The 59,305-nt window shown below is 46.0% G+C and overlaps 2 protein-coding genes across 2 annotated transcripts; one reads left to right on the top strand and one right to left on the bottom strand.

Annotated features, from left to right (window-relative positions):
* The first annotated feature begins 28,362 nt into the window (after window positions 1-28,362).
* Window positions 28,363-31,642, top strand: LOC123038866 (noroxomaritidine synthase 1-like). The gene is made up of 2 exons (XM_044462281.1): window positions 28,363-28,426; window positions 30,102-31,642. The coding sequence occupies exons 1-2, from the start codon at window positions 28,363-28,365 to the stop codon at window positions 31,640-31,642; spliced, it is 1,605 nt and encodes a 534-aa protein (XP_044318216.1).
* A 4,940-nt stretch (window positions 31,643-36,582) lies between these two features.
* Window positions 36,583-38,198, bottom strand: LOC123040200 (cytochrome P450 89A2-like). Its single transcript, XM_044463112.1, has one exon. The coding sequence runs from the start codon at window positions 38,174-38,176 to the stop codon at window positions 36,752-36,754; it is 1,425 nt and encodes a 474-aa protein (XP_044319047.1). The 5' UTR covers window positions 38,177-38,198; the 3' UTR covers window positions 36,583-36,751.
* Between the last annotated feature and the right edge of the window lie 21,107 nt (window positions 38,199-59,305).

The raw sequence follows: 59,305 nt of genomic DNA, 5'->3' as shown, positions 1-59,305 counted from the left end.
CCAACAGGGTGCAACTAACAACACCAAACACATGTTGACGCATGCACACAAACCAATGTGCATGACCCATGCAACCAAGCACTGCCGCAGACATACGGCTATCTCATCAAATTGCAAAATTGGCAATAACGGAAAAAATGAACAGTCAATCAACCAAACCAGCGGGCAGACATCCGAGAAAATACAAGAAAGAAACAACGAAATACCAGACTCTATATCAGACAAACAGCCAGTAGCAGCAACCGAATCACGTCCACACGACTCCGCCGCACAAAAAGGGCCACCTGCCAATGTAAAACAAACCAAAAAAATAAGCGCGGGAACAAAGAGCGGCCACCAATATGAGCCAAACTAAATGCACAAACCAAGTGTAGAATCAACGGGCCGCTTGCCCAACTCCTCCCTACGTCGCCTAGCAGAAGCATCACCACCTAACTCAAACAACAAAACAAAATAATTAGTCCACACAAACAGGCAAAACACGAGAGGTGGTCTTCGGTACAACCCCCCCCCCCTCCCCCCATAACGTATAAAGGGTAGGGGCGGTCATTTTCATGCGCCGTATAAAAATACCCGCCCGCCGTAGGCGCGCATGCGTCGCCGTACGGCGCTGTCCCGTATGGCCGCCCGTACGCGCCCACGTCCGCCCATACGCGCCCACGTCCGCATGCACGCCCGCCCGCGCCCGCAGCGTACGCCGGAGTGATTAAAAAACGATAGGCGAACCCTATCCTCAAGACGCCTCACCCGCCTCCTCTCGCGCCGCCGCCGCCGCCGCCATCTCCGGCAGTACCTGGCCGACGAAAAAAAAACGTACGCGTTGTGCGCTACGTCGACAACCGCCTCGGTCGGGCAGACGCCTCCGCCGCCGTCAACTCGTATCCGGTGACAACCGCCTCATGTCTGACGAAGGCAACGAGGTACGCGAGGCGCTGGCATAGTAATTTAAGAACGGATTTTAATTGAGAAGATGTTACGTGATGTTTGAATGGATATTTAATTATATATGGACGTGTATAGATTGAGGCTGAAATAGGATATGACGGTGACGATGGCGATAGCGAGGACAGATCATTGTCATTGGATGAAGACGAACATGACGGCGAAAATTATATGAGTTTGGATGAGTCTTACAGTGACAATGTAAGTGGTCTGCATGTTCTCAACCATATAAAATACAAGCATGCGTGATGACAATAACATGTTTGACTGTGCACAGATAGGAGGGGATGATGACAATGAGGATATGGATGTAGATGATTTCATATGCTGAAAGCGGAAGCCATGTAGGTTTAGATTTATGTAGGTTATTTTAAAGTGAAATTAAATACGCATCAAGTCTTACATATCATATTTACAATTTGCGCAGATGGAAGTGGAGGGGTACTATCAGTGGAATTTTTTCGATGATGCCAATGACGAAAACGATATCGATGCATCTTATAATGACAGCTTGAGCAAAGTAAGTAGTGGAAAGTGAATACATATGATAGTCCTTATACAACTACTTACTGACATATACGGTTGTTTGTACTTTCTTTCAGGAAGAGGATGGTGACGCGTGCGAAAACGATGATGATGCCGATGGTGATGAGTGCAATTTTGACACTGGGTACGATGAATACCAGCAAGAATCACTGGACAGGCATTGGACGGTGATGTCCAGGACATTCATGACAGACGAGGAGACATATGATTTCTATAACGACTATGCGAAAAAGCGTGGCTTCAGCATTAGGAGGGACAACTTGAAATATAGTAAGGGTATCGACGCACGTAGGCGGTTGAAGAGGTTTCTCTGTTCAAGGTTTGGGAAACGACAGGCCAAGTTTTGTACCATGGAAGGGAAGAAGCGCAGGCTGAGAGCGGAGACTCAGTGTTATTGCGAGGCCCATCTAACTGTGAAGGTTGACAGAGAGCGCTCCATTTGGTATGTCAGCAGTTTCAGCGATGATCATAGTCACACTCTTGCTAGACCAGATGAAGTTATATATCTTCGATCTCATAATCAGATAAAGGAATACCAGAGTCTCGAGATCTTAGAAATGACAGGTGTTGGGCTCAAAAAACATTGGATTTATGACAACTTCATTAGTAGGTATGGATCATATGCACGGGCTGGTTTCGGGAGGAGGAAGCTTTATAACATGTGTTATAGGGAGAAAATGAAGTTGCTAGCAAAGGGTGATGCGGACACACCGATTGGTATCATGATGACGAGAAAGACAAGGGATCCAGACTTTTTCTTTGAGCACACTGTTGACGCAGAAGGAAAGGTGAAGAACATGTTCTGGTGTGATTCTCAGTCACGTCGGGATTACCTTGACTTTGATGATGTAATCGTCTTCGACAGCACTTACAAGATGAATAGGTACGGAATGCCATTCATACCTTTTGTTGGTCTAAACAATCATCGTTGCACCACTGTGTTCGGTTGTGCTGTTGTGTCAGAAGAGACGGAGGATACATACGTTTGGGTGTTGCATACCTTCTTAAGAGCTCATTGTCAGAAGAAGCCGAGGTCTGTAATTACTGACAGAGACGTAGCCATGATAAGGGCCGCTAGAAAGGTCCTTACTAATGTGTGGCATCGACTTTGTTCGTGGCATATTAAGAAAAACATGCAGCAACACCTCCACCACAAGTCCCTTAAGGAGTTCAGGTCTCTTATTTATTATGCCACTACACATGATGAGTTTGAGGCGAGATGGGCAGCTTTTAGAGCTAAATGGGAGTCGGAGAAAACTGAAACATGGTTGCGTAGGATGTACCGGAAGAAAAGGCTTTGGGATGCGTCATATCTCATTGGTGGGTTCTTCCTTGGTATGCGGAGTAACTAGAGGAGCGAGAGTCTGAACTCTTGCCTTCATATGCATCTTGACTCTGGCATGACAATTGTTGATATGGTTGTGCATTATGAGAACTGCATTATTCGGCTCCGTGAGAATGAGTCACACGACGACTGCATGTCCACACAGACACTCCCACACGACGACGAGTTCAAATGCATTGAAAAAGCCGCTGCCCATGACTTCACTGCGGTGAACTTTTACCTCTTGCAGAAATAAATGAAGAAGGCAGCGGATCTTGAGATCATAGATAGATTGAGTGGAGCCGTCAGTAGGAGATTCATAGTGGCATGGAAAAATAACAGGCAACTGAGATTCAAAGTGGACTATACACCTAGTAATTCAGAAGAATCAGTGAAGTGCAGTTGTGATAGTATGAAACGTAAAGGTCTTCCATGCAAGCATGTTCTTTATGTTTTAGCTAGGTTGAACGTGCAGGACTTACCTGGGTGCTTAGTGCTGCGAAGATTCAGCAAGAATGCTAGAGGTGGACTGCCCGTGAAACGCACTAGCGATCTCTTCGCATGGGGATGGGCAGGTACTGAGGAGAGAACTAAGTACAGTGAGTTGACTATTTTGTCTGCGGAAGAAAATCATGCGGCATGTCATAAACCATTTCTATTTGATAAACTGAAGGCAGCTCTGGAGGATGTGATAGCAAACAAGGATGTTCAGGAGGAAGATTGTGTGAGACAACATAGAGTTGCACATGATGATGCTTTTGTGCCGAATCAAAATCATGTTTTTGTTGGTGATCCAGAAAAAATCAATACAAAAGAAGCACCGAAAGGGCAGAATAACAAAGGCCGTGGTAAGGAACCTGGCGTGACTACAAACGGTAGACCCAAAGGTTTTGATGAGAAACCTCCTGTACGTCTATGCGGTTTATGTAGAGGAAAAGGTCATTTCAAAAACAATTGTCCTCAGAATCCAAAGTATGTGCACACCATTTCATTAACGTTCTTTTCTTGTTTAGTTAATACTTTACAAAATTTTGACGTATGTTACAATCTTTCTATGCAGGAACATGGCATGATGATCACAGCAAAGAAATGTTTGAATGAAAAGAACAACTTCTGATTACAGCTGATGATTTATTTGGTTGTCTTAAAGAATAATACTTACATATGTGTTTCGTTACATTGATACGGGAGACTTGTAATCGGTGTTTACTTATATCATATTTGTTGTCACTATACTCGTTGTTCTTAATATGATATGCGACATACAAATTTTACGTTATAATATATATTTCTTGGCGCTATAGGAATTGTTTTTAACATGATATGTAATGTATACATTTTTTCGTACAAATATATGATTTTGTGTATAAATCATGCATGTTGAGTGATCAGAGGCGCTGCACAGCCGTCGGTTGCTTTAATTTTAAAAAATAACGTTAACAGGCGTGGCTGGCCCGTGAGTGGCGCCAGCGGGCGCAAAGAGGCGGTACGTACGAGGAGGATTCGGGGCGCACGTACGAGGACGATCCAGCCGCGAAGGGCGATCCCGAGGCTGACGCCGCCCTCGGGCGCAGAGGGGCGACAAGGGCCGATGCAGAATCAACTTCGGGGCCAGCAACGGCCAACCCTGGGGCGACGCGCGGCGCGGGCCTGCTGGCCAGATGACGCGGGCCACGTGCGCCATGTAGCGACGAACGTGCGGCTCGGGCGACGCTCGCCTCGCCCGGCGCGCGTGGCGCTCGCCTGTCAGATATTGTCTTCATATATTATCTGAGTATTTTAAAAGTCCAAATCGTACATTCGCGAGAACACTCATTGAACATAAAATATAAATTAAATAATAAAATAAGAAATGATTAATTTTTAATAAATTTGCCAGGGTACATAAACTTGACATGCTAAAAATATTTGAAACTCACATAAAAAATAAAGCATCCACACACAATTCTCAGTCATGAACAAATAATATTTCGAGAATCACGTAGAATAGTCGTATGATATTTTTATTTTTGTTTCCTCTTCGCAAGTCGAATTACTTTGTTCTTCACTTCTGTAAGCTTATTTTCAGGGGACATAATAATTCCAGCTATCATTCTTTCTCTCGAACTATCAATATATTCCTGAAAAGTAATAACAATAATTTTATTTTCATCACTTATATATGATATAATGTACTAACTTTTCATACTAAAAATGTACCCATATGAGAAATAGCAGTAATGAATTTTTCTCCGTCCCAGTATTGAAAACAGCGAAGGACGAACAGTCCACATGAGTTCCTGTATTAACAAAACATAAGTGCAATTTTGAAAGCACGTTAAGTAAGATAGCACTTAATCACTTAATGTATTTGAAAAGAACATGCTACATGTAACTCATCCATCTTCTTGTTGAGGCATGTCGTAGGGGACTATAGGCCATGCGGACACATCCGGGAACGACATAATAGCACTGTCATTTGCATCTTGAATATCTCTTTCAAGTTGCTCTCTCTGACAAAAAAATATGAACACGTTGACTACATACGGTAAACAAATTATATGGTTAATTGTACACACATGAATACGAAACTTACAAAATTTTCAACCAATTCCCTGGTAGCTTCAGAGATATTTTCTTCCCCCTCAAAGAATTAAGAATTTAGAACTCTTTCTTTCTAGTGTGCATAACACATGTAATCCAATGATTTTTATTCTTATTTAAAGAAAAATAAGCCTATTTTATAACTTAAATATTGTTAGTAAGCTCGACTTTCACATAAGATAGTAATGAAAATACAATTCTGCAATACAAACGGTACCTTCGGTTTTGCAAAATATTCTGTCATGCATCTGTTGAGAGGTTCATTTGCATGTGCTAAACCTTCTGGATCGTCTACCGACTTTCCTCGTCTTACTAACTTTGACCGAGTGTTCAATAACCAGTAAGATCTATGTGTGGGTACAAGATACCTATCTTTGATGATACTTGAATCCGATATGTACGTCGCATAAGCGTCAATTACCTGAAATAAATGACTAAATTTAACATTAATGCAACATACTTAACGCATGACATAAGCATGAGAATAAAAATATATACATCACCGGATATCCATGCATGGTTAAGTATCTGGCAAACTCTTGCCACAGAAAGTCCATCATCTTTACCACATTATGTTTTGGTGAGTGCTCGTACGCTTTCACGTACTGCACAGCGGCACGCACCATATGATCCACAGAATGGTCAAATTGAGGGGTTGTTTCATTAAACGGTTCTACAACACAAGTCAATAAAGTTAAAGTACAAATTTGTACTACATAATTTTTAAAAATATATTCATAGCATGTTTAACTTACTCGTTTTCGCGGAACGTTTCGCACGTTTTCTCGAAGTCTTTTTAACATAAGGAGATTTCGTGTACTTTGACGCACACCGCTTTCGCTTTCCTGGAATCACGTCATTTTTCTCTTCTACCTAGCTATTACCATCCGATACGGCCTGTGACACTTCTTGCTCATTTTGTTGTACTTGCCATCTTGTAGCTTCTATTTCATCGGTTTTTAGAGATGATGCTTCTTTTTTTTCTGACTGCTCCGGGACATCTATAGGATCCTCCTTCTCACCTTTAAAGCTACTCAAGTGACCAGTACTGAATTTGAAAAAATCCCCTTCTTCAGAATCCAAATCATAATGCCCACTGCCATTTCGGCCATTAGGTGTGTGTTTGTCATCATACTGAAATTCTTTTTTAGGATACTTGTTTTCATACCTGGACTCACTATTCTGTCCATACAGATTTTCTTCCTCCTCTGCCATTGTGCCCGGTTTGTACCGTACACCTGTTTTATTCATTTTCTCTAACAATCTCTGCAAAAGTAACCTCAGTCACATGTTATATCTTTTTATCAATTTATCGAGTTTAATAAAGTGCATACCAGAGTTGTTACATTTTTACCTATGCGCATAACTCCGGCATACGAAACAATTCCTTACGAATTTCCTTCATATCATTCATAACCCGGTCCATAAAAGGCTTTAGATTAGCAGGGACCTCGGACACATTGTCCACTTTTTTCTTTCCTGTAACGGATGACTTTCGGCAACTATGTTTCTTACTGCTTTCAACATGTTCATCTGCAAGTTTTTTCATTCTATACTCCTTCGTAATGCAGTCATCAATCTTCAAAGTGAGTATGAAATGACAACATCAGTGCATAACATTCTCAATGCATAATCAATGTACTACTAAATAAGCATTATAATATTACCAATCCATGGCCATGACTATTTTCCAGGTCGTACTTGTCTCGTTTCTCCGCTTTAGATTCAGTCCAATTTTTCATTAGGGGAACTTGCAACGACAACGGGTCATTTTTCGGGCCGGTGGTTGGCTGCACCTTCTCCCAATATAAGTACTACAAAACACATGACAAAATAAGTTACGAATGCACAAATTAAAAGAATATGAAATAGCATTAATTAATAGCATATCTGGAGTACGGCTAGGTTGCCACATGGCCATTGCCTCACACGGCCGTCCTGCTTGAGTTTACCAATCTCCGTCAAACAAGTTCGCAAAGTGAACACCTTAAAATTCAACGTGCTTATCCGCTTCACGTCATGCACCAACGCGTAGTACTCATTTGGTATGGAGACAACCGACATGGGCGCAATAATGGTCCCCAGCAAAACAAGAACAGCCGTCCGAAGAAATTCATCGTCGGCGGATTTATTCCTCGCAATTTTTTGAATCAAGTCATCTATCATTATGTGACCATTTTTTTGTGAACATACTGAATAGGAATTTTCTTTATTAACTATTTTCCTTCCGTCGCAAGAATGCCAAAAACATCCTCACCTTCATTCTTAAACCCAAATATTGAAAACACATTGTCCGTTCTAAGTGAAATAAGGCCCTTACTGCCACTATCTTATTGTATCATGAATTTTTTGCTGTTTGGGTTATAATTTAACATCATAAAATGCAGCAAAAAATCTCTCATGGCTACTGATGGAATGATCAACATCTCTTCCAAGCCTGTTTCATAGAACCTAAATCGCTGAGCGGTGGTAAATTGTTCAACGAGACTTATCCACTTCTCTATGGAACATGGAATCACACCATCGATGTCCATACTGCATGTTAATATTTTCCTATTAATACATATGATTAGGCAATAGCATCGACAGAAATAGTTCGAGACGGGACACGTGACCTTAATCCGGGCGACAGCCGCCGAACAACGGTTGTGGCGGAGCCGAAAGCAGGTAGCCGAGCGTCAACGATCTGCGCCTGCGGGCATGGGGCAGTCTGTGCCAACGAGCGCCGTTAACTGTGGATGGTGATGGAGGGCGCTGCACGTGCGGCGAGGTCGTTGCGCCTTAGGGCGATCGTGGTAGGGCGACTGGGGGCACGGGGCGGCGTACGGGGGCGAGTAGTTTGGATAGGGTTCCGTCGTGCGTGGCGGTATACGGCGATGGATAAGGAAAAAAATAAATTAGTTCGCCGACTGGGCCAGCCCCAATACCGCCCAACCTATAGCGCCCAACCTATAGCGACGGCGGCCACCGCCGAACATGCTAATGTTTAGTCCCACATTGCTTCCAATCATGCTAATTCACCTGTTTAAATACCGTACTATGCTTGCAATGTCAAGTCCTCTAGTGTGGCGGTATCACTTAAGAAGGTTAACATAAATTATGCTCTGGCACTCCATAATCATGGAGTGTCACAGCAATAATTCACATTAATCTTTGTAAGTAACTCCGTCCGCAATATGGGACTTTTTATATTTTTGTTTTTTATTTTTTTATTTTTTCTATGAAACGCCGTCATGTTTTTTGACACGCAACATGATGCAACGGAAGCACGCCTACAAAATTGGGGTGTGTTTCGACAGTTGATGCATTTTCTACGTTTTTCTCTGTCGAAATACCCAAAAAAAGGTCTCCCGACGTGACACAACTTGCGTTTGTACTCCGATTCCGTCCAAAATAGGCGTGCGAGTCGGTGAGGGTCACTCACACGCGCATGCAAAAGTTGAGTGCGTTTCGTCCATGTTGGCACATAGTCACAGTACAAACCTGAGGTGTCGGTGAGGGGTTATATGCCTGAAGTAGGTGTTCCCTCTCGCAAAGCCATGAAACGCCGCCATGTTTTTTTGATACGCAACATGATGCCACGGAAGCACGCCTGCAAAATTGGGGTGCGTTTCGACAGTCGATGCATTTTCTATGTTTTTCTCCGTCGAAATACCCAAAAAGGGTCTCCCGACGTGACGCAACTTGCATTCGTACTCCGATTCCGTCCAAAATAGGCGTGCGAGCTGGTGGGGGTCACTCACACGCGCACGCAAAAGGTGGGTGTGTTTCGTCCATGTTGGCACATAGTCACAGTACAAACCTGGGGTGTCGGTCAGGGGTTACATGGCTGAAGTAGGTGTTCCCTCTCGCAAAGCCATGAAACGCCGCCATGTTTTTTTAACACGCAACATGATGTCACGGAAGCACGCCTGCAAAATTGGGGTGCATTTCGACAGTCGATGCATTTTCTACGTTTTTCTCCGTCGAAATACCCAAAAAGGTCTCCCGACGTGACGCAACTTGAGTTCGTACTTCGATTCCATCCAAAGTAGGCGTGCGAGCCGATGGGGGTCACTCACACATGCACGCAAAAATTGGGTGCATTTCGTCCATGTTGGCACATAGTCACAGTACAAACCTGAGGTGTCGGTCAGGGGTTACATGCCTGAAGTAGGTGTTCCCTCTCGCAAAGCGATGAAACGCCGCCATGTTTTTTTTACACGCAACATGATGCCACGGAAGCACGCCTGCAAAATTGGGGTGTGTTTCGACAGTCGATGCATTTTCTATATTTTTCTCTGTCGAAATACCCAAAAAAGGTCTCCTGACGTGACGCAACTTGCGTTCGTACTCCGATTCCGTCCAAAATAGGCGTGCAAGCCGGTGGGGGTCACTCATATGCGCACGCAAAAGTTGGGTGCGTTTCGTCCATGTTGACCGTCAAAAAGGTGTCGGTATGGTGTTACAATACGTTTTACCTTAAGTAGTGCTTTGAATATAGCAACTATCTCATTATAATTTTTAATAAACTCAAAAATGTTAGGCAGTAACGAAAAAGTCATAATCAATTATTTTCAAATAATTGATTATTATTACTTATAATTTATAATAAACAACTTATTATTCTTACTTATAAAGTAAATAATAAAATTGGATGATGTTTTCTATATTAACTAGTTCTATATTAAGTAGTTTTCTAATGTAATTACTGAAGGAAATATGCCCTAGAGGCAATAATAAAGTTATTATTTATTTCCTCATATCATGATAAATGTTTATTATTCATGCTAGAATTGTATTAACCGGAAACATGATACATGTGTGAATACATAGACAAACATATAGTCACTAGTATGCCTCTACTTGACTAGCTCATTAATCAAAGATGGTTATGTTTCCTAACCGACATGTGTTGTCATTTGATTAAGGGGATCACACCATTAGAAGAATGATGTGATTGACATGACCCATTCCGTTAGCCTAGCACTTGATCGTTTAGTATATTGCTATTGCTTTCTTCATGACTTATACATGTTCCTGTAACTATGAGATTATGCAACTCCCATTTACCAGGGGAACACTTTGGGTACTACCAAACGTCACAACGTAACTGGGTGATTATAAATGAGTACTACAGGTGTCTCCGAAGGTACATGTTGGGTTGGCGTATTTCGAGATTAGGTTTTGTCACTCCGATTGTCGGAGAGGTATCTCTGGGCCCTCTCGGTAATGCACATCACTATAAGCCTTGCAAGCAATGTAACTAATGATTTAGTTACGGAATGATGCATTACGTAACGAGTAAAGAGACTTGCCGGTAATGAGATTGAACTAGGTATTGGATACTAACGATCGAATCTCGAGCAAGTAACATACCGATGACAAAGGGAACAACGTATGTTGTTATGCGGTTTGACCGATAAAGATCTTCGTAGAATATGTAGGAACCAATATGGGCATCCAGGTTCCGCTATTGGTTATTGACCGAGAATAGTTATAGGTCATGTCTACATAGTTCTCAAACCCGTAGGGTCCGCACGCTTAACGTTACGATGACAGTTTTATTATGAGTTTATAAGTTTTGATGTACCGAAGTTTGTTCGGAGTCCCGGATGTGATCACGGACATGACAAGGAGTCTCGAAATGGTCGAGACATAAAGATTGATATATTGGACGACTATATTTGGACACCGGAAGTGTTCTGGACGTTTTCGGAGAAGACCGGAGTGCCGGAGGGTTACCGGAACCCCCCGGGGAGAGATAATGGGCCACATGGGTCTTGGTGGAAAGAGAGAGGGGCGGCCAGTGTGGGCAGCGCTCCCCTCTCCCTCTGGTCCGAATTGGACTAGGAGGGGGGGCGGCGCCCCCCTCTTTCCTTCCCCTTCTCCCCCTTCCTTTCCCCTCCTAGTAGGAGTAGGAAAGGGGGAGTCCTCCTCCTTGGCGCGCCCACAAGGGCCGGTCGGCCTCCCCCTTGCTCCTTTATATACGGGGGCAGGGGGTTACCCCAGAACACACAAGTTGATCTACGGATCGTTCCTTAGCCGTGTGCGGTGCCCCCCTCCACCATATTCCACCTCGGTCATATCGTCGCAGAGTTTAGGCGAAGCCCTGCGCTGGTAGAGCATCATCATCATCACCACGCCGTCGTGCTGACGGAACTCATTCCCGACACTTTGCTGGATCGGAGTCCGGGGATCGTCATCGAGCTAAACGTGTGCTGAACTCGGAGGTGCCGTACGTTTGGTACATGGATCGGTCGGATCGTGAAGACGTACGACTACATCAACCGCGTTGTCATAATGCTTCCGCTTACGGTCTACGAGGGTACGTGGACAACACTCTCCCCTCTCGTTGCTATGCCATCACCATGATCTTGCGTGTGCGTAGGAATTTTTTTGAAATTACTACGTTCCCCAACAGTGGTATCAGAGCATGGTTTTATGCGTAGATGTCATATGCACGAGTAGAACACAAGTGAGTTGTGGGCGGTACAAGTCATACTGCTTACCAGCATGTCATACTTTGGTTCGGCGGTATTGTGAGATGAAGCGGCCCGGACTGACATTACGCGTACGCTTACGCGAGACTGGTTTCACCGTTACGAGCACTCGTGCTTAAAGGTGGCTGGCGGGTGTCTGTCTCTCTCACTTTAGCTGAATCGAGTGTGGCTACGCCCGGTCCTTGCGAAGGTTAAAACATCACTAACTTGACGAACTATCGTTGTGGTTTTGATCGTAGGTAAGAACGGTTCTTGCTAAGCCCGTAGCAGCCACGTAAAACTTGCAACAATAAAGTAGAGGACGTCTAACTTGTTTTTGCAGGGCATGTTGTGATGTGATATGGTCAAGACGTGATGCTATATTTTATTGTATGAGATGATCATGTTTTGTAACCGAAGTTATCGGCAACTGGCAGGAGCCATATGGTTGTCACTTTATTGTATGAAATGCAAACGCCCTGCAATTGCTTTACTTTATCACTAAGCGATAGCGATAGTCGTAGAAGCAATAGATGGCGTAAACGACAACGATGCTACAATGAAGATCAAGGTGTCGCGCCGATGATGATGGTGATCACGACGATGCTTCGGAGATGGAGATCACAAGCACAAGATGATGATGGCCATATCATATCACTTATATTGATTGCATGTGATGTTTATCCTTTATGCATCTTATCTTGCTTTGATTGACGGTAGCATTTTAAGATGATATCTCACTAAAATTATCAAGAAGTGTTCTCCCTGAGTATGCACCATTGCCAAAGTTTGCCGTGCCCAGACACCACGTGATGATCGGGTGTGATAAGCTCTACGTCCATCTACAACGGGTGCAAGCCAGTTTTGCACACGCAGAATACTCAGGTTAAACTTGACGAGCCTAGCATATGCAGATATGGCCTCGGAACACGGAGACCGAAAGGTCGAGCGTGAATCATATAGTAGATATGATCAACATAGTGATGTTCACCATTGAAAACTACTCCATCTCACGTGATGATCGGTTATGGTTTAGTTGATTTGGATCACATGATCACTTAGATGACTAGAGAGATGTCTGTCTAGGTGGGAGTTCTTAAGTAATATGATTAATTGAACTTAAATTTATCATGAACTTAGTACCTGATAGTATTTTGCTTATCTATGTTTGTTGTAGATAGATGGCTCGTGCTGTTGTTCCATTGAATTTTAATGCGTTCCTTGAGAAAGCAAAGTTGAAAGATGATGGTAGCAATTACACGGACTGGGTCCGTAACTTGAGGATTATCCTCATTGCTGCACAGAAGAATTACGTCCTGGAAGCACCGCTGGGTGCCAGGCCTGCTGCTGATGCAACTGACGACGTTAAGAACGTCTGGCAGAGCAAAGCTGATGACTACTCGATAGTTCAGTGTGCCATGCTTTACGGCTTAGAACCGGGTCTTCAACGACATTTTGAACGTCATGAAGCATATGAGATGTTCCAGGAGTTGAAGTTAATATTTCAAGAAAATGCCCGGATTGAGAGATATGAAGTCTCCAATAAGTTCTATAGCTGCAAGATGGAGGAGAATAGTTCTGTCAGTGAACACATACCCAAAATGTCTGGGTATAATAATCACTTGATTCAACTGGGAGTTAATCTTCCTGATGATAGTGTCATTGACAGAATTCTCCAATCACTGCCACCAAGCTACAAGAGCTTCGTGATGAACTATAATATGCAAGGGATGAACAAGACAATTCCCGAGCTCTTCGCAATGCTAAAAGCTGCGGAAGTAGAAATCAAGAAGGAGCATCAAGTGTTGATGGTTAACAAGACCACTAGTTTCAAGAAAAAGGGCAAAGGGAAGAAGAAGGGGAACTTCAAGAAGAACAGCAAGCAAGTTGCTGCTCAAGAGAAGAAACCCAAGTCTGGACCTAAGCCTGAAACTGAGTGCTTCTACTGCAAGCAGACTGGTCACTGGAAGCGGAACTGCCCCAAGTATTTGGCGGATAAGAAGGATGGCAAGGTGAACAAAGGTATATGTGATATACATGTTATTGATGTGTACCTTACTAGAGCTCGCAGTAGCACCTGGGTATTTGATACTGGTTATGTTGCTAACGTTTGCAACTCGAAACAGGGACTACGGAATAAGCAAGCACTGGCCAAGGATGAGGTGACGATGCGCGTGGGAAACGGTTCCAAAGTCGATGTGATCGCGGTCGGCACGCTACCTCTACATCTACCTTCGGGATTAGTTTTAGACCTGAATAATTGTTATTTGGTGCCAGCGTTGAGCATGAACATTATATCTGGATCTTGTTTGATGCGAGACGGTTATTCATTTAAATCAGAGAATAATGGTTGTTCTATTTATATGAGTAATATCTTTTATGGTCATGCACCCTTGAAGAGTGGTCTATTTTTGTTGAATCTCGATAGTAGTGATATACATATTCATAATGTCGAAGCCAAAAGATGCAGAGTTAATAATGATAGTGCAACTTATTTGTGGCACTGCCGTTTAGGTCATATCGGTGTAAAGCACATGAAGAAACTCCATACTGATGGACTTTTGGAATCACTTGATTATGAATCACTTGGTACTTGCGAACCGTGCCTCATGGGCAAGATGACTAAAATACCGTTCTTCGGTACTATGGAGAGAGCAAAAAATTTGTTGGAAATCATACATACAGATGTATGTGGTCCGATGAATGTTGAAGCTCGTGGCGAATATCGTTATTTTCTCACCTTCACAGATGATTTGAGCTGATATGGGTATATCTACTTAATGAAACACAAGTCTGAAACATTTGAAAAGTTCAAAGAATTTCAGAGTGAAGTGGAAAATCATCGTAACAAGAAAATAAAATTCTTACGATCTGATCGTGGAGGAGAATATTTGAGTTACGAGTTTGGTTTACATTTGAAACAATACGGAATAGTTTCGCAACTCACGCCACCCGGAACACCACAACGAAATGGTGTGTCCAAACGTCGTAATCGTATTTTACTAGATATGGTGCGATCTATGATGTCTCTTACTGATTTACCGCTATCATTCTGGGGTTATGGTTTAGAGACGGCTGCATTCACGTTAAATAGGGCACCATCAAAATCCGTTGAGACGACGCCTTATGAACTATGGTTTGGCAAGAAACCAAAGTTGTCGTTTCTTAAAGTTTGGGGCTGCGATGCTTATGTGAAGAAACTTCAACCAGATAAGCTCGAACGTAAATCGGAGAAATGTGTCTTCATAGGATACCCAAAAAAGACAGTTGGGTATATCTTCTATCACAGATCCGAAGGCAAGACATTCATTGCTAAGAATGGATCCTTTCTAGAGAAAGAGTTTCTCTCGTAAGAAGTGAGTGGAAAGAAAGTAAAACTTGATGAGGTAACTATACCTGCTCCCTTATTGGAAAGTAGTTCATCACAGAAACCGTTTCCTGTGACACCTACACCAATTAGTGAGGAAGCTAATGATATTGATCATGAAACCTCAGATCAAGTTTCTACTGAACTTCGAAGGTCTACTAGAGTAAGATCCGCATCAGAGTGGTACGGTAATCCTATTCTGGAAGTCATGTTACTTGACCATGACGAACCTACGAACTATGAGGAAGCGATGATGAGCCCAGATTCCGCAAAATGGCTAGAGGCCATGAAATCTGAGATGGGATCCATGTATGAAAACAAAGTATGGACTTTGGTTGACTTGCCCGATGATCGGCAAGCCATTGAGAATAAATGGATCTTTAAGAAGAAGACTGACGTTGATGGTAATGTAACTGTCTATAAAGCTTGACTTGTTGCGAAAGGTTTTCGACAAGTTCAAGGGGTTGACTACGATGAGACTTTCTCACCTGTAGCGATGCTTAAGTCTGTCCGAATCATGTTAGCTATTGCTGCATTTCATGATTATGAAATTTGGCAAATGGATGTCAAAACTGCATTCTTGAATGGATTTCTGGAAGAAGAGTTGTATATGATGCAGCCAGAAGGTTTTGTTGATACAAAAGGTGCTAACAAAGTGTGCAAACTCCAGCGATCCATTTATGGACTGGTGCAAGCATCTCGGAGTTGGAATAAACGCTTTGATAGTGTGATCAAAGCATATGGTTTTATACAGACTTTTGGGGAAGTCTGTATTTACAAGAAAGTGAGTGGGAGCTCTGTAGCATTTCAATATTATGTGTAGATGGCATATTATTAATTGGAAATGATATAGAATTTCTGGATAGCATAAAAGGATACTTGAATAAAAGTTTTTCAATGAAAGACCTTGGTGAAGCTGCTTACATATTGGGCATCAAGATTTATAGAGATAGATCAAGACGCTTAATAGGACTTTCACAAAGCACATACCTTGATAAAATTTTGAAAAAGTTCAAAATGGATCAGGCAAAGAAAGGGTTCTTGCCCGTGTTACAGGGTGTGAAGTTGAGTCAGACTCAATGCCCGACCACTGCAGAAGATAGAGAGAAAATGAAAGATATTCCCTATGCTTCAGCCATAGGCTCTATCATGTATGCAATGCTGTGTATCAGACCTGATGTATGATTAGCAATAAGCTTGGCAGGAAGGTACCAAAGTAATCCAGGAGTGGATCACTGGACAGCGGTCAAGAACATCCTGAAATACCCGAAAAGGACTAAGGATATGTTTCTCGTATATGGAGGTGACAAAAAGCTAGTCGTAAATGGTTACGTCGATGCAAGCTTTGACACTGATTTGGACGATTCTAAATCACAAACCGGATACGTATTTTTATTAAACGGTGGAGCTGTAAGTTGGTGCAGTTCTAAACAAAGCGTCGTGGCGGGATCTACATGTGAAGCGGAGTACGTACATAGCTGCTTCAGAAGCAGCAAATGAAGGAGTCTGGATGAAGGAGTTCATTACCGATCTAGGTGTCATACCTAGTGCATCGGGACCAATGAAGATCTTCTGTGACAATATTGGTGCAAGTGCCTTGGCAAAGAATCCAGATTTCACAAGAGGACCAAGCACATCAAGAGACGCTTCAATTCCATCCGGCACCAAGTCCAAGTGGGAGACATAGAGATTTGCAAGATACATACGGATCTGAATGTTGCAGATCCGTTGACTAAGCCTCTCTCACGAGCAAAACATGATCAGCACCAAGACTCCATGGGTGTTAGAATCATTACTATGTAATCTAGATTATTGACTCTAGTGCAAGTGAGAGACTGAAGGAAATATGCCCTAGAGGCAATAATAAAGTTATTATTTATTTCCTCATATCATGATAAATGTTTATTATTCATGCTAGAATTGTATTAACCGGAAACATGATACATGTGTGAATACATAGACAAACATATAGTCACTAGTATGCCTCTACTTGACTAGCTCATTAATCAAAGATGGTTATGTTTCCTAACCATAGACATGTGTTGTCATTTGATTAACGGGATCACATCATTAGGAGAATGATGTGATTGACATGACCCATTCCGTTAGCCTAGCACTTGATCGTTTAGTATATTGCTATTGCTTTCTTCATGACCTATACATGTTCCTGTAACTATGAGATTATGCAACTCCCGTTTACCATAGGAACACTTTGGGTACTACTAAATGTCACAATGTAACTAGGTGATTATAAAGGAGTACTACAGGTGTCTCCGAAGGTACATGTTGGGTTGGCGTATTTCGAGATTAGGTTTTGTCACTCCGATTGTCGGAGAGGTATCTCTGGGCCCTCTCGGTAATGCACATCACTATAAGCCTTGCAAGAAATGTAGCTAATGAGTTAGTTACGGAATGATGCATTACGTAACGAGTAAAGAGACTTGCCGGTAACGAGATTGAACTAGGTATTGGATACCGACGATCGAATCTCGGGCAAGTAACATACCGATGACAAAGGGAACAACGTATGTTGTTATGCGGTTTGACCGATAAAGATCTTCGTAGAATATGTAGGAACCAATATGGGCATCCAGGTTCCGCTATTGGTTATTGACCGAGAATAGTTATAGGTCATGTCTACATAGTTCTCGAACCCGTAGGGTCCGCACGCTTAACGTTACGATGACAGTTTTATTATGAGTTTATAAGTTTTGATGCACCAAAGTTTGTTCGGAGTCCCGGATGTGATCACGGACATGACGAGGAGTCTCGAAATGGTCGAGACATAAAGATTGATATATTGGACGACTATATTCGGAAACCGGAAGTGTTCCGGACGTTTTCGGAGAAAACCGGAGTGCCGGAGGGTTACCGGAACCCCCCGGGGAGAGATAATGGGCCACATGGGCCTTGGTGGAAAGAGAGAGGGGCGGCCATGGTGGGCCGCGCGCCCCCTCTCCCTCTGGTCCGAATTGGACTAGGAGGGGGGGCGCCCCCCCTCTTTCCTTCCCCCTCTCCCCCTTCCTTTCCCCTCTTAGTAGGAGTAGGAAAGGGGGAGTCCTACTCCTACTAGGAGGAGGACTCCTCCTCCTTGGCGCGCCCACAAGGGCCGGCCGGCCTCCCCCCTTGCTGCTTTATATACGGGGGCAGGGGGGCACCCCAGAACACACAAGTTGATCTACGGATCGTTCCTTAGCCGTGTGCGGTGCCCCCCTCCACCATATTCCACCTCGGTCATATCGTCGCAGAGTTTAGGCGAAGCCCTGCGCCGGTAGAGCATCATCATCATGACCACACCGTCGTGCTGAAGGAACTCATCCCCGACACTTTGCTGGATCGGAGTCCGGGGATCATCATCGAGCTGAACGTGTGCTGAACTCGGAGGTGCCGTACGTTCGGTACTTGGATCGGTCGGATCGTGAAGACGTACGACTACATCAACCGCGTTGTCATAATGCTTCCGCTTACGGTCTACGAGGGTACATGGACAACACTCTCCCCTCTCATTGCTATGCCATCACCATGATCTTGCGTGTGCGTAGGATTTTTTTTGAAATTACTACGTTCCCCAACAATTACATAATACTAGCTGAGTGCCCGTGCGTTGCCACGGAATATAACTTTACACGTCTCTCACCATCGTTATTCGCCGCCAATGTTGACCCAGCCTTGCTAGTTGTTTCATTGTTATCGAGGAACCCACGATAAGCCTTCTTGTGGTCCTAGTAAACCCTCCTTAAAGCGCTCATCCCACAAAATAGTATGACCTCTTTCTTACAAAGTACTACCAAACCATATACATGTAGCTCAAACTTGAATTCCAGTTATAAATACTTATCGTCATGAGTGAAAAAAAAGGATCCCCGTGTCTTAATCAAATCTCGTATAGCTTGAGGAACACTGGCCACCAAGTAAACCACTATGATTGTAATTCCAAAAGCTTTACTATTGATAAAACCATATGAAACAGCAAGCGCAGATGGCAAATGAGTCTATGGCTCCATGCTAACTACAAACATGTACTTACGTAATAATATTCAAAACGAATCCCTGTTCATGCCAAAAGTAAAAAATAGAAGAGGCTCAACAATACTGGAATACATTTAGAAAAGGTCCTCTTGCCTTAAGAGTGACAGTAAGCAGAGGTGACGGAACATGATTCAACGACTTGCAAGACCATGTTGATGAACAATTTAAGTAACCAATCTTGTCCTGAGTGAATTATCCTCCTGCTGTTGTACGCCTGCTTCTCACCCACCAGGATGGTGATGCGTACACTCGGGCTCGCCATCGCACCACCTCTGCTAGCGAGGGCATCAAGCAATTTTCATTGCTAGGTCATTTCCATAGCCGCAAGTGGGTGAATTATAAATATTGTCCAACTCAAAGGATGCACCTGTATACATTATCTACCTTGAATAATGCTTAATTTCACATAAGAGTCTCCCTATTAACCATTTGCTCTTTCAGAAGGAGAGATAATCTTATGAGTAAATCAACATGCTACAACAAATTGGATGTGAACAGATTCCATATTATTCGAGCTTACTAAACAATATGAAGGATATAGGAATGTCGTCGAAGAACCAAATTTCTTGGCCCCCTACACAAAAATTCACGAGCAGCGCTACCGCTGTGTACGCCTGCTTCTCATCCACCAGGATGGTGATGTGTACACTCAGGCACACCGTCGCGACCACCTCTGCTGGCGAGGGCATCAAACCCTTTTCACTGCTAGGTCAAGGCCATAGCTGCCAGTGGGTGAATTGTAAATATTCTCCAATTCAAAAGGATGCACCTCCGTACATTCTCTACCCTGAATAATGCTTCATTTCAGAAAAAGATTCTCCCTTTCACCATTAGCTCATTAGGAAGGAGAGATAATCTTATGAGTAAAGCAATATGCTAAGACAAATTAAATGTGATCGGGTTCGTTCAAACATACTAAACATTATGAAGTACATAGAAATGCCATCCACGATCAAACACATTTAATTGCACAATAAAACTAAAACTTTGTGGATGGAGACTCTGGCATGCATGTCAGTATGGAAACAATAACAAATAGGTGAACCTGGCACACAATAACTTCGCCTGTGTGCTCATGGTGTGCATTATGTGATCCGGAACAATTTAGCAGAAAAATAAAGGTGGACAAATGTTCACGGAGTACCTTATGTAGTTACGTTTCTAAACTGCAATATGATACATGTTGTGAGGCCGATCAGACCGACGGGAGCAACAAAGGCAGACGGAGGAGTCAACGACCTCGATGGACACCAGCTGTGAGGACGATCAACCAGCTGGCGACGGCCACCACGAACAGCCAAGCAATCCTTCATCTACACAATTAGCATGACCATGGAACACAGATAATCACGAGCTACTCATGTAGAAAATGCACGGCCAGTATGGATGACTGCTTAATATGGTAACAGGTCAATATGAAACAATTTGAATCAAAATGAAACAATTTACTGATTTATAGGAAATTATCTGGACAAAATATTGGTAGAAAAGAATTGCACATAACTTTTAAGAAACAAAGTTCTAGGGACTGATAGTCCCCTGTAAAGCTATTGTAAGTAATCATGTACTGAACCATAATAGTAAACTGGAGATGTTGGATATTAAGATAATACCTTCTAATCCAGCACAAGCCACTAATCACTGGAATCATCTATTACAGTCAATCTACCTATGACCATATTTATTGAAATTTCCTCCGACAGCCAAAGGAGTTCTGTCACGGCAGATGTTGTCCTCCGACAGCCCCAATGCAAGTAAAGTAGCCACGGTTTCATCAAGTCAGGATTCTAAACACAACTCAGTCACAAATCGCATGGAGCACAAACACGACCTGCTATATTTCTCTGATTTTCATCGTCGCAGCAGTAAAAGATTTAAGTCTGATGCTTTCCCTATTTGCCCAAAGTAAATAATTCCTAAGATAACAAACTGAGCACAACACACTCACCAATCCCATGGACTAAAGAAACTGCAGACACTGATTTCCACACAAAAATCACAGGCAGTACTAAACCATTTACCTCTTTGGCCATCCCGATGTGTTCTTCCTTGGCCTCACCTCATCCCCACTTGGTGTCCCTCGGAGGAGGCTCTGCCCATGATGGTGGGGATCCTAGGCTGCTGGGTAGGTAGATGGTGCGAGTCGGGGCCTGCCAGCGAAGTCCCTCTCCATGTCATCCCTACCAACCTCCGTTTGACAGGGGTGCTGAACTGCATACATCGACAGTGGCCGCATCCGCTTTTCCTGACGATCCGGATCCAGTGGAACGGGATCGACCAGCACCGCCGCTGCGCTCCTCCTCCCTCCCTCCCTCCCCCTCTCTCTCTCTGCAGGCAAAAGGCCTCCAACACCGCCACTGCGCTCCTGCTCCTCCTCCCTCCCTCCTCCCTCTCTCTCTCTCTCTCTGCGGGCGAAAGGGCCCCAGCACCGCCGCTGCTCTCCTCTCTCTCTCTCTCCGTGGGCGGATCGCAAGGTGTCGTGCGTGGGTACGGGACGTCGAGCACAACCGGCAGCGGGAGAGAGATGGGATTGGGGGTGAGGGTTCGGGGAGAGCAATGTAATGTACTCAGGAGTCAGGGAGAGAGACGTGATCTGGGGCGAGGGATGGGGAGAGTGGAACGTGGAACGTGTGTGCATCTGTGGCGATGTTTATTTTCTGTTCCGAGCGGGGACGGGAGGGCGTGGCGGGTTTTTTTTCTGTTCCGAGCGGGGACAGGAGGAGGTTCATGGGCCGAATATCGGATGAGTTGCCGGCTTGCGGGCTGGATTTTGTGCGGGCGTGTGGGACACTGCGGGATGGCTGTCGTACGAGGCGGGGGATCGAACGAGGTGGTCGAACCATCACGACGTTCGATCCCCCTTTAATAGTAGAGAAATTCTATATTTAGTATTGTTTTTCACATAACTACTTAATAAATTCCATATCAAGTAGGGTTTTTTAAGAAGAGTATTTTCTAAATTATTATTAATTTTAAATTATCTACATCTTCACTACTATAAAAAGAGCAAACTTTAACTTTTCTATGTCCACCAAAACTACTGTACACAGATCAACCAGCGCCCTTTGATCTAATCCATTTAACAAGATCTAAGCGTCCATATTAGTTAAATGGTCTTCCATATGATCAAACGGCTCAGATTGAATGTTCTGCCGAGCGGACTGCCCCTCGCGCGAGACCCTCACATCCTGCCCACTCGCGTCGCAAATCACGGAATAGCAAAACTGTTTCGTTCTTCAGCCCCAAAACTTACGGGCTCTTTCCATCGCGAGGCCTGTTCCCCTCGCTCTTCCTCTCCCGATTTTCCGAGTCTGAAACCCACGCCCTCCAACGCTGCCTCTCCCCATGTTTGACGTGCGCCGCGAGGCGCCTCGCCGGCATCGTCCAGCTCACTAACGCCGCCTCCCCTCCATCCAACGTCGCCGTCCTTCACAACGTTCACCCCTCTGCTCCCTCCAACACGCCGCGCATCGCGTCCATGTACAGCGAGATGCAGACGAACCGCCCATGTATTCACTCCTGCTTCAGGCTCGCCGGCTGCGGCTGCGGCGGAGTTTGGCAAGGCCAATCACCTGGTTAATGCGGGTCGTCGTGGCGTACATGGTGATTGATAGCCTCACGGTGTTGCCCATGTCCGCATCTCCAGCATCACGTTACTGAACACCTTCGCGGTGGCGCATCTGGGCGCCTTGCAGGGGAAGACCGCGCAGATCGGCTACAATGATATGAGTGAGATCGATCTACCGGTCTATGTTTTTTAGGATGGTACGGCACACTGCCAGTCCGGGCAGGAGCTACTTGGTGACTCCCTGAAGCATAGGCATATGGGTAAATAATTTTGTTTAGTGCTAAGTACTCCCTCCGTTCCAAAATAGATGACCCAACTTTGTACCAACTTTGTACTAACTTTAGTACAAAGTTGGGTCATCTATTTTGGAACGGAGGGAGTAGGAGCTAAGTCTGCATGTGCATCAGGTAATACAAGTCGCTGTGCGTCAGGGTGAAGCTAATTTGCTGCAGGCTAGCAATCGATCCCTCAAGTTCTGCCAGAGCAGCGCACGTTCATTGCTCACAAGGCTGGTGCAGACGCACGGCTCCCCGAATCCACGGACCAAGGTGTGGAGGCAGGCTGCAGTGCCGCAGTAGGCGGAAGCAACATACATCATTTGTATGCTCTCGTACTCTTATCCTTTTAACTTTATAAATTAATCTAGATTTAGTTTGATTCTTTGTGTTAATTGGATTAGTTGTCAGCGTTTTAAACTCTACCGGGCCTGATGTGTCATACACGAATAGAGAAATCTGCACAACATATGTGAGTTAGTGACCACTTGTTGATTGCATAGTACAGATGCTAATTATATATATAAGAAAGGGAATTATGGGAGGTACAGATACAGTGCTACCAAGTTCATATTAAAGAAAGGGTATTATGGGAGGTTGGAGGGGAGAAGATATCGAACATTTTCTTATTTTGATCTGCATGATGCGAATAACTAGATTGAAAATTAATTCTAAATTTTATTGCATTTCAGTAGAGAGTTGAATACATATTGGTAGACAAAATTGAGGTGAAACCTAACATGGTTCCTGTTGTATAAATAATATATAATTATCTTTTACAGGTTTAGAATTTAGAGCACTTAATTTGGTTTACATACAGTGATACATTGCAATGATTTAGAAAGGTGACCTATTTTCAAGTGAATTTACATGTTCTTTGCTATTCAACATAATTTTTTCTTCCCTCCGTTGTGTTAATTGATTCATCTGCGGTTGTGCTCTTCTGACAAAGATGTACATCAAGTCCCGAGAGAACTACTAATAGCTAGCTCGAAAGATGTTTTAGAGAATTTGTTTGGAGGTACATAATGAAACCTCATAACTTCTAATTTGCTGATTTTTTTTCAGAGAAATGCTTCGCTACTAATGCGCTAAACTAATATAAGACGCTGTAGGTCACGAAATACTGACCTAAAACGGCTTTTATTAGTTTCCAAATGGAGTATTATTCCTGTTGAAGTTCTTTAATCATTTCAATTCTTATGTGACAGGCCGACAGCGGGCTCGAGTCTATCTCTGTCTCACGAACAGGGTGGACAGGTTCACGACTCGACTGATTGACTGAATCGGAGCAAACAATTCAGCAAACACCTTATGGGCAGAGGTAGAGAAGCAGAGTATGGGCACTAGCACAGCTTACCTTTTTATCTTCCTGTACGTGCTGCACTGAGGCGCTTTGTTCTTACATTTGTATTTGATGATGGACACATGCGTTGCACGTGCATGGTTACTAGTAACAAAAAACACTTTACTATTATAAAAACAACGGTAGCCATTAATACAAATAAATAATGAACATTACATAAATTATAGAACATTTATACAGTATGTAGGGCTTTTCATTAATTATAGAACATTTATTAAACAAATTAATATTATTTTAAAACAATAAATATATAAAAAAATAATCCCACCTCGCCCGCCGAATGACGCCGTGCGATGGCCGGCCCAGTGACTGTGCGCAGTGGCGCGCGTGGGCCGGCCCATTGAGTGTGCGCGCCGTGCGGGTGCAGGGTCGGCGGTGGTGAGGACTAAAGTTTAGTCCCACCTCACCCGCCGAACGACGCCGCGACCGCCTTATATGCCCACCTCCTACCGCCCTTACCGTACTCCTCTGATCCCCGCTCCGTCCCGCCGCTGCCCCGTTGGCCTGTGCTGCCAGCCGTAGCTTGGCCGAAAGGCCGACCCTTTCGCCACTCGGCTCGATCGGCCGGACCGATTAGGCGCAGTTGCGGCCCGCACAGGCAGGCTTATTTTTTTTTCAACACTATTTTTTTGCCTTCTACGATTCACGGCGCGGGGGAAGGTGGAAGGGGCGCTTTTTTAGTCCCACCTCGCACGCCGAGGGATGCCGGGACTGGCTTATATAGCCGCCTTTGAGTGATTTATTAGATAAGGTAGTAATAATGTCATATGACTTTAACTAAAGTCAACTGACATTATTACTATCTTATTTTTTAATATCAGCTCGTCAATTCGCGCAGAAATAACAATAGTAAAGTTTTCTTATGTATAATGTCAATACGAAATAAATTCTGTATTAAGTACTCTTTTTAATATAATTACTTAATAAATTCTGTATTAACTAGTGTTTTTAGTTTAACTACTTAATAAATTCTATGTGAAATAGTGTTTTTTATGAACGGCCGTTTCCAAATTATTAGTTATACCAATAAACTCACTAATATTTGTTAATAAGCTGAAAAATTTTAGGCCATTCCAAAGATGTCAAAAAATCGACCTCGTTCTCCGGACAACGTTCGGGTAGGAGCAAATGCCCCGTTCGAAAATAAGTTTTTTTTCGACATCCTTCAAATGAGCCCAATTTTTTTCTCTAATGTTGTATCATCATGACTAGGATGCATGACAAGTTTCGTGGCTTTTTGCCACTTTTAGAATTTTCTATAATTTTTTTGGTCAAAAAAGTAAAACACTGACCGGACGTGAAGCAATGTGCTCTTCGTTTCGAAATACGCTCACTTATTGGATTCCGTGTGAGAGTGGGCATACTGACTCACATGCAAAATTTCAGGCTATTATGAAGGTGTCAAAAAATCGACCTCGTTCTCCGGACACCGTTCGGGTAGGAGCAAAGACCCCATTCGAAAATGAGTTTTTTCGACATCTTTCAAATGAGCCTAATTTTTCTCTCTAATGTTGTATCATCATGACTAGGATGCATGACAAGTTTCGTGGCTTTTTGCCACTTTTAGATTTTCTATAATTTTTTCGGTCAAAAATCCTAAAACACTGACCGGACGTGAAGCAACGTGCTATTCGTTTCGAAATACGCTCACTTATTGGATTCCGTGTGGGAGTGGGCATACTGACTCACATGCAAAATTTCAGGCCATTCTGAAGATGTCAAAAAATCGACCTCGTTATCCGGACACCATTCGGGTAGGAGCAAAGGCCCCATTCGAAAAGGAGTTTTTTCCGACAAACTTCAAATAAACCCAATTTAAATCAGGTGTGACAAATTTTATAAAAATGTAGGTATTAATGAAACAAACTTGCGTAAAAGTGCTAAATTATCAAAAATAAGATAGATAGTAAATATATGATTTGAGTTTACAATGCTCAGGTAACACTACCATAGCTGTCCGGACAGTGTAACACTGTCCGGGCAGCGGCGGTAGCGCTGCCCGGGCAGTGCGAAGTCAATCCATATTTTTAGTAACTATCTTATCTGGTAGGGTGCATAGAACCGTCTATTTAAGCCGGTCAGGGCGCCCTTCGATGGGCGAGGTGGGACTAAAAACTACGGCGCACACCGCCCCTGCGCTTCTGCGCTCTGTACCGCCTGTGCGCGCCTCTCAAAGGCGGCCCAGCCGGCCCACAATGTCCCTCTACGCCCTTTGTTACGTTTTTTATTTTCTTTCCTAATGTTTAACTCATTTTTGTTTTAACAAATTATTTTTATTCTATCTATTTTGCTAATATTATTTCATATTTTTATTGCTTCATTTTTATGTACTTTGTTTCATTTTTATAATTTTTTCAGTTCAACATTACTTCTGTTTTAATTTTAATTTTTTTAACAGAACATTTTCATTATTTTTGGTACTATTATTTATTTTCCATCTTTGTTTCATTTTTTATTTCCTTTCCTAATGTTTATATTTTTTTTGCATTCATAGTTTAACTCATTTTTCAAAAAATTTATTTTCATTCAATCTATTTTCCTAATATTATTTAATATTTTTATTGCTTCATTTTTATTTATTTTGTTTCATTTTTATAATTTTTTCAATTCAACATTACTCATTTTTTCAAACTTTTTTTGCCAACATAATAGTATTAATTCGAACATTCAATTTGCAAACAATAATTTAAAACCATGCAAACACACTCGATATTTCATCATAGTTTTCATAAATATTTTACATAATACTAGAAATTAAACTTGATTAAACTAAACAACATTAGGAAAATAATTAAACATTACTAAACGTTATTTCGAAAATAACCTAAACTAAACTACTCGTCCTCGACGCCGCCAAAGTCCATCTCCTCGTAGAGCCCGTCGCCGTCGTCGCCGTCGTTGCTGCTGTCGTCCAGGTCCACCACCGGCGCGGCTGGCGCGGCCGGCGCAGCCATCGAGTCGGCCACAGCGGCGTGGTAGCCGGGGAAGTCCGGCGGGTCCTCCGAGTGGACGGCGACCGGGGCGAGGTGCATGTACTCCTGCACGAGGGGTGGCGGTATCGACGCGTTCTCTGACTCCCGGATCGCCGTCAGGTAGCCCGGCATGTCCTCCGGGTCGCCGGCCTCCGCCGCCAGCCGCTTGTACTCGGCCAGCAACGCCGGCTCAGGTTCCGGCGCCGGCTCTGGCGGAGGGGCGCGGCTGGACCAGGCGCCGTCCCGCGCGCGCGTGCGACGATCGCCGCTGCCGAGGCGGTCAACGCCGTGGTTGCCGGCGAGGGGCCCGCGGTTTCGCGGGTGGACCGAGCCTCGCCGCGGCGGAACAGCGTGTAGCCGTGCCCCGGCGGAGCGGGCACGGCGCCGGCGGCCGCCTGCGCGCGGTACGGCGCGACGACCTCCTCGAACGTACGCCCGTCCCAGAGCTGATGCCGCCGCGCGCGGTTGTGTTTCGTCGGCGGGCGCGGGCGGGCGTACACGTGAAGGCTGCGCAGGTGGTCGTCGGCGAGGCGGTCCGCCCAGCCGGGGTTGTTAGGGGCGTACTGGGGGTCGGCGAGCTCCTCCGGCGAGAGGCGCGCCCGGTACAGGCCGACGGCGCGGGCGAAGAGGTGGGTGCCGACCTCGGGCACCGGCGCCACCGGCACGCCGTCGATGCTCAGGCGCCACCTTGCCGGGAGGCGCACGTCGGGAGCGGCGGGGATGACGAAGTCGGCGAGCTCCTCCGCCTCCTCAAGGGTCAAGGTGGAGCGGGCCATCGCCGGCGAGAGGAAGAGGTAGGGCGCAAGAGGGGCGACGCCGGCGGCAGGGGGAGAAGGAGAGGGGAGGGGAGGCGAGGGGCGGTGTGAGAGCCACGGCGGGGGCGAGGCGCTTTTTATAGGCGTGGTGGGCGGGGTGGGTGCCAGCGATCAATGCCGGGCCAGCCGAGCGGTCAAGGCCGCAGAAGGCCAGGCGGCGGTATGCAAATCGACACCGGTGATTAATGCCGAGCTGTCAAAGGCGCATGAGGCCAGGCGTCGGCGTGCGCGGGCGGTCAAGCAGTGGCGTGCGCAGGCGAGCGTCGGGGGTGGCGTGTGAATCGGCACCGCCCGCGGACCGCCGCCGCTGACGGGACGTCTCACTGCGCCGGTGTTAATGGCTTCGCACACCGTACCGTGCCGGGATTAATGTATTAATCTAATTATGGTTGGTACCTGTGGGCCCGCCCTCCTCCTCAGGCGGCGTACACCGCCCATGTACGGGCGTACAGTGGGCCGTACGGCCACGTACGGTCATGAACCTCGCTACGCCGCGGTACGCCGCCTCAAACTAAATTTCCCATCCTAGCCCTACTCACTTATCCTCACGAAGGGGTATCTTCTAATCTTGACCGTTGATGTGTCCAGAGGGTTGTATCGAAGAAGAAGTGAAAACACGAATGGACAGAAAGAGAAAAGCACCCAAACAAGGTTGCGCCGCAAGATCCACCAAATCAGTAGATCGCTCACAGGAACCAGGCACAGGAACCAGGCACAGAAGGCGAACGACGCAAAGAACGACCAAACCGAGACGGCGAGCGAAGATGAGAAGATGAAACACCTCGCAAAAGGATAGACCGATCCGTCGACCGTCGGAACAGCAGGAGCACCAGCACGGGCCGAACCACCTCGCCGACCAACTGCAGACCCCCGCGAGCGGCGAGGACGACCAGGACGACGCGGACCATTACGACTCGATGAAGAAACCATCGAATGAACGCACACACGAAACGCAACTGGAAATCACAAGTACTACCGAAGGAACCAAAGAGACCTATTTATAGGCTCAGAGAAGAGAGAGGAAAGCACAGACCGCACCGAACGTAAGGAATAGCGACATCCCGAAGCAACGTCGACAGCGGCAGCGCTAGCACAACTGACAAGGAACGACGGCAGGAGGCAGGAAAGCGATAGCTATCAGGAATGGAACAGCGGCTGAGCGGCTGAAAGGAACCGGCCAACAGCAACATAGACAGACAACGCTGCCGGAGCACATCGGGCAAGAGCGACGTACATACACAGCGGTGACCAGTAGAAACAAAAAAGAAGCACGTAAGAACAAACAACGATGGCGAAACATAGCGGGCGACAGCGACGTGCATAAAGCCGATCTTTCCATTGAGACGTTGTTGTCGCTGCCGCTTTGACCATTCGCTATCCGTGCCGCTTTTCGCGCGATTTCTGAAGTTTTTTCCATATACATGCTGCCGTCGCTGTCCCTTTGATCATTGGTTCTAGAGCTTTGTTCTCATGCAGCAGACCAGAATGGGAAGAGAAAGCAAACTGCCCTGAGAAACGGAGCACAGCGGGCGAAAGCGACGTGCATACACAGTGGTGAAGCAAGCACGTAAGAATAACAACCACATGAGCCCACATGCAGTGAAAAAATGCTAAATGAACCAAACGAATCATCAAATCAGTTCAAAAAAATTGGAACTGAAACCTGAATCCACGAAGTGTTTGTACACACCTGGGTACCAAACTAATAGCACGTGTCACATGCAAAATTCACCATAGGTCTTTTTCACACAAGTGGCTGAACCTCACGGCAAAAACCTTGCCTGGAATAGAGGCTTGGGTATGAACCCGGCCATAGCCAAGTCCATTCAAGGATACATCTTAGTCGCTGCTAGCATATCCCACACCACTGCCCATCTACACAGCACTCGTGCTACTTGTTCTTCCCCTAGGCCTGTACTACCTGTACTCCAGGGCTAGTTCTAGATCGAAGAACCCAGCAGCGCTCCCCGCAAACTGGCCAATACTACACATGTTCCCTTCCTTCGTGGCCAATCTCCACAACTTGAATGACTATTTCGGCCTGGTCCTCGCCGGATCAGGCCACAACTTCAGGGCGCACGGCCCACCAGGGAACGGGATGCGGTTTTTGGTCACATGTGATACTGCCAACATCCGGCACATCTTTACAACGAACTACACCAACTTTTCCAAGGGTGACGAGTTCGCCGCGATCTTCGACATCATGAGCGGCAGCATCTTCACCATTGACGGTGAGCCGGCTCGTCGGCAGCGCACGAAAATCAAGAGCATGCTTGGCAGCCCACGGTTGGTTACAAGGATGGAGGCCTGGTGCCGCGACAAGGTCGAGAGCAACCTGCTGTTGTTGTTTATGCACAGGGCGAGCACCAACACTCCATTCAATATGCAAGAACTTATGACGAGGTTTATGTTTGACATGGCTGCTACTCCTCTCTTTGACGTGGACCCTAGTCTCCTATCCTGGGACATGCCACCCATGGACCCGGCGGTTGCCATGGATACAGTCATGGAGGTGGCCTTTTTCCGAGCCATGATGTCGGCTTCTTGCTGGAAGCTAATGAGGCGGCTGAACATCGGCCCTAAGAGGAAGCTCAAGGCAGCGCACAAGGTGCTGCGTGGGTTTATCATGGAGATGATGGAGAGGAGGAAGATTAACACATGTTATGTTGGCAATGGCAAGGAACAGGAGAGTGTTGATATTTTGTCTTCCCTCCTTAACGACCCTGAGTATGCAGATAATGACTTGCTCCGTGCGATGATAGTCAGCTACATGCTGGCAGCAAGGGACACAGTTGGAACGACGTTAACATGGATTTTCTACAACCTCGCCCAACACCCTAAAATTGTGTCAATCATCCACAAAGAACTCTCACCCATTGCATCACATAAAGTAGCGGCCGGTGCGGATGCCATGGTGATCTTTGAGCCGAACGAGACCAAATCTCTAGTCTATCTAAGAGCCGTCTTGTACGAGACTCTCAGGCTGCACCCACCAGCGCCTCTCGAGCGCAAGATGGAGGCCGCCAATGATATCATGCCAAGTGGCCATGAGGTGCATACGGGCGACACCATCTTTATTTCTCTCTACTCCATGGGGAGAATGGAGGGCATATGGGGTAAAGATTGCCTCAACTACAATCCAGATAGGTGGCTCTCGGAGGATGGCAGCAAGCTGAGGTACGTACCATCTCACAAGTTCTTGGCCTTCAACTCGGGCCCGAGGATGTGCCTCGGCAAGGACATCGCATTTATGCTTCTGAGGACCGTCATCGCCTCAACTTTGTGGAACTTTGATGTGGAGGTGATGGAAGGGCAAAGCATCCAGGCCAAGCCGTCTTGTATACTGGAGATGAAAAATGGGCTCATGGTTAAGCTGAAGAAGCGAGAAATATAGCATTAGACTCTCGTGTTCTGCAAACGTATTTAGTGACCACTAGGACTGTCTTGTTCTGCCCACAACCACATTATTATTGAATAATAAAGGCATCCATGAATCAAAATGTATCTTTCTTTTAGTAAAGACGGCCAACGTGCTGGCAATGATTACTCTGTTGTATGAAACATGGTCATCCAGACATAATATTTTCCTCCATTTTATGAAACTAGATACGTGTCCCATACATTTCTTTGGAATATAAATAAGGATTGTATAGTTGCTTTATTCTGTTAACATACGTGCCGAGAAAGATGTACTGCAGTTTAGGACCGCTTCGTTATAGCATCCAATAGCTGGTGTCCCTCCTCCTGAGCGTGTATGTGATTAGCAAGCGTAGCAGCAACAAAAGCAATACTATATCATTCTTTTTGCAGGCGTGCTGCAAAAGGTAAGAAGGAGATGGTTAGTATTTTGCATTGATATTATTGGAAAGTATTCTGAACCTGGTCGGTAGAACTTACCTGGATCTCCTTTGCTGCTGCTTTATTTGCCAGCCGATGTATCCTCGAACAGATGGTATCTTGCCTGTTGTGGACATAAATGGTCAACGTGTTCTTTCTTCCCAAGAAAAGGAATGCTACTCATCTCATCTGGCTTGCCCACTACTCCCAAGATCTAAAGTTAGTACAAAGTTGAGTCATCTATTTTGGAACGCAGGGAGTATGGGGCAAGGCTGAAACCATTCTTCACCACATAGACACAGTTATAATAATTCTTCCTTCACCACATGTCACTGAGAGAAGATATCTGGCAAGGCTGCTTGAAAAATCGCGCTCTGCTCATCTCCCCTGCTTTTCAACCATACATACCTGATGGATGCTTGCTTACCTGGAGGCGTATTATCTGCTGGAAGGTTGTCTGTTACTGTCAGTATTGATTTATTTGATTACCAAAGGTCAGTGCTGTTTTTCGCTATTTATTCCATTCTTCCTTTGCATTCAGAGAGATTTGTTACTGTTTTTCATCTTATATCAGACGCATGAAATTTATAGCTGTCAAGATTTGTTTATTTCTTTGCATTCAAACACCACATCTCATTGTGCCATGACACTCCAAACACATACATGCCCCAAAGAAGAAGAAAAACACACACATACGCACAACCAACCCATCATGGGCCGGCTGTGCTCAGGAGTTGGTTGCCGCCATTGATCCCAGCTAAGCCCGGTACTAGCCGAGGCCCGCCTCCCTGAGTAACTACGAAGGCAGCCATAATGGTATTTCATCTCTCAAAAAAAAGCCATAATGGTATTTCCCAAAATCACTAGTTAATTTGCAAAGGTCACTACCACCATCGATCTCAGGTTGCAACAAGTGTCACGCTGCATGTGCGTCATTTCTCACAACCTGGAAGTTTTTCATTTTTTTCTTAGATTCGTTTATTCAAAATGTTTTATCTCTCAAATCGTGCATCCAAATCTCGAACTATTTTCACTGTTGGATTCCTCGGGCTGAGATATTCAAAACTAGATCACATGTGGATAGGTTTCGACGAACTTTTTTTCATGAAAAAACCAAACGGAAGCATGTTTCTTTCCCTTTTCGAGAGGCAAAATCGTGCCTCTCGCGGAAGCAAATTCATGCCTGTATGATGAGCAAAGTTGTGCCTCCCCCCAAAAAAAGGAAGCACATTTTTTTCCTTTTTCGAGAGGCACGACCGTGCCTCTTGCGGACGCAAATCTGTAACCACAAGAAGCAAATTCCTGCCTCTCACGCAATGAAAAAAACGCATTTCTCCTTTCCGAGAGGCACGCTCTCGCGGATGAAAAAAAACCGCGTTTTTTACCTTAACCGAAAGGCATGATCGTGCCTCTGGCGGAAGCAAATCCATCAAATGAAAAAAAATGCGGAAACACATTTTTTTTCCTTTTCCAATAGGCACGACCGTGCCTCTCACGGTAGCAAATCCGTTGCTTCATGAGAAGCAAATTTGGGTTCTAGCGGAAGGAAAAAACCCATTTTTTCCCTTTTCCGAGAGGCACGACCGTTCATGGAATCGTGGAAAAAAAACAACACTCCAAAATGATATCAAAACTAGAATTTTTAGAGCATCAATTTATTCCACGACTTCCACGAAAGTTATTTCGTGCTGAAATTTCACAAGCATACAAAACATTTGTCAATAACACAAATAAGTTCTCAATTTTTTTGAATACTTTTTTTTCATTTTTACTATTCATCAAGAAGAATTTGACCTCTGGAGCAGATATTCCACGTCCTAACCACACACCCTAACCACACACATGATGGTATTATATCTTGTGGAGTAGGTGTACGTCCATATCTTTACCACCATATCAAATGAAGGCCGTCTGCTTAAGCTTTTTATATGGGATATAATTAGCTAATTACGGGGCCAAGCTAAGATCATTAGGCCACTCATTTCCCCCACCTAGCTAGGGTATCTCCAGACAAGCTAAGTTAGTTCCATCGGAATAAAAAGATGATGAGATGGAATTCAAGAGTTTTCTAGGCTCCATCTCTCTCACGGACCATTCTAGAAATGCGACACTTGTGGGGACCAGCTAAGAGAGCTAAAATAGAATTGTCACATGGAATTTAAGGGTTATATTTTGTTGGTGACTTGATGGTACGGACACTGCAGACTCGTGGACGAAAAATCTGGATCCACCAAAATAGATCAATTCGTTACACTAGTCATAGAAACCGTTGGCACCACAACTGTTTCAAGACTCTCTCTCTCTCTCTATGTGGAACCCTTTGCATCACTAACCTTTCAATCCTGGGTTTTTGTAAAGGACGACGTATCTTGATTCGCATCGCAGAGGACAAAATCAAGTCGTTGTCAGGCATGTGTCGCTGGACGTATCAGTCATGTGATATGCATCTCCGTCAAACTCGATACGTACAAGCCATGTCGAATGCATCGATTATGTCTCTATCAGGGGTCATATGCTGATGCTATAGTTTCGCGCAGCAATAGCTTGTGAATGTCACTGAGAGGGGTTAGCATTTGCAGATGTTTTAGATGACAAGTTTGGTTGTATGCGGTTGTCAGTTTCTTCACAAACGCATGTATCATTTGAAAAGAAGAGAAATTTTGTAGCAAAAAACGGCAGGATTTGCCATATTCTACCAGGTAAAGTTGCAACAAAAATATGTTCACTTGTCATTCCGCTTCCAGCTGAAGTTCGTCAATTATCATCACCGTATAGACTAGGTGGATTTATCTTCTTATTTTTTTGCAAGAAAGTCCTCCAAAACCAGAACTATATTAAAATTTCAACAACAGTACATAGCACCCCAAAGAAACTCAATATTAGAACCAGATCCAAAGAGCAGCTAACCACCTAAACAACAAGAGCTAAGACGGTGGCGCGCCCCTACCTCCGCTTCACCCAAAGCCGGCTTGAACTTTTCTCAGAGGACACCTACGCGGACGGGAAGTTTTCGACCTTCTGTCCTGCTGGACCAGCACCCTAGACGAAAGGGCCACCTTCGTTGAGAAAATGTGAAGAAGTTCATCTTCCACATAAGTGGAGACCATAAAATACTCCCAACGCCAAGAATCACCACCAGCAAACGAAATCCAACAGCTCCTCCCGCTAGACGGAGAAGGCGAACCAAGAACTCACGAGCTCCCCTAAACAGCCTAAAAATGACCGAATTGTCGGGTGAAGGAACAACATGAATCACCTAGATGGATATAACTTAAGAGAACATACCATTACATGTTTGGTGATAAGATTTGTGTTTGTTAGGCGAGTCACATATGGCACCCCCGATGTAGATATTATTTGGCGGTAGTATGTCAAGGAGGCGGCTATTGAAATCATCGTCAAGTCTGATTCTTCTGTTGAAGATAAGAATGAAATGGGTCATCCTCGTTCGAATCAGCGAGATAGACAACCTACATTTTGGGAACTGGTCTTATCAAGGAAAAACATATCATCTCTCCATCAGTTAGACCGTTCTGTGTAATGAACCAAACTCATCCTTCGCCTCCCATACGGCTTCTTGTCTCCTTTCTGCAGTTCAGTGTTGTAAGTGACCACATGACTAAGAAAGGGCACACTCTCTTCTGTTAATTCACTGAACTCTAGCCTAGCGTTGCATGGGACAATCTGTGCAACAAACACAAAACAAATACACATCAGATACATTGAATTTTGGAAGCCCTCAACGAGCAGATCGATATTGAATGATGATCCACTTGAAAAGTTTTTTGCGCACTCCGACATGCATACTTGGGCACACCGTCATATCCTGTTTGACATGCATATTTGGCACAGCACCATCAAGCACACATACTATTATGAATAAAGCAAAACTAGCATTTATAATTATAAGAAATATTGTGACATGCATACTTGGCACACCATATCCCGCTAGAGAGTATTTAATTAATTGACCATTGGATATTTACAATTGCAACATTTAGGAAATTATGCAAATAATACAACATGTCATTAATCATCGATCACCAACAAATAAAGAATTTTCAAATATTTTCACACATATCAATCCACACGTCAACTAGCATATTGAAATTTTCATATGTAGAAAAATATTGAGATAAATAACAAAAAGAAAAAGAAAGAGAAAGGGAAAGCCGCCCTAGCTAGCTCACCTTGGGGTTGTTGGCGTCGAGATGGGAGGGGTGGTCACCTTGGCGTTTCCACAGGGCTCTCGGCATACTGTGCATAAGCCGAGTTCCTTTATGTTTGCCTATGTACCTGGCGGGGCATGGTAGAGCTTCCGATGTGCTGTATCCTACTGTTTGCCGCGAGCTACACTCGGCTTACTTGCCGTTTACCACGATCCCGTGTTCTACTTACTCGCCAAAGAGCAAAAAAATCGGTAACGACGAATTTTTCAGTAGTGCTTCTATGTTGTGTTTGTTCACTCAATTGAATATGTATGTACTTTTGTTAATATTAAAATCTCCAAAACATGTTATATTTATGAACAGAGGGAGTACAATCCAACAAACATAGGGAGCACATACGCAGCAAATCTATATGAGTGACTATAACACAGGAAGGAGGAGTGAAGGCTACCAACATTACTTTGGGATCCTGGATGGGTCAAACGCATGCAGTCGCGCTACCGCCGCGTCACGCGCGCCCGTAGCGGCCTCTTCATCACCTTGAAGAACCCATCCAGCTCCGTGAGGTCGACGCCTCCTCCCGCCGGCGGTGCCCACTCGAACTCAGGTACGAGCGCAGCGATGAAGCTTTTAACATGCATGGTGGCGAGCCCTCCTCCCGGGCAAGCCCTCCGCCCCGCGCCGAACGGCATCATCTTGATCTCCTTGGGCCCCGGCACCAGGCCCACGCCACCCCCCTCGCCCCCAGCGAGGAAGCGCTCTGGACGGAACGTGTCGGGGTCCGTCCACGCATTCTTGTCCCTGCCGATTTCTCCTAGGTTGAAGTGCGCCCGCATCCCCTCCGCCGGCACGGCGGCGGCGGCGCATCCCAGGATTTCGGCGACCGCCTGATCAGGCACGTCGTGCAGCAACACCGGAATCGGCGGGTGGAGCCGAAGGCTCTCTAGCACGACGGCGTGCATGTACTTCATCTGCCGGACGTGTGCCTCGGACAGTGCGCCGTCCACGGCGTCGACCTCGCGTCGGATGTTGTTCTGGACCTCTGGCTGGAGGACGAGGTGGGCGAGGGTCCACTCCATGCTGGACACCACGGTCCCTGGCCCAGCACCGAGGAACTCCGAGAGAAGGCTCACCAGCTCGTCGTCTGTGAGAGGGCGCAGGGCCTTGCCGTCGGCTTTGTCGTCGTCGACGGGGACCCGGACGTCGAGGAGGTGGTCTAGATATGCCGGCAGGCCACCGCCGAGCTTGAGATGACGGTTAGCGTTCCGTCTTGCTTTGACCAGAGGGAGGAAAAGCTGCGCCTGCCTGCCTCGGAAGGCGAGAAACCGGCGCCACTGCCTCCAGTGCAGCAGCTTCGCCGTCTTGGAGCTGGCAAAATCCTTGGTGCCATCAACGGCCAGCACAAAGGCCTGGAGCAAGTCACGCATGGCGCGTACGTGACCCTCGTCCACGCCGCTACCGAAGCACATGCGAGCAACCAGTGGAAACACAGCGGCGTTGAGGATGTCGCGGACGACAATCTCGCCGCCGCCGCCGCCGCAACGGACGCGGAGGTCAGCAACGAGGGCATCCATGGCCTCGAGGCGCAGCGGGTCCGTGTGTCCAAGACGTGACGGGTGGAGGACCGCGGCGTTGAGGGTGCACCGAAGAGCGCGCCAACGCGGACCGTAGGGCACGGACGTGAGGTTGTCGTTGTGTCTGCGGCGACGCCCGCTGACCAGGGCCACGGGGAATAGGTTCAGCGGTCGGTTGCAGAAGGCATCAGCGTGGTCCATGAGCGCTCGACGGGCGATGTTAGGGTCGTGGATCTCGATGATCGGTTGTTGACCATCGTGGACGGCCCAAGCACGACGCCGGAAGACGGCAACTGCGCTGATGCACAACACAAGGGAAAGTAGCAACACAGTTAGCACGAATTCCATGCTATGTATGTATCTATATGTATCTGCCTACACCCCTGGATATTGGTTGGGATGTTGCTGGGTTTTTATAGACAGATAGGCAGATGTTGCCCACAGCAGCCGCAACAGTGGCATGTGTTAAATTGTGATCCAAATTCTAGTGAGAAACGTTCGCAGCCGGTCAACCAGATGCCCACGTGTGCCAGGTCATCTAGGTGGATCGTAGGCAACCGCTCATCCCCAACCTTATTCTTATCTTCTTTATCTCCACGAATCCGCTCATCCACGATATCCTGCTTAGTTGACAAATATAGTGCTCATTCTTTTTGCATGATGCTTCGTAATATGTCATTTAATACCTTGTTAAATAATAGTAATAATTTCCCTAAACATGACTAATTATTTTAACTTTTATAGTGTTAGTAAAACAATAAGAATATGTTTTTCGAACATGTGTAGATACTCAAACAATCATACACCTGTGTACTATATATAAATTTGTGACTTGATAATTTTGTGCCCATTGTCTGTGCACAAAAAATCAAAGGATTGTAATCACTTGCAGGTATTTTCATTGGTTGCTCAATGTTCAAAATGATAAATATAAAGATCTTTTGTGTCAGTGGTAGTACGGTTTTGTATTTCTCTTATTTTGTATATGTACACAGTTTAGTTTCCCACAGTTCAAACTTTGAGAGGGCAATTGACTGTGAGCTAGCGAACCAACCTGTGGTTGGATGGTTAGAGGGACAATGGTATCCCCAGCCCATCAGGATTCTAGTCCTGGTGCTCGCATTATTTCTGAATTTATTTCAGGATTTCCGGCGATGCACTTTACAGTGGGAGGCTACGTTCCGACGAGGCGCCTACGGTGACTTCGTAAATCTCAAAATGATATGCCGGCTCAATCTTTCGAAGGTGCTCATAGAGGTAGGGTGTGCGTGTGTGCGCTTATAGTGGTGAGCGTATGCGTGTATGTACGAGCGCTTGCGTCTGTACTGTGTTAAAAAAATTGACTGTCAACTAATTAATTATGCACAATTGGAGATTAGTTGGCTCTTTAAACATCACCCATGCATGTGTGCCTCGTGATATAGCAGCGTCAGATTAATATATTATAAGTATACGATGCCTGTCAAGTAATTATGCTTTAGCTATGAGCAGTTGCCTAATTAACGTCCCCATCTTCTGAAATAATATAATTATTTGTTGACGTACGATCCGATAGAGGGATCGGCTTCATATATGTATGTATCACCTAACATGACGTTGTTTAGAGTATTCAGGCTAACTCTTCTATTGTCGTTCATTAGTTGCGCAATCAGGGAGCAGTTGGTTCTTGAACGTCACTCATTTGGACAATACTTATTGTTTATATAGGTAGCTTTAATTAGGAGATATTTTGACAATGCAAATCGCTTAGCTTGTCGTGCTGTTTGGAGAGTATTTGGAACAGAATAACTATCCTTCCTTTTTTGTCTGATAGCCTATCAGCTCGACACGATCGACACAATGTACGATTATGTAGAAGCTTGCAAATTAGTTATGCACAACCGCAGGGAGTAGTTGGCTCTTAGACATGATCCAAACTGTATTATAGTCTCATGTAATAGTGTCCCTAACAATATGTAAATAGGGGGTAATACTTCTTTGTTATACTTCGGTTTTTCTTCTTCGTTATACTTTTTTTTGTACTTTCACTATTTTTAGTTTTCCTTCTTTGTTCTTTATACATTTTTCTTGATTCTTTCTTGATTTTCTTCGCTTCTTCACTTTTCTTTTTTGCTTCTTTGTCGGTTTTTATTTGTTTTCCCTTTTTCACATGTCTACTTTTTTTTTTCAGTATACAGTGTACATTTTTAGTGCAAACATGAAAAAAAATTGATACACGTTCGACATTATCCAAATACACGGAAGCAGTTTCCAAAATATGCGTTGGTACAATTTGCAGTAGCAATAATTTTTGTTTAAACTACGGACATTGTTTAACATTGTATAAACATTTTCTAAATTTAATGACATTTTCTTGAAACACGAGAACCTTTCTTTTAAATGTCATATCACGTTTTTTGTATTGCAATATACATTTTTTGAACCACGAAAGCATTTTCATTCTATAATTTTTCTAAAAATGTCACAAACTTTTTTTCAAACATGAGATTATTTCTTGAAAATGTCACATACAGTTTTAAGTGGAAATAAACATTTTTCTATCCTACATGAACATATTTTGACGTTTATAAAAAAATGTCGTGAACATTTTTAAACCATGAGAACATTTCTTTAAAATGTTACATACATATTTTAATGGTAGAAACATTCCTTTTACATACACGTATTTTAAATTTAAAATACATTTGTCTGAATCGCACGAACATTTTTCTACTGTAGCAAACTTTTTTAAAACTATCAACCATTTAAAAGGCGCGTTAAATACTTTTTGTACTATGTTAAGAAAAATATTTTCCCAATTCTTAAAAAAAAAGTAAATTTATGTTTTAGAAATGTATTCATTTAAAAAAAAGGAAAAAGTGAAAAAGAGAAATAGTGTGACATCATTGTGATGTGATTGTAACCTCAACATCACCAAACCAGCAACTAGTATAGAATCTGAGCCTAGGATGCAAAAATAGAAAAAATGGATCTGTGCCATCAGATGGGAGATTGATGGCCCAGATTTGGGTCGCTCGTTGTGTGCGCAAAATTTACAGAAAAGTCCACCCCTGAAAGCTAATTTGGTCACCATGCCCTCGTCGTTCAAACCCAATCCACTGGGCAGAGGCAGCGCGCAAACCAAATCTCCCCACCGGCGGCTGCGGCGGCGGCCCAGATCTCTCCTCCATGCTGAGCGAGTACGCCAGGTAGAGGCGGGCCAGATTCCTCCTCCATACTGCTCCATCTCTCGATGGCTCCCTGCCGTTTTGTGGGTGGCGTCCCAATTTGAGGCGGATCAGATCGGAGCTCGTCGGCAACCTCCGCCCCGTAATGTGCTCGTCCCAGCCTCCCTTCTGAAGCTCCGGCAGCGGTGGGTTCGGCGGCAAGCCGATGGTGGTTTTCTCGGTCCTTCCTGACCAGCCCGTGCGACGAGGTGGTTCAATTTTAACTTTTACTGTATTTGCTAGTAAATTTGTTCTACATCCTAATTTTACTATCAGGTAGATTTGTGCTACATTTCTCTAGTTCTATTTTCTTGTTCATGTGTCCCAGTTGTGAATGATGCATTTTGACAACTCCGATTTGATGGTGCATTGCTACTGTTCTAGGTGTTTTAGTACTCTAATTTGAACATCTTGTTTCACTGATTAGTATTCTGGAGGATCAAGTTGGAAGGTTGAGGGCGGTTACATAAATAGCTTAAAAAGATGGAAAGAAATTAAATTGATTCTGCTAGGCAAAAATAATTGAAATTGGACCATACGTTAGCATATCAAAATTTTGATTCATATATACATGATTCACCGCTGAAAAATGGATCTATTTTAACAGGGAACAGTAAGAAGTGTCCCACTATATATGAATTATGATTCCCAAAGATGGTGGCATCGATGGTCAACAATTTATGAACCGGAATACTGAGGGTCAACAATTGGAAGTGTCATAGTATATATATTCTGTCTCGTAGACTGCTGCCGTAGTCTGCGTCTTTATCTGATCCTTGTGCCTAACGTCTGACCTACAGAAGATGATCTCATTTCTGACTTCACATCTCAGGACAAGTCAAACAAAAATCTCATCTCAGGATTCAATAATGGAGGCGCTACATCGACATTAGGATAGCCCATAGTTGCAATGGCCACAAAATGTTAGGTACATCAGGTGAGAACATCCGTCTAAGAAAGTTAATAATATGTTGATGTACCTAACATTTTGTTAGTCCCTTGTGTGATGTTGTTTCGTACAAAATTGTTTTCAGTCATGGAATCGGTCAATAGTGCTCAAAATCAAAATTTCAGCGATGGTAGCTCGTTTGTACAGATTAAGGGGCAGTTTGGTTCAAGGCCTGGACACTATGCCTGAAGAGGACTCGTGCCTGGATCGAGCCTGAATTGTTGAAAAAATTCGCCTGGCCAGGCTAGCCTCGTGCGAATGCGTTTGGCTTGCATCCTGGCAGTGCAGCTACTTTGCAGTATGATTAGTACATAAAAGATCCCATTCTCATCCCATGTACGCAAAAGAAATAGTATAATATTGTCAGGCACGGCACCAGGCGCACCCAGGCGTCCCTCTTCCAACGCCTGGTCCAGGCTAAGTAGGATGCCTAGTTTATACTCCAGGCTAATCAAGCTGTCCCATCAACAGGCCAGGCTAGCACTCAATTTTTCAGGCATGAACCAAACACTATCCAGGCACACCTCAGGCAGGCTCCAGGCCAGGCATGATTGAACGTGGGCACGATCCAAACTGATCCTAATTCCCCAATGCTTGTCATTGATGATTCCAGTACACTGAAAAAAACAATCGTTTTATCAAGAGGTACACACACTTCTGAATTTTATGTAATGTAATTTTTCACTTCTGTCCATGTTCCATGATTTCATTAATGTTTTATAAGAAACTATACACCCTTATCATCTATCACGTCCATGCCAAACAATATTTTAAATAGCACGCTATTTCGCCGTTATAACGCGGTTATAGCATATTTGGAAGGGAGACGTTACGTTTTGGCAAAATCGGACGCTACGGCGCTAATCGCGTAATTAGCGCGCTACACACGCTATAACGTTGTAACGTTGTAACATTACAACGTGCAGACCATGCAAAACTGAAATAAGCACAGCCCAGCTGAGGGAGTTCCGGACTAGGGGGTGTCCGGATAGCCGAACTATCATCATTGGCCGGACTCCAAGACTATGAAGATACAAGATTGAAGACTTCGTCCCGTGTCCGGATGGGACTTTCCTTCGCGTGGAAGGCAAGCTTGGCGATACGGATATGTAGATCTTCTACCTTTGTAACCGACTCTATGTAACCCTAGCCCTCTCCGGTGTCTATATAAACCGGATGGCTTTAGTCCATAGGACGAACAACAATCATACCATAGGCTAGCTTCTAGGGTTTAGCCTCCTTGATCTTGTGGTAGATCTACTCTTGTAACACACATCATCAATATTAATCAAGCAGGACGTAGGGTTTTACCTCCATCAAGAGGGCCCGAACCTGGGTAAAACATCGTGTCCCTTGTCTCCTGTTACCATCCACCTAGACGCACAGTTCGAGACCCCCTACCCGAGATCTGCCGGTTTTGACACCGACATTTGTGCTTTCATTGAGAGTTCCTCTGTGTCGTCACCGATAGGTTCGATGGCTTCTTTGATCATCATCAACGACGCAGTCCAGGGTGAGACCTTTCTCCCCGGACAGATCTTCGTATCCGGCGGCTTAGCACTGCGGGCCAATTCACTTGGCCATCTGGAGCAGATCGAAAGCTACGCCCCTGGCCGTCAGGTCAGATTTGGAAGTTTGAACTTCACGGCTGACATCCGCAGGGACTTGATCTTCGAAGGATTGGAGCCACAGCCGAGCGTGCCGCACTGCCACGGCGAGCATGGTTTAGCTCTGCAGCCTGACAGTACCCTGGAGGCCGCACTCGAACCCGCTCCGATCTTCAATTCGGAGCCGGCTGCGCAGGTCGAGGACAGATGGCTAGACACCGCCTCGGGAACTGCAACCTCTACGGCGATAGAGCCGAACAATGACCTTGTCCCTCATGAAGCTCGTGACTCCGAGGTGCCGGACTCCTTGCCGGACTCCGAACCTCCCGCGCCCCTTCCGATCGAATCTGATTGGGCGCCGATCATGGAGTTCACAGCAGCGGACATCTTTCAACACTCACCTCTCGGCAACATCTTGAGTTTGCTAAATTGTCTCTCGTTATAAGGAGAGCCCTGGCCGGACTGCGGTCAGGATGGTTGGGATGCGGACGACGAAGAAATTCGAAGCCCACCCACCATCCACTTGGTAGCCGTTGTCGACGATCTAACCGACATGCTAGACTACGACTCCGAAGACATCGACGGTATGGACGACGATGCCGGAGACGACCAAGAACCAGCGCCAACCGGGCACTGGAAAGCCACCTCCTCATATGACATATACATGGTGGATATCCCAAAGGATGGGAATAGCGAAGGAACAGAGGAGGATGACCCCTTCAAGAAATAGCCCAAGCGCCGGCGTCAGCGGCGCCACTCTAAATCCCGCCAAAGCAAGAATGAAGACTCCGGCACCGGAGATAATAATACACCGGACAGTGCCGAAGATATCCCACTCCAGCAAGATGCAGCGCAGGAGGACGGAGACGCCAGCCCTCATGAGAGAGCGGCAGAAGAAGAGGTAGAGGGTTATATGCCTCCCTCCGGAGACATATAACCCGTCGAACAGGTAGAGGGCAAGCCTCGACGATGATGAATTCGTCGTGCCTGAGGATCCCGTCGAATAGGAGCGTTTTAAACGCAGGCTTATGGCCACGGCGAACAGCCTCAAGAAAAAGCAGCAACAGCTTAGAGCTGATCAAGATCTGCTAGCCGACAGATGGACTGAAGTCCTCGCGGCTGAAGAGCATGAGCTCGAACGCCCCTCCAAAAGCTACCCTAAACGCAAGTTGCTCCCCCGATTAGAGGAGGAAGCGTATGAACCCGCATCACTAGGAGACAATACGGCTGACCAACCACCCCGTGGTCGCGACAGAGAGGCCTCTCGACCCTTCACTAGACCCGTGCCCCGACATCGCTCAAAAAGCACAGGGCCACAGGGGAACGCTCCAGACTTGCGAGATATATTGGAGGATAAGGCAAGACAATCAAGATCGATCTATGGATCGCGTGGGCGCCCCATGATACGTGACGACAACCGTCGCGCCGGACACAGTAAGTCCGGCCGGGCGAACAAAACAGACAAAGCTCTTTTGAGCTCCGTCGTGATATCGCCCAGTACAGAGGCGCCGCACACCCACTATGCTTCACAGATGAAGTAATGGATCATCAAATCCCCGAAGGGTTTAAAACCGTTAATATCGAATCTTATGATGGCACAATAGACCCTGCGGTTTGGATCGAAGACTATCTTCTTCACATCCATATGGCCCGCGGTGACGATCTTCACGCCATCAAATATCTCCCCCTCAAGCGTAAAGGACCAACCCGGCATTGGCTTAACAGCTTGCCAGTAGAGTCAATTGGGAGTTGGGAAGACCTGGAAGTCGCATTACTCGATAACTTCCAAGGCACGTATGTGCGACCACCAGACGCTGATGACCTAAGCCACATAATTCAGCAGCCAGACGAATCGGCCAGACAATTCTGGACACGGTTCTTAACCAAGAAAAACCAAATCGTCGACTGTCCGGATGCGGAGGCCCTCGCGGCCTTCAAGCATAACATCCGCGACGAGTGGCTTGTCCGGCACCTGGGACAGGAAAAGCCGAAATCCATGGCAGCCCTCACATCACTCATGACCCGCTTCTGCGCGGGCGAGGATAGCTGGCTAGCACGCAGCAACAACCTCAGCAAACATTCTGGCAGTCCGGATTTCAAGGACCGAAATGGCAGGTCGCGTCGTAACAAAAACAAGCGCCGCATCAACGGCGACAATAGTGAGGATACGACAGTCAATGCCGGATTCAGAGGCTCTAAACCCGGTCAGCGGAAAAAGCCATTCAAAAGAACTGCTCCGGGTCCGTCCAATTTGGACCGAATACTCGACCGCTTGTGCCAGATACACGGCACCCCCGAAAAGCCAGCTAACCACACCAATAGGGACTGTTGGGTATTCAAGCAGGCAGGCAAGTTAATTGCCGAAAACAATGACAAGGGGCTGCATAGCGATGACGAGGAAGAGACCCGACCGCCGAACAATAGAGGACAGAAGGGTTTCCCCCCACAGGTGCGGACGGTGAACATGATATACGCAACGCACATACCCAAAAGGGAGCGGAAGCGTGCACTCAGGGATGTATACGCGATGGAGCCAGTCGCCCCGAAGTTCAATCCATGGTCCTCCTGCCCGATCACTTTTGACCGAAGGGACCACCCCACCAGCATCCGCCACGGCGGATTCGCCGCATTGGTCTTAGACCCAATCGTCGATGGATTTCACCTCACCAGAGTCCTGATGGACGGCGGCAGCAGCCTGAACCTGCTCTATCAGGATACAGTGCGCAAAATGGGCATAGACCCCTCAAGGATTAAACCTACCAAGACGACCTTTAAAGGCGTCATACCAGGTGTAGAAGCCAATTGTACAGGCTCAGTTACACTGGAAGTGGTCTTCGGATCCCCGGATAACTTCCGAAGCGAGGAGTTAATCTTCGACATAGTCCCGTTCCGCAGCGGCTATCATGCCTTGCTCGGATGTACCGCGTTTGCAAAGTTCAACGCGGTGCCGCACTATGCATACCTCAAGCTCAAGATGCCAGGCCCTCGAGGAGTCATCACGGTCAACGGAAACACTGAACGTTCTCTCCGAACGGAGAAACATACAGTGGCTCTCGCGGCAGAAGTACAATGCAACCTCTTAAGGCAATTCTCGAGTCCGGCCGCTAAGCGGCCGGACATAGCTAAGCGCGCCCGTAGTAACCTACAACAAGACCACTTGGCACGTTCCGAGCACGCGTAGCAGTGCGGCCCCAACCCCAGCCCCTTCAAAACATCAAAGCAGGTCCTTCGCGTACAGCATTACGCTCTGAAGATACCATGGGCATGGGAGGAGGGGCACGACCACAATAAGCCCAGACTGCGGCTCAACCACACCAGGGGCTCTCAAGTGTGTCGTTCTTTTTTTTCTTTTTACCTTTTATTTTTTACCCACAGGACTCCGTTCGACAGAGGCCCTGTCCGGCAGCAGACCTGCCGAACTCACGATGCAACAGCCAGGGAAGGATAAAGGCTACAACGAATATACAGGTGGTCTCCATTACGAGCATTTTTTATACACCAATCCGCAGCCTACCCCTGGAGGGGGACATGTTTAACAATCCCATCCCTTGCTTATCGCACTATTTGTATCGTTCTGCATTCATAGCAGCACTTATTGAATAAAACAATGCAGCACCTTTTTGCTTATAATTGCATTTCTTTTTCATACATATGTTCATTTACGACATGTTGCATCCGTACACTTTGGTACGGTTAACACACACCAGGGGCTTATGTTTCCCGCATCATGGTGTGATAAGTCCGAACACTTTCACAAGTGCGGCACCCCGAACTTATAGCATTATATGCATCGGCTCCGAATCATGTCTTGGGTCAATAGTTGGGTTTGCCCGGCTCCCATGTTTTGGTACCTTACGTTCCGTTATATCGGCTAAGGTAGCACTGGGAGAACCACTGCGATTGCGCCCCAGTTGAGCTGGGTTAACGCCTCAGTGGAGAAAGCTAAAACTGACCGTCATGATGAGGCGAGAGCCGGTCGCTGTTCGAGAGGTTTTTGCGAGTCCTTAAAGACTTATGCCGCTTAGAGCGAGGAGCCGGATCTTGTCCGGCCCAGGCGTGGATAGCGCCCCAAATTCGGCCTTCCGAAGACTAGGGGCTTCGCCGAAATTTAAAATTATAGAATTCTATGGCTAAGTGAGAGTGTTCAAGCATTATAAGTCCGGTTGCCTTGTTCGCTGTGTTGAGCGCCTCCCTAGATGGACCCAAAAATGGGAACAAGAGTGCTCAAGTTTATCCCGAACACCCCAGCACTCGTGGCATGGGGGCTGAAGCCGACGACTTGCCATCTCTCAGATTTGATAAACAGCCGCACAGAAGGTAATATTTTAAATTAACAAGCGTTGCTTAGCGCATATGAACTAAGTTTTCAGCGCACAGGATAACAAAATGCGAGTCTACTCAAAAATTACATCTTTGGAGCACTCCCCCGCAATAGTGCGGGCGCCCTTCAGCACACTCTTATAATACATCTCGGGCGTGCGATGCTCCTTGCCCTCTGGTGGCGGGTCCGTCACAAGCTTCTGGGCATCCATCTTGCCCCAGTGCACCTTTGCGCGGGCAAGGGCCCGACGGGCACCCTCAATACAGGCGGAGTGCTTGATGACTTCAACCCACGGGCACGCATCCACCAGCCGCCGCACCAGGCCGAAGTAGCTCCCAGGCATGGCCTCCTTAGGCCACAGCCGAACTATGAGGCCCTTCATGGCCTGTTCGGCCGCCTTGTGGAGCTCGACCAGCTGCTTCAGCTGGTCGCTAAGGGGCACCGGATGTCCGGCCTCAGCATACTGAGACCAGAAGACCTTCTCCGTCGAGCTCCCCTCCTCGGCCCGGTAGAATGCGGCAGCATCGGACACGCTGCGAGGAAGATCTGCGAACGCTCCTGGAGAGCTCCGAATTCGGGTAAGCAACAGGTAATTAACACTCACATGCTTACTTTGCATGAAAAATGCCTTACCCGCTGCTATTTTCTTCACCGCCTCAATCTCCTGGAGGGCCTTGTAGGCTTCGGCCTTAGCGGCTTTGGCACTCTCAAGAGCCGTTGCAAGCTCAGACTCTCGAGTCTTCGAGTCACGCTCCAGGCTCTCATGTTTTTTCACGAGATCCTGGAGCTCTTGCTGTACCTCCGCCACCCGCGCCTCCTGTTTCTCTCGCTCGGTGCGCTCTGCGGCCGCATTTCGTTCGGCCGCGGCCACCGCCTCTTTCAGGGTCGCCACCTCGTTAGTGGCCCCTGCAATACCCACGTTATCCTTGTCATTCTTTTTGCAACCAAAATCCTTTTCTGTAAGGTACAATTTTAATAAGGTGTTACTCACCTTCCTTGTCCTCGAGCTGCTTCTTGGCACGGCCGAGCTCGTTCTCGGACCGCTCGAGGTTTTCCTTCAAAGTATTGACCTCCGCAGTCAGTGCGGCAGAGGTCAGCAGCGCAGCCTGCAATCCCATATTGACATATTTTTTATGACTCCTGCGTATATCTTTTTAGATCCTCAGTCCGGCTTTTCTTTCCGAACACCGAACCGAGCATCAGGGGCTACTGTCTATGCGGTACCATTTTATACATATTGAAATTCTTACCTCAAAGCCTGTTAGAAGGCTGCTGCAGGCTTCGGTCAGCCCGCTCTTGGCGAGCTGCACCTTCTGAATCACCGCACTCATAACAGTGCGGTGTTCCTCTTCGATGGAGGCGCCGTTGAGCGCCTCTAGCAAGTTATCCGGCACCTCCGGCTGGACGGAGGCGGCCGGCGTCACGGTCTTGCCCTTCTTGCGAAGGGGTTGCCCGCCGGACTCCGGAGCCACTGTGGGTTCCGGGGCCGAGTCCAGTGCAAAGTCCGAGAGGTTGTCCTGCGACACCTCCGAGGGCCTCTCCTCCTGGTGGGTCCCTTCCTGGGATCCCACCTCGGCATTGTCCACATCACGGGGGGTGGAGGCCGTCGGAAGAGAATCCATATCCGACGCACCTAAGGACCCGCTCGACGAAGCGGGAAGATCATCCTTAGGCGGACTGCAGGGTTGTATGCGGCATTAGAAAGACATTATGTGACGAAAAATAAAAACCTTGAAGTTATTCGGGAGTCCGGATACTTACGATCTCGCCAGGGGCTTGGTCCTTGGAGGCCAGTCCTCGTCGTCGTCACTGGCGTTGGCGGAGCAGTCCGGGGGAAGAGTTTTTCCCTTCTTGGACCCTTCGGCCTCCCTTGTTGGGGAGGCCTTCCTTTTCTTCCCTCCCCCCGCCGGGGGAGAGGCTTTCTTCTTCTCCTTCTCGCCTTGGTGGGAGGAGTCGGCCTCGGATTCATCATCCGATAGCACCTGAAAACGAGAACTCTTCCGAGTCCCCGTGGCCTTCTTCTCCGGCACCACGTGTGGTGCCGGAGCCAGCAGCCCCGTTAGGCGGGCGTCCGCTGGGTCCTCTGGCAATGGGGTCGGACAGATAGTCCATTCGGCCTTCGCCAGCCATTCCTGTCAAAGGTAAAGGGAGTTTAGATCCCGCATAGAGTCAAACTATGGAAAACAAGTGGTGAAATCACTTACCTCGTCAGCTGGACGCTGCGAGCGGAATCCGCGATCTTCGGTAGCGGATGCGGGAGCCTCGGCGCCCTTGAACAACACTTTCCAGACATCTTCGTACGTAGTGTCGAAGAGCCCGCTCAGGGTCTGGTGCTGCGCCGGATCAAACTCCCACATGTTGAAGCCCCGTCGTTGGCACGGGAGAATCCGGCGGATGAGCATGACCTGGACTACGTTGACAAGCTTGAGCTTCTTGTCCACCAGCTTCTGGATACAGGCTTGGAGTCCGGTCAGCTCCTCCGAGTCCCCCCAGATCCGGCCGCTCTCTTTCCAGGAGGTGAGCCGTGTAGGGATGCCGGATCTGAATTCGGGGGCCGCTGCCCAATCAGGGTCACGCGGCTCGGTGATGTAGAACCACCCCGATTGCCACCCCTTGATGGTTTCCACGAAAGTGCCCTCCAGCCACGTAACGTGGGACATCCTGCCCACCATGGCGCCTCCGCACTCCGCTTGGCTGCCCTTCACAACCTTCGGCTTGACACTGAAGGTCTTGAGCCACAAGCCGAAGTGGGGCTGGATGCAGAGGAAGGCCTCGCACACGACGATAAACGCCGAGATGTTGAGGATGAAATTTGGGGCCAGATCATGGAAATCTAGGCCGTAGTAGAACATGAGCCCCCGGACAAAGGGATGAAGTGGGAAGCCCAGTCCGCGGAGGAAATGGGGAAGAAATACTACCCTCTCATGGGGCCTGGGGGTGGGGATGAGCTCTCCCTCGTCGGGGAGCCGGTGCGCGATGTCGCTGGACAAGTATCCGGCGCTGCGCAGCCTCTGGATATGCCCCTCCGTGACCGAGGAGGCCATCCACTTGCCTCCCGCTCCGGACATATTTGGAGAAGGTTGAGGTGAGATGTGCGGACTTGGGCGCTGGAGCTCGAGTTCGCGGAGATGGATAAGCCAAGGAGGAAGAAGGCGCAGGTAAAAGGGTTGGATCTTTATCCCCTTATATGGGCGGACAAAAACATGTGTCCCCACCGGCCTGGTAAAACTCGCTTATCTCCCAAGCGTCACAATCAATGGCGCGGTTGGGTTACCCACGTCCGTATTGATGGGAATCCCGGGATAAGGGGAACACGATCTCTGCTTCGACAAGACGTGCCAAGGAAACCGCCTCGCTAAATGCACGGAGGTGGAACAATAAAAACAATTTGAGTAAAGGCTTGGTAATGGCATGACGTCACGCCACAAAATACGTCAGCAGATTGAACTTGTATAATATTATTCTCTCTACGGGGGTACGTGGAATTTATTTTTGCAGAGCCGGACACTATCCTGGTGTTCACAATCTTCTATAAATTATTCGGAGAAAGAACCCGCCTTGCAATGCCGAAGACAACATGCGCGCCGGACTCGTCGTCATTGAAGCCTGGTTCAGGGACTACTGAGGGAGTTCCGGACTAGGGGGTGTCCGGATAGCCGAACTATCATCATCGGCCGGACTCCAAGACTATGAAGATACAAGATTGAAGACTTCGTCCCGTGTCCGGATGGGACTTTCCTTGACGTGGAAGGCAAGCTTGGCAATACGGATATGTAGATCTCCTACCTTTGTAACCGACTCTGTGTAACCCTAGCCCTCTCCGGTGTCTATATAAACCGGATGGCTTTAATCCATAGGACGAACAACAATCATACCATAGGCTAGCTTCTAGGGTTTAGCCTCCTTGATCTCGTGGTAGATCTACTTTTGTAACACACATCATCAATATTAATCAAGTAGGACGTAGGGTTTTACCTCCATCAAGAGGGCCCGAGCCTGGGTAAAACATCGTGTCCCTTGTCTCCTGTTACCATCCGCCTAGACGCACAGTTCGGGACCCCCTACCCGAGATCCGCCGGTTTTGACACCGACACCAGCAGGCCAAAACCAACCCATGACCACTAGCTTTCTCACTCCTTTTATCAGATTTTCCCACTAGCTTTCTCACTCATTTTATCAGATGCATATATTGCTTGCTCCTATGAAAAATTTAGTTGCTTAAATACTTTATTTCTAGATATATTTGATTTTTTTTTCAAACGCTATTTTGAAATATAGCACGCTATTAGCGCGCTATAACTTGTGTAGCATTTAGAGAAGGGTCTCGCTATATTTTGTAGCGCGCTATTTAAAATATTGATGCCAAACCATAGGCATGGAACAAGTAGGCACTAATGTGAACAACCGAGAGATTTCATGGTTGAAACTACAAGGTCCTGTTGTGTTCTATGAATGTTCACAACCTGTGTTTACGTCTGTTGGTCCTGTTGTGTTGTACTTACTTACTACAAAGCATAATGTAATGCATGCCGTCATTCTTTGTTTAGTACTATGGAATTAGAATAATAATCTGCATATGCAGGACAGTCATTATACTGCCTTTTTTGTTCGCTGCCATTTTTTCGCATTGCTATTGATGCTCTTTAGTGGTCCTTGAAACTTGTAATATGCTGAATCTTAAGTCAATGCATGGCTGTTCACATACTTTTAGTGAACATATGCATGGCTGTTCACATACTGAATCTTAAGTGGCCCTTCAAACTTGTAATCGGCTGGAGGCTATGTTAAAACTTCATTGAGTATGAATGTATGACACTTAAACGGACCTGTGCTAACTGAATTGTATTTGTTAGGTTTGATCTCTCCCAGCACAAGAAGCTTGATGAGCAGAAAGGACTAGAACTGAAGGCAAAAGCGTATAGCTTTTCTGTTCTGTAACATCATTCACGACAAGTTGATGCAGTTTCTAATGGCACTGCTTCTTGAGGTGTGATTTATTTTAGTCATTCATAGTCAGTCTTGCCCATGATGTACCACTTCTGCATGTAACACTTGACATGTATGTATGTATGTCTCTTCTGTTGTTTCATGGCTGTGATCGTGCAGTTTGAAATCTATGTTTGCTTGAAGCGGATGAATTAATTCTCCTGTACTCAAAGATATTTCTGATGATGCTCATATACTTTTTAGTAACCAACATGTTCGTATTTCTTGCATGATTCGTGATGTAGCACAAGCTACTGACGAAATGAAATATACAGAAGTTTCATGCAGTACATATGTGCAGATCTTTTATAATCATAAGACAAGAGGGCATCTGTACATGTCTAAAAAGTGGTCTTATTAATAAAGAGTTGAATGATTGATATATGAGAGTTTTGAGGTGGTTATTGCAAAAGTTATCTTCTATATGTAACTTTTCATAGGGGGTTATCTTGAAATGTACATTGAGAACCTTCCACCTCAATCTGTACCAATGATGCTACATCTGATGGCTCTGGTTTGTTTTTCTATTTTTGCATCCTAGGCTCAGATTCTATAGTAGTTCCTCTATTGGGACGGACCATCACCGGCTCCTCTAGGCACCCGGCGCGAGGCTGACTTCTGCCTCACTATATGCGACGCATAGTTGCGCCCACTCCCTCGTCCGTGTCAGCACCCTACGATCAATCGATTTTTTACTGTCGTATATGGCTTTTCCAACCCTTCGTCCTACCGTAGATCCCATTCTCGGATCCCCTTCCTCCGATACACATGCAAACGCACGCGCACACATGTTGGAAATTTGAGCAATTTACCATATAATTTTATTAACAAAAATACTCAATAAAGCATGACTAAAATAGCAGAGATAAAGCAAGTCATGCGATCTGACAGAGAGGAGGTAAATATCATCTTCACATATGAACTATAGGCAAACATATCTAGAGCAAGCAGCATATATGAAGTAGAGCCTAACATATGTATGGCAAACAGTAGAACAAGGAACTGTGACATGACCTCTAACAGAAAGAGAAAGAACACGTACGGGACAGCAGCAGTAGCGGTAGCACTGGACTTGGGGTCGGTGTCCTCGCCAGCCATGTCGTCGAGGAGGTTGTCGACATCGGGGAAGAAGTCGTCGTCGGGGAAGTAGTCGTCAGAGTCCGTGACGAAGGAGTGGAGTCAGTAGTCGCGCAGAACGCTCCCCAAAAACCTTATCACCCTTCTCCCGTACATGACTTAAAAGATGCGGTTTCAAAGGCCTACTGTCCGGACCTGCGGTGCACGCTGCAAGCCGGGATGGGGAAGATTGTAGCAGCAGTGCAGTGCTCAGGAACCGGTGGCGAGAGGAGGAAGTAGTTCTGGTGCGTCTCTCTGAGAGGAGCGATCTCCCTTTTATAGGCGCAAGAGAAGGAGGCGAGAGGTTGCGCCGGGAGCTGAAGGGAACGCGGTAGACAAAACAAACAGATAGCAGCCGAAGAGGCGCGCCGTTCGGATCACTGTTCACTACAGAAAGACGTTTCAGCTTCCAAGTGACCTTTCGTATACCCGTAGTGCGTGGCAAAAATTTAGACATCGGCTCATTCCCGCAACCCGCGTCGCTATGCTACACTGCTATTGGGCTACGCCCAAATAGACAAAAATTCCAGCAATCCCCCACCAGATCCCAGAGGCACACAAAATTTTCCTTTGGTTCCAAAACACTGTTTTATATACCGGTACTGCAGTGGAGACTGTTAAGTTGAAATTCCACCTAGAACTCTATGCTACACTAGTAAGCAACTTCAACAGTTGACCGGGCCTTGAACTGCAAGTTCGCTACGAATTTAGCTTCACACAAAGCCTTGACCAATACGTGGCTACCGTGGGTCTTCCCCGCGGGTGGAGCTTATGCGTCATACTCCGAGACCTTTCATGAGTTTACTAGAGAGAACCCTACTCTCATAGATTGCGACGTTTAATAATCAGACTCATATATGTGCGTTCTTCAAAAGATGTTCTGCAGAACAACATCTCTGCTTCAAAGAGCCACTTAGAACACATTAAGATATACATCAACCTGCCATGCAGATTAGGAGAGTATTGCATCTTCTTGGAGTTGTATTTTTTTAACAGTAAGGGTACTCTCCTCCCAGTTGACCAACATCTTGTCTTGCACATCTAATTCACGGGATCTCCGATCACAAAGAATAGGTTACCACTGTGAACAACTCATATTGTAGGTCTCATACTCATCTCCCTTATCTATCACATTACGTGATAAACCCTTAGTAAAATGATCTTCCAGATTTTTAGACGTTTGGATATAATCCAATGTAATAACTCCGGAGTTTATCATTTTTCTGACAGACTTTAACCTTCTCTGAACGTGTCTTGATAATTTCATGTTATCCTTTGAGCTGTTCACTTTCGTGATCACAGTTTGATTGTCACAGTTCATAAGGATACCCGGTACAAGTTTCTCAACAATGGCCAAGTCATTCAAGAGCCAGCGAAGCCAATCTGTTTCGACCGTTGCTGTATCTAGTGCTGTGAGTTCTGCTTCCATTGTTGACCTTGTTAAGATGGTCGGCTTGCAAGATGATACGTCTCAAAGTATCTATAATTTATGAAGCATTCATGCTATTTTATTATCTGTTTTGAATGATTACGGGCTTTATTATACACTTTTATATTACTTTTGGGACAAACCTATTAACCGGAGGCCCAGCCCATATTGCTGTTTTATTGCCTGTTTCAGTATTTTGAAGAAAAGGAATATCAAACGGAGTCCAAACGGAATGAAACCTTCGGCAGCGTAATTTTTGGGAAGAATATGATCCTGGAGACTTGGAGTTCACGTTAGAAGATCCTCGAGGAGGCCAGGAGACAGCTGGGCGCACCCACCCCCTGGGCGCGCCCCCCTGTCTCGTGGGCCCCTCGAGCACCCCCTCGGCCGACTTCTTTCGCCTATATAGTCCCACGTATCCTAAAAACATCAACGGAGAAGATAGATTGGGAGTTCCGCCGCCGCAAGCCTCTGTAGCCACCAAAAGTCAATCGGGACCCTGTTCCAGCACCCTATTGGAGGGGGGATCCCTCACCGGTGGCGATCTTCATCATCATCCTAGCGATCTCCATGACGAGGAGGGAGTAGTTCACCCTCGGGGCTGAGGGTATGTACCATTAACTATGTGTTTGATCTCTCTTTCTCGTGTTCTCTCTCGTGTTCCCTCTATGGCACGATCTTGATGTATCGCGAGCTTTGCTATTATAGTTGGATCTTATGATGTTTCTCCCCCTCTACTCTCTTGTAATGGATTGAGTTTTACATTTGAAGTTATCTTATCGGATTGAGTCTTTAATGATTTGAGAACACTTGATGTATGTCTTGCGTGAGATATCCGTGGTGACAATGGGGTATTTTATTGATCCACTTGATGTATTCCGCCCATGAACCTATGCATAGGGGTTGGTAAATGCTTTCGTTTTGACTCTCCGGTAGAAACTTTGGGGCACTCTTTGAAGTACTTTGTGTTGGTTGAATAAATGAATCTAAGATTGTGTGATGCATATCGTATAATCATGCCTACGGATACTTGAGGTGACAATGGAGTATCTAGGTGACATTAGGGTTTTGATTGATTTGTGTCTTAAGGTGTTATTCTAGTACGGACTCTTGAATAGATTGATCCGAAAGAATAACTTTGAGGTGGTTTCGTACCCTACCATAATCTCTTCGTTTGTTCTCTGCTATTAGTTGCTTTGGAGTGACTCTTTGTTGCATGTTGAAGGATTGTTATATGATCTATCTATGTTATTATTGTTGAGAAAACTTGCACTAGTGAAAGTATGAACCTTAGGCCTTGTTTCCTACCATTGCAATACCGTTTACGCTCACTTTTGTTACTTGCTACCTTTGTTTTTATAATTTCAGATTACAAATACCTTTATTTACACTACTAGAAAATACCTTATAGATAGATGCTTAGCAGTAACGAGTGGTATATGAGCCGCGCTACTAATTAGTAGTAGCGAGGGTATAAAACCCATGCTACTACTAACTTGATAGTAGTAGCGTGGACTATAAACCCACGCTGCTATTAGGTGGTCTTCACCGTGCCCCTTGAGACTGGCTATAGTAGTAGCGAGGGGTACAAAACCCGCGGTACTACTAAATTGATAGTAGTAGCGAGGGTTGTAAACACACGTTGCCACTAAGTGGTCTGTATTGTGTCCCCTGGGACAGACCGTAATAGTAGCGAGGGGTATAAACCCGGCGCTGCTACTAAGTATTGAGTTTTTTAACAGCCGTGCAATCCCATCCCCGTCTCTCTCTTTGTCCTGCGACTCCTCGCCGCCGCAGCCACATACGCCTGCCGCCTCGCCTTGCTCCGGCGACCCCTGCCACCGCCAGGCACGCTCCCGAGCTTGCCTCTCTCAGCTACATCCTTCCCTCTGGCTGGATTCAACGCTCGTGCCCACCGGCAGCCCTCCCCCGCAGCTAGGGTTTCGGGCGCGGTGGCGCCTCTCGCTCCGGCGCTGAGGGAGCTGGTGCTGATGCAGAGGGAGCGGCGGCGGCGGCAGGAGGAGGAGGAGGAGGAGGAGGAGGAGGAGGTGGAGGTGCGGCGCTAGATGTTCGCAGGAAGGGCGACGTTCCACGCGACGGCGGCCACGGCCGCGCTGGGCCAGCAGCAGCACCATGCGGCGGAGTACAGGGAGCTCGGGGCCTGCTCAAGGGGAGCCTCACCCACGGCAGCGGCGGCACCAACCCACCGCGCCCACTCAGATCCCCTCCCCCAAACCCCCTACCCTCGCTTCGTTCGTTTTAGAGTTGCTGCTTCTAGGTTTCTCCCGCGTATGTGCCAATTGGGAAGATATTTCAGATTTTAAGGCTGGAGTTAATTGTAGTACTACCAGTTCATCCCGTGTATGAAGAATGCTGATGGTTTAGATGTATTGTCTCGCTAAAATTGCCGTCATACTTCCAGTTTGAATATTGTTCTATAGTTGTATTTTGCTATTCGTCCTCATGTAGCACTACAATTAACCAAATGGACCTGTAGTAGCCATCACTTAGCATTAATTTGTTTGTTTGATTTAGAACTTGAGGTACTGTTCGATCATTCAAGGTTTATTTACTTGTTGGAGCCGTTGAATTTTGTTGGAGATAAAAATTATTCTGAGTGGGCGGCCGAGTATTCCTGTTGCTAATAGTTCCCCTGATTTGCCTCAAACATACAGTGAGTTGTTTTTTCTGGTTCGCTGCATTGTCTTAGATCTGTTACTAATCATGCATAACCTTTCTATACCTTTTATCTTCTTTCTCCACGTGACTAATGATATATACCCTTCTGTTTTCCTTTTCCTCAACAAAATTTACTTCGTGTGCAGATCAATGAGGTCGGTGCAGCTAGCAGTCAAATATATATGATGTTATCTTCAGTGAGGTAAATATTTCAAACTGCAGCTAAGTTCTGTTATGAAATTGCTGCACCATATTGTTTTAGCAAATACTTTCATTGACTCTTAAAGATTAGAAAAGACGTCATCCACAATGTATACACTCAATGTCAGCTTTGCTAAACAAAGATTGGGGGTAAGAAGTTCAGATTATCAGCACTTCTATCGTTAATTTTCTCATAATTGCTTTTGGTATTCAACCACAACATAATAACTAATTCTTCTTGGACGTCGTGTTTGATCCCCAAAAGGAGTACATAGTCATATGTCATACAGTTTTCTGTTTTATCTCACTTATTTGCCATAAGCTTTTGATTTTCATTCTTTCAAATTGTCATTTGTATAATTTTTGTTCTATATACGGTGCACTCCACTTCAACATTCTGGTATCTGGTTCTTAGGCCTTTGATTTTCATCTCTCTTCCTAATATTACCCGCTACTACATTGTCTTTTGGTAAGCTAGGTCTGTAACAAGGATGCACATTTGATGTTATTATGCTATAATTAATAATCGTGTTTCAAAATGATTTATATACTGAACCATGTTATTAAATTTGTAAAATGTTTTCTACTCTATTTTTTAAGGAAAGAACCCCCCAATGGAGCTATTCTTCATATGTACACTTTTTTATGGCTGATTTCAGTGGCACTTGGAGCAAGACGCTAAACTTTTCTTTTGTCTACCTACCTTTTTCAGGTGAGGTTCGGACCTGAAATTACAAGCCTGCTGAGCTAGTTTTACCAAACAACTATTCTTACATATACTAATCCTTTCCTTACAATTAAATCATTATATTCTTTCTTCACACATTAGGGATTGTTGTTTCTCCCCAAGAAACTCTTTTTCTATTTTGGTTTCTTATTTTTCTTCCAAAGGTACAATAACTTCCCCTTTTCGTGCAGATGCTAAGAAGGTGAGGGGAGCTATTTCTCACAGGAGGGAGTAGGTTGATACCTCACTGTCTACT

Source organism: Triticum aestivum, chromosome 2B (assembly GCF_018294505.1).
Source record: "Triticum aestivum cultivar Chinese Spring chromosome 2B, IWGSC CS RefSeq v2.1, whole genome shotgun sequence".
Lineage (NCBI taxonomy): Eukaryota > Viridiplantae > Streptophyta > Magnoliopsida > Poales > Poaceae > Triticum > Triticum aestivum.
The sequence above is the reverse complement of the archived record's forward strand: the minus strand, read 5'-3'. Positions and strand labels throughout refer to the sequence as shown.

Coding starts and splice junctions, on each gene's coding strand:
- LOC123038866 (XM_044462281.1), top strand. CDS start 28,363: ATGCCGGGCCAGCCGAGCGGTCAAGGCCGCAGAAGGCCAGGCGGCGGT. Junction 28,427..30,101: donor CGGTATGCAAATCGACACCG/GTGATTAATGCC, acceptor AGTCGCTGCTAG/CATATCCCACACCACTGCCC.
- LOC123040200 (XM_044463112.1), bottom strand. CDS start 38,176: ATGGAATTCGTGCTAACTGTGTTGCTACTTTCCCTTGTGTTGTGCATC.